This window comes from Thermobia domestica, chromosome 10, assembly GCF_964235325.1.
Source record: "Thermobia domestica chromosome 10, izTheDome1.hap1.1, whole genome shotgun sequence".
Classification (NCBI taxonomy): domain Eukaryota; kingdom Metazoa; phylum Arthropoda; class Insecta; order Zygentoma; family Lepismatidae; genus Thermobia; species Thermobia domestica.
In genome coordinates this window covers 196,850,169-196,922,257 of record NC_137463.1, presented here as the reverse complement: position 1 = coordinate 196,922,257, position 72,089 = coordinate 196,850,169, and the positions used below count along the sequence as shown (strand labels likewise).

The 72,089-nt window shown below is 35.2% G+C and overlaps 1 protein-coding gene across 1 annotated transcript; it reads left to right on the top strand.

The window, feature by feature from the left end:
- The first annotated feature begins 15,109 nt into the window (after positions 1–15,109).
- Positions 15,110–66,034, top strand: LOC145662148 (chymotrypsinogen B-like). Its single transcript, XM_081727484.1, has 8 exons — positions 15,110–15,229; positions 17,727–17,760; positions 30,170–30,226; positions 41,852–41,985; positions 47,384–47,511; positions 52,328–52,452; positions 55,662–55,837; positions 65,778–66,034. Exons 1-8 carry the CDS (start codon positions 15,182–15,184, stop codon positions 65,967–65,969), a joined length of 894 nt encoding a protein of 297 aa, XP_081583610.1. The 5' UTR covers positions 15,110–15,181; the 3' UTR covers positions 65,970–66,034.
- Positions 66,035–72,089: the final 6,055 nt, after the last annotated feature.

Below are 72,089 nucleotides of genomic sequence, written 5' to 3'. Positions count from 1 at the left end.
AATTTCAAGTACTAATGAAAAACTTAGTGTCATTCGTTAGTGCTTCCTAGTGCACCGAAAACTAACGTTAGCGCTCCATTAGTGTAAGCTCTACAAGTAGAAAAACATTTGGAACCAGCGTGAATTTGGTTCCCATTTTAAGCACTAACGGAAAGTAAGTTTCATTCGTTCATGCATCGTTTGTGCTTCTAGAAAACACGCATAGTTTCGTAAATGCTTAACTATTGATGTAGAAATGGCTAATTATATGTCACGAAACTCCATAAGAAATCCATAGGGAAGTTTTCATTCCGTTAAATTTCCACCAAAATCAAAAGCACTGATGATCCCTTCTAGCGCAATTGTTAGTGCATCCCTACTGCATCTTAATGCACAACAACCTACCGTTCCTGATTTATTAATGTAGGTGCTACAAGTAAATACAAAACCTTTGAAAACAGCGTTAACTTGCCAGCAATAACGAAAATATTAGTGCCGTTTTTGTCGTTTGTGTAACAGCACCAATTTTGAAAACTATGCCAAAAATTAGTGCTAATTAGTACTGACGATAAAGCATACAAAGAAAATTAGTGCTATGTATAGTATGATAAAAATGAGGATCGATTGTTTTCTTTGATGATGCCGCCATATTAGATTTTCGAATATATTTGGCCTAGTGATAATGGCACTAATTTTCTTTTTATGCGGTATCGACAGAACTAAATTAACACTAACTGTGTGTATATGTTTCAATTCAATCGGTTGAGTGGGTGGGGCTAGGTTCACCCTAGCCCCACCCACTTTTTTTTAGTTTTTTGACGTTTGTGTAACAGCACTAATTTCGAAATGTATACCAAAAATTAGTGCTATATTAGTGCTGACGATAAAGCATAGGAAGAAAGTTAGTGCTATGGATAGTATGATAAAAATGAGGATCGATTGTTTCCTTTGATAATGCCGCCATATTAGATTTTCAAATTATTTGGCGTACTGATAGTGGCACTAAATTTCTTTTTATGCGGTATCGACAGCACTAATTTAACACTAACATTGTGCATAGGTTTCATCTCAATCGGTTGAGTGGGTGGGACTAGGTTCACGCTAGCCCCACCAACATACTCTTGGTGTTTTGACGTTTGTGTAACAGCATTAATTTTGAAAACCAAGCCAAAAATTAGTGCTATATTAGTGCTTACGATGCCGCATAGAAAGAAAATTAGTGCCATGTATAGTATGATAAAAATGAGGATCGATTGTTTTCTTTGATGATGCCGCCATATTAGATTTTCGAATATATTTGGCCTAGTGATAATGGCACTAATCTTCTTTTTATGCGGTATCGACAGCACTAATTTAACACTAACATTGTGTATAGGTTTCATCTCAATCGGTTGAGTGGGTGGGGCTAGGTTCACGCTAGCCCCAGCAATATATTCTTGGTTTTTTGACGTTTGCGGAACACCGCTAATTTTGAAAACCATGCCAAAAATTAGTGCTATATTAGTGCTGACGATGCCGCATAGAAAGAAAATTAGTGCTATGTATAGTATTATAAAAATGACGATCGATTGTTTTCTTTGATGATGCCGCCATATTGGATTTTCGAATATATTTGGCCTAGTGTTAATAGCACTAATTTTCTTTTTATACGGTATCGACAGCACTAATTTAACACTAACATTGTGCACAGGTTTCATCTCAATCGGTTGAGTGGGTGGGGCTAGGTTCACGCTAGCCCCACCAACATATTCTTGGTGTTTTGACGTTTGTGTAACAGCATTAATTTTGAAACCCAAGCCAAAAATTAGTGCTATATTAGTGCTGACGATAAGGCATAGAAAGAAAATTAGTGCTATGTATAGTATGATAAAAATGAGGATCGATTGTTTTCTTTGATGATGCCGCCATATTAGATTTTCGAATATATTTGGCCTAGTGATAATGGCACTAATCTTCTTTTTATGCGGTATCGACAGCACTAATTTAACACTAACATTGTGCATAGGTTTCATCTCAATCGGTTGAGTGGGTGTGGGTTTCACGCTAGCCCCACCCAAAATCGTTTTTGTTTTTTGACGTTTTGTAACAGCACTAATTTGGAAATGTATGCCAAAAATTAGTGCTGACGATAAAGCATAGGAAGAAAGTTAGTGCTATGTATAGTATGATAAAAATGAGGATCGATTGTTTTCTTTGATGATACCGCCATATTAGATTTTCGAATTATTTCGCCTACTGACAGTGGCACTAATTTTCTTTTTATGCGGTATCGACAGCACTAATTTAACACTAACCTTGTGTATATGTTTCAATTCAATCAGCACTAGCCCCACCCACTTCTTTTTAGTTTTTAGACGTTTGTGTAACAGCACTAATTTTGAAAACTACGCCAAAAATTAGTGCTATATTAGTGCTGACGGTAAAGCATAGAAAGAAAGTTAGTGCTATGTATAGTATGATAAAAATGAGGATCAATTGTTTTCTTTGGTGATGCCGCCATATTAGATTTTCGAACTATTTGACCTACCGATAGTGGCACTAATTTTCTTTTTATGCGGTATCGACAGCACTAATATAACACTAACATTGTGTATAGGTTTAATCTCAATCGGTTCAGTGGGTGGTGCCAGGTTCACGCTAGCCCCACCCACACATTCTTGGTTTCTTGACGTTTGTGTAACAGCACTAATTTTGAAAACCATGCCAAAAATTAGTGCTATATTAGTGCTGACGATGCCGCATAGAAAGAAAATTAGTGCTATGTATAGTATTATAAAAATGAGGATCGATTGTTTTCTTTGATGATGCCGCCATATTAGATTTTCGAATATATTTGGCCTAGTGTTAATAGCACTAATTTTCTTTTTATGCGGTATCGACAGCACTAATTTAACACTAACATTGTGCATAGGTTTCATCTAAATCGGTTCAGTGGGTGGGGCCAGGTTCACGCTGGCCCCACCAACATATTCTTGGTTTTTTGTCGTTTGTGTAACAGCACTAATTTTGAAAACCATGCCAAAAATTAGTGCTAAATTAGTGCTGAAGATAAAGCATAGAAAGAAAATTAGTGCTATGTATAATATGATAAAAATGAGGATCGATTGTTTTCTTTGATGATGCCGCCATATTTGATTTCCGAATATATTTGGCCTAGTGATAATGGCACTAATTATCTTTTTATGCGGTATCGACAGCACTAATTTATCAGTAACATTGTGTATAGATTTCATCTCAATCGGTTGAGTGGGTGGGGCTAGGTTCACGCTAGCCTCACCCACTTCTTTTTAGTTTTTTGACGTTTGTGTAACAGCACTAATTTCGAAATGTATGCCAAAAATTAGAGCTAAATTAGTGCTTACGATGCCGCATAGAAAGAAAATTAGTGCTATGTATAGTATGATAAAAATGAGGTGAGATTGTTGTCTTTGATGATGCCGCCATATTAGATTTTCGAATATATTTGGCCTACTGATAATGGCACTAATTTTCTTTTTATGCGGTATCGACAGCACTGATTTACCACTAACATTGTGCATAGGTTTCATCTCAATCGGTTGAGTGGGTGTGGGTTTCACGCTAGCCCCACCCAAAATCGTTTTTGTTTTTTGACGTTTGTGTAACAGCACAAACTTGGAAATGTATGCCAAAAATTAGTGCTATATTAGTGCTGACGATAAAGCATAGGAAGAAAGTTAGTGCTATGGATAGTATGATAAAAATGAGGATCGATTGTTTCCTTTGATGATGCCGCCATATTAGATTTTCAAATTATTTGGCGTACTGATAGTGGCACTAAATTTCTTTTTATGCGGTATCGACAGCACTAATTTAACACTAACATTGTGCATAGGTTTCATCTCAATCGGTTGAGTGGGTGGGGCTAGGTTCACGCTAGCCTCACCCACTTCTTTTTAGTTTTTTGACGTTTGTGTAACAGCATTAATTTTGAAAACCAAGCCAAAAATTAGTGCTATATTAGTGCTTACGATGCCGCATAGAAAGAAAATTAGTGCTATGTATAGTATGATAAAAATGAGGATCGATTGTTTTCTTTGATGATGCCGCCATATTAGATTTTCGAATATATTTGGCCTAGTGATAATGGCACTAATCTTCCTTTTATGCGGTATCGACAGCACTAATTTAACACTAACATTGTGTATAGGTTTCATCTCAATCGGTTGAGTGGGTGGGGCTAGGTTCACGCTAGCCCCAGCAATATATTCTTGGTTTTTTGACGTTTGCGGAACACCGCTAATTTTTAAAACCATGCCAAAAATTAGTGCTATATTAGTGCTGGCGATGCCGCATAGAAAGAAAATTAGTGCTATGTATAGTATTATAAAAATGACGATCGATTGTTTTCTTTGATGATGCCGCCATATTGGATTTTCGAATATATTTGGCCTAGTGTTAATAGCACTAATTTTCTTTTTATACGGAATCGACAACACTAATTTAACACTAACATTGTGCATAGGTTGCATCTCAATCGGTTGAGTGGGTGGGGCTAGGTTCACGCTAGCCCCACCAACATATTCTTGGTGTTTTGACGTTTGTGTAACAGCATTAATTTTGAAAACCAAGCCAAAAATTAGTGCTATATTAGTGCTGACGATAAAGCATAGAAAGAAAATTAGTGCTATGTATAGTATGATAAAAATGAGGATCGATTGTTTTCTTTGATGATGCCGCCATATTAGATTTTCGAATATATTTGGCCTAGTGATAATGGCACTAATCTTCTTTTTATGCGGTATCGACAGCACTAATTTAACAATAACATTGTGCATAGGTTTCATCTCAATCGGTTGAGTGGGTGTGGGTTTCACGCTAGCCCCACCCAAAATCGTTTTTGTTTTTTGACGTTTGTGTAACAGCACTAATTTGGAAATGTATGCCAAAAATTAGTGCTATATTAGTGCTGACGATAAAGCATAGGAAGAAAGTTAGTGCTATGTATAGTATTATAAAAATGAGAATCGATTGTTTTCTTTTATGATGCCGCCATATTAGATTTTCGAATTATTTCGCCTACTGTCAGTGGCACTAATTTTTTTTTATGCGGTATCGACAGCACTAATTTAACACTAACCTTGTGTATATGTTTCAATTCAATCAGCACTATCCCCACCCACTTCTTTTTAGTTTTTAGACGTTTGTGTAACAGCACTAATTTTGAAAACTACGCCAAAAATTAGTGCTATATTAGTGCTGACGGTAAAGCATAGAAAGAAAGTTAGTGCTATGTATAGTATGATAAAAATGAGGATCAATTATTTTCTTTGGTGATGCCGCCATATTAGATTTTCGAACTATTTGACCTACTGATAGTGGCACTAATTTTCTTTTTATGCGGTATCGACAGCACTAATATAACACTAACATTGTGTATAGGTTTCATCTCAATCGGTTCAGTGGGTGGGGCCAGGTTCACGCTAGCCCCACCCACACCTTCTTGGTTTTTTGACGTTTGTGTAACAGCACTAATTTCGAAAACCATGCCAAAAATTAGTGCTATATTAGTGCTGACGATGCCGCATAGAAAGAAAATTAGTGCTATGTATAGTATTATAAAAATGAGGATCGATTGTTTTCTTTGATGATGCCGCCATATTAGATTTTCGAATATATTTGGCCTAGTGTTAATAGCACTAATTTTCTTTTTATGCGGTATCGACAGCACTAATTTAACACTAACATTGTGCATAGGTTTCATCTAAATCGGTTCAGTGGGTGGGGCCAGGTTCACGCTGGCCCCACCAACATATTCTTGGTTTTTTGTCGTTTGTGTAACAGCACTAATTTTGAAAACCATGCCAAAAATTAGTGCTAAATTAGTGCTGAAGATAAAGCATAGAAAGAAAATTAGTGCTATGTATAGTATGATAAAAATGAGGATCGATTGTTTTCTTTGATGATGCCGCCATATTTGATTTCCGAATATATTTGGCCTAGTGATAATGACACTAATTATCTTTTTATGCGGTATCGACAGCACTAATTTAACAGTAACATTGTGTATAGGTTTCATCTCAATCGGTTGAGTGGGTGGGGCTAGGTTCACGCTAGCCTCACCCACTTCTTTTTAGTTTTTTGACGTTTGTGTAACAGCACAAACTTGGAAATGTATGCCAAAAATTAGTGCTATATTAGTGCTGACGATAAAGCATAGGAAGAAAGTTAGTGCTATGGATAGTATGATAAAAATGAGGATCGATTGTTTCCTTTGATGATGCCGCCATATTAGATTTTCAAATTATTTGGCGTACTGATAGTGGCACTAAATTTCTTTTTATGCGGTATCGACAGCACTAATTTAACACTAACATTGTGCATAGGTTTCATCTCAATCGGTTGAGTGGGTGGGGCTAGGTTCACGCTAGCCTCACCCACTTCTTTTTAGTTTTTTGACGTTTGTGTAACAGCATTAATTTTGAAAACCAAGCCAAAAATTAGTGCTATATTAGTGCTTACGATGCCGCATAGAAAGAAAATTAGTGCTATGTATAGTATGATAAAAATGAGGATCGATTGTTTTCTTTGATGATGCCGCCATATTAGATTTTCGAATATATTTGGCCTAGTGATAATGGCACTAATCTTCCTTTTATGCGGTATCGACAGCACTAATTTAACACTAACATTGTGTATAGGTTTCATCTCAATCGGTTGAGTGGGTGGGGCTAGGTTCACGCTAGCCCCAGCAATATATTCTTGGTTTTTTGACGTTTGCGGAACACCGCTAATTTTTAAAACCATGCCAAAAATTAGTGCTATATTAGTGCTGGCGATGCCGCATAGAAAGAAAATTAGTGCTATGTATAGTATTATAAAAATGACGATCGATTGTTTTCTTTGATGATGCCGCCATATTGGATTTTCGAATATATTTGGCCTAGTGTTAATAGCACTAATTTTCTTTTTATACGGAATCGACAACACTAATTTAACACTAACATTGTGCATAGGTTGCATCTCAATCGGTTGAGTGGGTGGGGCTAGGTTCACGCTAGCCCCACCAACATATTCTTGGTGTTTTGACGTTTGTGTAACAGCATTAATTTTGAAAACCAAGCCAAAAATTAGTGCTATATTAGTGCTGACGATAAAGCATAGAAAGAAAATTAGTGCTATGTATAGTATGATAAAAATGAGGATCGATTGTTTTCTTTGATGATGCCGCCATATTAGATTTTCGAATATATTTGGCCTAGTGATAATGGCACTAATCTTCTTTTTATGCGGTATCGACAGCACTAATTTAACAATAACATTGTGCATAGGTTTCATCTCAATCGGTTGAGTGGGTGTGGGTTTCACGCTAGCCCCACCCAAAATCGTTTTTGTTTTTTGACGTTTGTGTAACAGCACTAATTTGGAAATGTATGCCAAAAATTAGTGCTATATTAGTGCTGACGATAAAGCATAGGAAGAAAGTTAGTGCTATGTATAGTATTATAAAAATGAGAATCGATTGTTTTCTTTTATGATGCCGCCATATTAGATTTTCGAATTATTTCGCCTACTGTCAGTGGCACTAATTTTTTTTTATGCGGTATCGACAGCACTAATTTAACACTAACCTTGTGTATATGTTTCAATTCAATCAGCACTATCCCCACCCACTTCTTTTTAGTTTTTAGACGTTTGTGTAACAGCACTAATTTTGAAAACTACGCCAAAAATTAGTGCTATATTAGTGCTGACGGTAAAGCATAGAAAGAAAGTTAGTGCTATGTATAGTATGATAAAAATGAGGATCAATTATTTTCTTTGGTGATGCCGCCATATTAGATTTTCGAACTATTTGACCTACTGATAGTGGCACTAATTTTCTTTTTATGCGGTATCGACAGCACTAATATAACACTAACATTGTGTATAGGTTTCATCTCAATCGGTTCAGTGGGTGGGGCCAGGTTCACGCTAGCCCCACCCACACCTTCTTGGTTTTTTGACGTTTGTGTAACAGCACTAATTTCGAAAACCATGCCAAAAATTAGTGCTATATTAGTGCTGACGATGCCGCATAGAAAGAAAATTAGTGCTATGTATAGTATTATAAAAATGAGGATCGATTGTTTTCTTTGATGATGCCGCCATATTAGATTTTCGAATATATTTGGCCTAGTGTTAATAGCACTAATTTTCTTTTTATGCGGTATCGACAGCACTAATTTAACACTAACATTGTGCATAGGTTTCATCTAAATCGGTTCAGTGGGTGGGGCCAGGTTCACGCTGGCCCCACCAACATATTCTTGGTTTTTTGTCGTTTGTGTAACAGCACTAATTTTGAAAACCATGCCAAAAATTAGTGCTAAATTAGTGCTGAAGATAAAGCATAGAAAGAAAATTAGTGCTATGTATAGTATGATAAAAATGAGGATCGATTGTTTTCTTTGATGATGCCGCCATATTTGATTTCCGAATATATTTGGCCTAGTGATAATGACACTAATTATCTTTTTATGCGGTATCGACAGCACTAATTTAACAGTAACATTGTGTATAGGTTTCATCTCAATCGGTTGAGTGGGTGGGGCTAGGTTCACGCTAGCCTCACCCACTTCTTTTTAGTTTTTTGACGTTTGTGTAACAGCACTAATTTTGAAATGTATGCCAAAAATTAGAGCTAAATTAGTGCTTACGATGCCGCATAGAAAGAAAATTAGTGCTATGTATAGTATGATAAAAATGAGGTGAGATTGTTGTCTTTGATGATGCCGCCATATTAGATTTTCGAATATATTTGGCCTACTGATAATGGCACTAATTTTCTTTTTATGCGGTATCGACAGCACTGATTTACCACTAACATTGTTCATAGGTTTCATCTCAATCGGTTGAGTGGGTGTGGGTTTCACGCTAGCCCCACCCAAAATCGTTTTTGTTTTTTGACGTTTAAGTAACAGCACTAATTTTTTTAAGATTACAGGTCGTCAGCACTAATTCAACCCTAACTTTTGTCATATGTTTTAAAATTAGTGCCGCTGTGGGTGGGGCCTGGTACACGTGAAGACAGCCTCACCCACTTTTAATAATGGTACAGTAATTTTGTAAACTATGCCAAAAATTAGTGCTAAATTAGTGCTGACGATACTGTATAGAAAGAAGATTCGTGCTATATATCTTATCATAAAAATGAGGGATCTTTGGTTTTCTTTGATGATGCCGCCATTGAACATTTTCGTATATATTTTGTCCTTCTGATAATAGCACTAATTTTATTTTTATGTGGTATCGACAGCACTAATTTAACACTAACCTTGGGTATGGGTTTCGTCTCGATCGGTTGAGTGGGTGTGGGTTTCACGCTAGCCCCACCCAGAATCTTTTTTGTTTCTTGAAGGCTGTGTAACGGCACAATTTTTTTAAACATTTGAGGTCGTCAGCACTAATTGGGCACTAATTTTTGGCATATGTTTTAAAATTAGTGCCGGTGTGGGTCGGGCCAGGTTCACGGACATGTAGTCGTCTGGTCCGACAACTTAACCCTCAGGCCACCACCGGGGGGGGGGTACTTTGTGCCAATCCCAGTATATTTTTTGTAATTACTCCTCTAATCGTTTCTTCAAAATTGTAAGAAAATATGTTATTGCTCAACATGTTTAACTAAAGTGGATACATTAGAGTCATTCAAATTGATTGTGTGTCTCATAAAATTTGCTATTTTAATTTGTTGGACACAAAGTACCCCCCCCCCGTTCGTAGGACATGTGACTGACATTTAGTAGTCTCTTTTCTGAATTTGGAGATTAGTCTTACCCCGTGTAGTGTTCATTGTGAGAGTTTCACTTTGGTGTGACTCATAAATTTGTTATTTAAAGTTCGTGTGCACAAAGCATCCCCTTGTTGGCAGGAGATGATACTGACATTTGGAATTGTCACTAATAGATGGCAGCATAATAAATAGCTGTTAGTCTCACCCTGTGCACTGTTCACTTCAGTCCTTGTAGATTTTTGTGACAGTTTCTAACTAGTTTCTTTTTGGAGATATATATTTAATCTTAGCATGTGGGCACAAAATAACCCCCCTTGGTAGTCCGCGTTACAAAAATACCAGGTAGTGAGAGGGTTATACATACTTAATTGCAGTGGCGTCCAGTATATTGTAGTTTCTGGTGTTGCAGTACGAACAATCGGAGACAGAAGATATAAACTGCACTAATTGATTAATCAGCATAACTTTGGATGCAAATGCTAAGTGACATGTGAAATTAAATAAAATTCTGATTTTAAAAAATAAAAAATAATGCAGAACATTTTATTCGATTAAACACCTTATTTAATTAGTAAGTCCATTTTCCTCTCTTTAATTGGAGTAAATCTGTCTAATAAATACTGGTTGAACTCTGGTATCCCAATTATCAGATCTTTTTCGATGGAAAGTGAACCAATGGTGATAACCATTCTTGGAACATTCAAGTCCTTAAAAATGTCAATTCTTTTTGACGTGGAGAAACGCTTATCTGCTTGTGTTGAAGTCATAGGTACAGTTAATATTAATTTCAGAACCTTTGTAAATTTACTAAGTATGTTATCTATATTATTGCGAACAATTCATTCTAGCAAACCCATTCCCTGACAGTGATCCAAATTCCTCTGCAGCGTAGCCTGAAGACAGTTCGTGGCAGAAATCAGTGTTATAAAAACATTTAAATTGAATACACTTTATTCACAGTTTATCTAGGAAAATTTAAAACAAATTGTAGAAATATATTTGAGGCAAACAACATTGTTGCCGTAAGATGTCCTCTGAATTTAAACCTTTTTTAAAAAAAAGTATATATAGGTTATTTACAGAATTAGAGCGCACACAACTGAAGTAAATCTAATAACTAAAGCCCAAAACAACAGATCCAGAAAAAACAGTTGATACAAAAGAGGTATATAAATTGCGAATATCACTTATACACCAACCCACACACGTGCGTAAAAGAAAAACTACATTCCAAATCATCCGTCTTGGTTTTAAGGAATGCGCGATGAACACAATGTACTTCCACACGAGGCGGAACAAGGTTTATTAGTGATACGTTCTCCAGAATACTTTGAAAGCCACCAGATGTAGGATCAGCAAGGACTAGCTCGGGAGAGTAATGCTCCCGGAAGTAGAAACGAGAAACAGTTCTGATTGGTTGGCGTTATCCACTTCTTGCCACGTTGCATTAAAATAGCAGAAATCAAATACTGACTGCTGGCGGCCTTCGTGGCCGAGTGGGCTAGCGCTCTATGCTACTAGTGAAACTCTCTTTTGGCGTGAGTTCAAACCCGGCCAGAGGAAAGTTTTTTTTTACATTTTTATAACAATTATTAAATTAAAATAATATGAAAATAATACTTAAAAAAGTGATTTATTTACTTTTGTGCAGATAAGTAGTTGTAGTACTTATGCCCTTGTACTCCATGATATAGGGCTCGTTTTGTTCCCCTTGTACTTCATGATATAAATTTGGTAACCAACTTAAAGCAACTGGCTAGGATAGCGCGTAAAACAGCTGGCTAGAGTAGCGCGCGGAAAAACGTACTTCCGGGAGTATTACTCTCCCGAGCGGGTCGTGATCAGCATGTAACAAAAGCTGAACAGCATTGCCAGTTCTACACCCAGAAATGTTTCCTGGGACGGGTCCAATACATCTATATAATGCCGAACCTGTCTTATTCTGCACCCGAAAAGAAGATAAGTAGTTAATTACTGTCACCTCTACTTTTTGAAAAAAACTGATAGAACGATTATTTTTAAAACAAAAGAAAGAGCACATGATGAGACGAAATATAAAATATTTAACCTACATGAATCATTTCTCTGTTTAATAAGTATAGTTCGTTAAGAAAGTCTACAAATGTTAGTCGAGTTTGGAAATTGTTGGGAGGTTTGGACCCGGTGGACTCCTCCCTCGTGGCTACGCCCCTGAGCATTGCTAACTAGTCGCAAATTCAATGTTGGTTTCCCATCATAATGTTTTATGTGGAAAGTTATCAAGAGTATAAAATACATTTGTTTTATAAACAAATATGTATATACTAAAATACTATCCACAAAGGGAGGGGGATTCTATATATTGATTTCTTAATATCTGGTTCATAAATTGCTGTACAAAAAGCCTTCATTATCTATATAAGCTAAGAATTAACTAGTAAATGCGTGTTTACTTTCATTTGCTTTCTACTCTATTACATATTTTCTATGTTATTTTGTAATTGTGCAATCACTTTTTTTAACTGTCAACTTGTGCCGCGTTGTTGCAGAAGCACTGCAACGACAAGAGCCTTTAACTTCTGGGATAAAGGGGAAAGGGGACTTAACATTCGCTCCAATTGAAGCGCTGAAGAAATCTGGTCGTTGTATGGTCGCTGCAACGCAACGTAAATTAGAGACTCTGTGACGCATTGTTTTTCGCTTTATAAAACGATTAATGGATTTTAGTTACAGAAGTTAAAATTATGTTACTTAAAGTATATGAGAGCATTAGAAAGTATTTTTTTTCCTGTTTTTTACTGCTACTGCTAATGATATTTTTTTCTTGAAATACTTTGGTCGTTGCGCAACGCTGCAACACTAACATTAGCCGCCACTGCTTAAATGGCATGCTATGATTCAATGTCACTTACTACTGTATCGTCACACTACATTCACCATGAAAGTGTTATATTAGTGTTTAGTGATCTAAGTGTTATAGTGTCAAATTTAATATTCGTTAGTGAAAAATGATTAATACAAACCGATGGAAAGATTAAACCGTAAGTATACTAACATTATACTTGATATTTAACAACTTACGATTACTTCTTATAGGTGAAACCAAACTAAGTGAAAACAATAACTTTTGAAGAGAGCTAGCAACACTGCCACTTACCAATAACAATAACTATTCTCTAATTTGCTGTTTCAAGTGTTGAACTTTGCTTCAAAGAAACTGAAAAATCTTAAGTCAGCCTTTTGATGAACAGTAAGTAGTTGAAGGTCCTCGATAAGTTAGTTAACATATTTCGTTGATAACTAAAGAATAAACATTGAGTACCATATATATAGATGTTTTAAATGTTCATCATTGATAGACATTCCACTTTACTGCTTACTTCAAAGTGAATAGAGACTGTTTTCAAACAACGGATATCTACATATCATTATAGAGATACGATAGATAGATAGGATTTATAATGATAATGAAACTACTTGGAAATATACATTTTTCAATTATGGTGTTTATCTTTGACCGAATTGCATATAGTATATTCATTCATACAGAATTCATACAAAAGGATTATTCACTTATATATTGAACCTTGTATTTGTCACATTTTATGGGATACTATTTTATTTATTCATTGGTGATTTATACAGTAAAATATCATTGTGCTAGGCAAGCTCACTTTTGTCGTCAAGCACATGGATTTAGAAAGTAAAAATGGAAATCGATATTCTAATTTTATCATTTTTTAATATTTCCTTCACGCAACTGGATTTCTTAGTTTTGTTTTTTCTTCTATTCGCTTGTTAAATTGTTCAGGCAAGCTGGAAAATAAAAACGTTATGTCTACATATTTGAATTATTTGTTTCTCTCCTTTGTATAATTTCTAGGTGATGTAAAACTACGTATGTAAAACCTTTTAACAAACTAAAGGAAATCTTACTGATGAACGTATTTCTCTCAAACTAACATTTTTTTGCACACTAAGAGATTTTGGAATAAAGACACCAATGGTAGTACTTTTCCACGTTTCAGTATTACCTCATCCGTGGTATATAAACTTGTTTTATGGAATTCAGTCTCTAGTATAGTCACGCGTTACCAGTAGACCAACACATTAACCTTTCATAGGTAAAGAGCGAGTCCCCAACGTTTACTCTGAACTCATCCTATCCTACTATAAGTAACACTCTCAATTGCCATTTTCATAATTTTCTGTTTACTCTGGATAAGTAGCGAATCCAGTCTAGTCTCATTCATCGATCTAAAAGAACGAGCTATTTCCAGGTTCAAAAGAGGAAAGCCATCCATATCATCAAGTGCATTTACTGAGAAAGAAATATGTTTTTTCCATACACAAACTCACTACATTACATTAAACACTCTAACCTTATTAAATGTTCAATGAAAGACTATTAAACTCAAATTCAAAACATACTTCTGTGTCAAGCAATTCATTTCTGAGAGAAGATTAAGGTTACCAATGTGAGATTGGTAAAGTATGTATGTGTTTATGACATTGTATATTGTAGTATTTAAGATAAATACTTTCAGCCCTATAATAGTGGCATTGAGGAATATTGTCAATACTTTACTAGAAAATCTAAAATTATAATATCGATATTGTTATGTTTGTTTAAGCTATAGTTTCTTGATCAATTTTCAGCGTTTACTTCCAAATAGATAATACCTATGTGAAGCTTAATATTCAACGACCTTACAGTAGATGTGTGATGGAATTAAGTTTCTAAAAATAAGGATCCGTCACTAGAATGTTCTTATGGTCCTATAGTTTCTTGGTTCTCATGGTCCTATAGTTTCATTTTTGGAGTCCAAGGCATGCGTATATGAAACTAAGTTAAAAGTGTGTTGTTCGCAACTGGAATAATAGGTTTTGAATAGAATATATTTAATTCTATCTTTATTGCATCTCCATTTCCCATTCCTGCACTTTGGGTGAACATATAAATCGCAATGGCATTAGAAAAATACAATTTCACTAAACTGTTACGTTCAGATAATTATTTCAAAACGGTTCTGCTGTTATTCTTCATGAAAAAGTTAAACTCCTTTCACTCTTAGAATATGTATTTAAATCGAAAAAGTAACGATACAATTTTAGAACGATTCGAGTGGAAACTGTTTCAGAAGCATTTCTATTTATATGAGAGGATAAATTGGAAATCTATATTCAGCAATCTACAATTATTGGATGTAATAATAAGCTTATAGTGACACATTGAATATTTCTTCTTATAACTATAGTTCATATATAAATTTTGATTTATTTTTCAGTTAAAAAGTTTTGTGCTGTTTTTATGCTTACGTGCTGTCTGAATAAATTTATTTTCTGGGTCAAGATATACATTATGTGTCATCAATCTTACAAAGGGTGATACGTTATTTGGTTCATGACATCTTAATGATTAAGCATGATCACGACTACGTTTGGTATATAAATGACAAGTATTGTGCAAATTTTCAGTTATTTTCTGCCAAAATGACTAGCCAGCTAAGAGTACTCTTCCATGTTGCCTTCTGGTGTATCGTAAGTGAACTCAAACTCATACTTGTTTTCATTGGCTTCTTGTTTGATTGTATTTAGCATACCTCTTTAACAACATTATACAAAGTGTCGACCTTTAGTTCAGTGTTGACAAGGGGCGCGGTGGCTAAGTGGTAGGGCGTTCACCTCGGGTGCTTAGGGTCCCTGGTTCGATCCCAGCTCGCACCGTGTGGACTTTGTGGTGCAAAAACACCGTGCTCGTGAGTTTTCTCGGGGTTCTCCCGTTTCCTCCCACTTTCGTCATTCCACCATTTCATTCATTTCTCATCATCACCGTCTCCTGTAGCCTAACCGGCATAACCGTGCGACTTAAAACTCAAAGATTTCATTTTATTTCTGTATTGACGCAATAGGATTTAACATGTTAAGTTTCTGAATTACGAACTGAAAAGCGATCTTGCTTACACTAAAAATCACTCTGCTCAAAACAAAAATACCAGTCTACTCCTGTATAATTTCCAATGCCATTGGATTTATTTATAAGTTAACGATATGTCTGAATTTCAAATAACAATAATATGAAACCACTTGAAATTTGAGTTCGAAGTTTTATTTATCTTACATACAAAGAACATAGAAAGAAAGAATACAAAAATAATTATCATTGACAAATGTCACTAAATACATGTATATATTTAAAGTCATACAGAAATTTGGAGGCCAAATTTTCATAGTAATCTTTAAAAATTCTACAAAACCAATTCGACCATGTCGAATATGAAAAGATCGCACAGAAGGAGAAAGGTCCCATACATGCATTCTATGAATGAATTGAGCAAAACCGCTTCAGAAATATCAATGAGAGTAACCGAATAAGAGTTCTTCCTATTACTTTCTACTCTATTCTACCAGCGGCCTCTCATCATGGGTAAGGAAGTGAAGCTGAGAGGATAGATAATTTATTATGGATTACTCGCTCTTTCATCTCTGTGTTCTATGCATTCTCTGTGTTCTATGTTGTACGTTGCGAATATCAGTGTTGGATTCACGGGACGTAAGTAGAAATTTGCAAAGTGAATGGTCAGTGAACATCTACATTCTGATTACGTGTGTCAAGGATTTTGTTTACTATGTTGCGTACAAAAATAAAAATGGATAAAGAAGAAAATGTTAAATGCTAAAAAATGCACTATTTTCTACATATTTATGTGTTTTATATTTGCTATGGATATCTTTTCACTAATTCAGACTCCTTATTCGGTTTCGGTTACTTTTATTTTCTTCTCGGGTTTCGCATTGTTGACGATAGGAACAATGATTTGACGCACTGTCATTTTAGTGACCCTCTCACTTAACGCTGATTCGACGATAAGGGCGTACCTACTAGATTGCAAGGACAGTAATTTTCCCCCTGCCACAGCCTTAGTGTAGTGTTGGAACAACTACATTCACCTTTTCAAGGTATTATAGATAAAAAAATCTTTAAATTTATGAGTAAATTATGGACAAATATCTCGAGGTCAGACTCTCCCTGAATGTGTTCCAAAAGACAAGAGCAGGAGTAAAATGATATTGAAAATAAGAATTTGTTTGAAGAGACAAATATTGCGTATTCAGTTGATCGCATCTTCGACGTAACGTCATCCAAGGTGTAGAAAGTACTAGTATAAATTTTAACCGTTCAAGAGGTATTAAGGTCCTGCTTCTATTATTATTCATGAACTATTTAACTGCATAATAAAAAGGCTCGACTACTGGAAACGATTAATAAAAAAGATCTAAAGTTTTTCAGATTGGACAACATTAGACCCAGTAATAGAAGACTATTGAATGCTAGTCGCGGTATACTTTCATGTTCGAACCTCCTAAATGATTAAATCAGAGCTAGTCAATCAACAAGTAGTAGAAAAAGTTTAAATTAACAGTAAAAAGAATATAAACTACAGTATTGGACAAAACAGCTTAAAAATCACAGCTTAAACTTCAACAGAATACCATTTTTTCATAACGTGAAATGTAACTAAACTCATAACTAGAGAAAATAACATCTAACGCTTATTAATACTGTGTACTATTCATACTAGTATTTAATACAGGGATGCAAATAAGCAATAAAATTTTGCTAGCCCAAGAAAAAAGCTACTATCCCACATCCCACAATAGAAAGCATTAGTTTACCTTTGGTATGATATTAAATACTCGCCCGCATCGATCAAACACTCGCCCCGGGCGACTGGGCCAGTGGTTATTTTCATATCTGATTAATACATTGTTTACTTCCCTGGAACTTCTTGTCACGTCTTAGGTCTATGAATGACTGCAATCAACAGAATATTTCATGAAAGTTGAAAGGCTAAATCATGATATAGACAAATTTTGATAATATTTTTATCCTTTATCTTATTATTTGTAAAATGAACTAAGGATCTACAGATATCACTCATATGTCTACAGTATTATTCTTTTAAATATAAAGAGTTTTTCTCGGTAGATTTCCAATTTTCTATATATTAATCTATTATCTTACTCTTTATTCTAGGTATATGCTGTTCTAGGATCTGAGCAAAATAAGGGTAAGATCATTTCTTTTAGAAAGTAGATATCGTTATTTTTAGAAACTGTGTTTAAGGGCTTATTAGTTAGTTACTATTATGAATGAATAAGTAACGTTTTATATGATCTTGAAGCTTTGCTGGCGTCTACTATTAATCCAATGTTCTCGGGATTGCTGCCAGAGTGAGTGTTTGTGTGCTGAGCTTTCGTTACCATACAGCGGCAACATAGCTCTGAAGATGTTGCCGCTGTATGGTAACGAAAGCTCAGCACAGCAACACTCACTCTGGCAGCAATCCCGAGAACATTGGATTAAAAGTAACGTTTTGTTTACAGGAATTATTTATCTATCTCACAAATTGTGCACTTCCAAGATATAATAAGCACGTATACGAGGAAAATAAATTTTAATTTAAACTGTAGATTCGAAATCCAAAATGTCTTCCAATGCTAGATATTCGTATACCTTGCAATAAATTAAATATTTGAATAAAACATCTGTCTCGTATGAAGAACCGAATTTCGTTATTCTAACAAAGATATTCAAATTTCTTATAAATGTCTCCTGCCTTGCTTCCAATTTCCAGAGAATGAAGGACCTTCTGAGGGAAATTCTAATATTCAGCCGAAAAGTTACATATCCCATTCTTTTTTCTCAATACTACCTTTATTCTTATGCCTTGAGTTATTGAAATTCACACCAAGTTCTTTAATTTAATCCGTATTGGTAAAAAGCAATTTTATTAATAAAAAATCACTTTACCTACTGCGTATAACTCCACATTTTTTGCGGGAAAATTTAAAGAAACGTTCTAAGTAGCAATATATTTTATTGAGTCTCTAGAATGTTGAGTATTAACAAAACTTTCTATGTATAATGTTATCCTTTATTCATTCGAATACTTCCATAATGGGTCTGTAAGAAAATTTATTTATGTATTGAGTGATGCATTATATTCTGTAATGAAATGTAAAATCAAGGCAATAGTAACAGATGGAGCAGTCGCTGTGAATTATTTTGATTTTAGGGAACATACAAAGGTTGTAGTACAGTTTTCCTCATATTTCGAAACAAAATGTGTCTAAAATTTAGAATGACCATTCATTGGGCAAAATATGTATTTGTGGGCTAAAAGTAATAAAATTTGCATCTCCGTGAGAGAGGTACTCTGGATAAGACTATGAGAAAAGAGTTGCGAGCACAAGACAATAAAATAATAAATGTTATGAAGAATACTCGATTTGCTAGAGGTAAATAAACTAAGATGGATATGTTGAGGATAAAATTGAAATGGTAATCAATGAATATTATGAACAGATTACAAAAGCGGACACAATAATATGAAAGAAACTATGTAAAGCGATAGAAAGATTAATAAATAAAACGATAAATTTTAGATAATACATGCACTAATCTGGAAGCCCGCAGGCTAGCTACCCTGAAAAGGGCTACACCTTCTCTTCGAGTTGAGTTGATTTTGAGTTTAACGTCCCTTTCAGCAACAAGGCTATATGAGACTTGGACATACTGATTAATGTAGAACGCGAACCACATGAGCTTCCACCGGAAATCGAACCCAGGTCTCCCACGCCAAAGGCGGGTACGCTAACTGCTTAGCCACGAAAGAGATCATCTTCTCTTAGAGAAGGATTACTAAGAAACTCTAGAGATGTCGGGTTACTGGCCTAAGCTTAGGGAATTTTCTTTATTATATACTTTAGATTCAAGAACATTATGGTGTTTACGACCTTAATCATCATGATGAAGGGAACATACTAGACATATGGTATAAAATATCAAAATTGTTAAGTAGAAATGCAGGATAGAGTGATTATAAATATTATATTTGGCATATATGAGTATGAGAAATGGAATGAGGCTCTTATCACATCACAATACATAGAATATCTTAGTAATGACATCGGGTTAGGTTCCTGGTCATCTTCTATCGTATCAAACACAGAAGTGATACCTGTGTTTGATACTTTTTTATAAATATGCAGAAAATGGACGTGCAATCAGCGATCTTGCAGTACTTCCAAGTCGAATTGATTTCCCGGCAAGGTTTAGCAATATAGTGTACACAGCAAATTTAGAGAAAGATAGTAATAGTGGTGGCAAACTGATGAGCGTGAAAGGTAGTATATGATGACTAATAGGAGTAGTTTCTTCTGCAAATGTCAGATACTGACGAAATTTTCTCGAAGAGTTTCGAGGTGATAAAGAAGTATAGGTAAAGTATCGGGTGAATATAGGTTTCGAGTAGGACTGCGAAGGGAAATGAGACCGGAAGTGTGGAAGGCATGACACTCAAATATTGCCGATTTGTGGTACTAAGAAGTTAGAACTGATATCCACCGAGGTAAGGACAAACGGAGAAACGCTTTACATGTATTGAGAACGATTGTCGAGGTGGAAGCCCATATAGTACCAATGAGATGTTTAAGTAATTTAGAGGCAATATATTTGATTTTCATGTAGTTTAGATGAGTAGGTGACTTGCTTGCAAACACAATACCAAAATAAGTTATTGTTTCAGAGGGACGGGAAAATTTATGTTCAACCGTGAGAGAACGAAGCAATAGATTTCAGTGGACTCTGGATCGGTTGCAAGATAACAGAAAAACTATGAAATGTGTCTTAGAAGCATTGATAGTGAGGTGACATTTACGACACCACTGCGCGATACGATTGATAGACTCTGTAAGATGATGATATAGCTGTTGGCGTGACCATAAGTAAAGTGGACGGTATCATCGGCATATTGGAAGGGATGAATTTCGTAGGGAAGAGACGGGAAATCGTGAACGAACAGTAGTAATAAATAAAGGAAACAGAGTTAACCGTTAAGAGCAACCAGAATTCAGGGAAATAGAATGTAGTGTATGATCTTTTAGTACTTATTATCAAGTTTATACGGTAAGCCAGAAAGTGAAAAACAAAATGTAAGTGCGGCATGGGAAATTGAAATTTGATGAGCTTCAAATTGAGAGTAAAATGCCAATCTTATCGAATAATTTTTAGAAGTCAAATAGAAGATAAGGATACAAGTGCAAATAGAGTCAAGGAGAAGAAGCCGAGGGTAGAACTATCTTTTATATTGCGATATTTGATGGAGTCGATGCAAGAAGCAGAAATTTATTGAAGCTGAACAACTCAAGAGATGCCAGTAACAGGCAAAGGAAACTTGAGTTTATGTGAGGCAAATATAGTTAAGATTTGGTTTGAAGATAAGTCATAGTCTTGACGTGATTGACATAATGAGTTAAAATGTCTTGTAAATGATCGGCAAATTTGTTGATCTTATCTTGATCGGAAGGTGTGTGAGTGTTGTTTATGGTAAGGAACTATAAGGTTTTGCTGAATTTGACTCAGAGTGCGTTAAGGCATTTCCACCATTTGAAGGATATGCAGTGTTAGGAAGATTATTGCAAATGTTGATTCCTTGACGATATTTGTATGTTCGGATGTAGTTTGTGACGGAACTTTGCAGCACATGGTGAAAATCAAGTGTTTCGTTGTATTGTGTTCTTACGTAGTCTCGATAGCTAACGTTTAATTTGAACTAGATAGTGCGGAGACAATTTAGGTGTTGAACAAGCCCTTTCGGGATCTTATGATACAATTTGTACGATACGGGTATTTCATGTTACATTCCGTTATAACTCTCCTATTTGAGCTTTTTCGTCCGGGTTGTTTTTTTTTCAAGTCCAGAGGCATTGTAGAAGACGTTACATATGGTTTCACACCTTCCTGCGTCGGTGATGACGTCATAATTTTAAACAATATATTTTCTTTTATTAAGCCTATGTTCATTTTTTGGCGGGCTTATTTTTGCACGTAGACGATTGAAATTTTGCACAAACATTCTGTCTACCGAGTAGTATTTACAAGATTTTTTTCAGATTTCTGAGTTAGCATAAAGGTGGTCCAGGGGGCAAAAAGGTAAAAAAAAGAAAAAAAGAGGGGATATTTTTACCAAAAGAAACACTTTTTCACTATTTTTACGCCTCAAATACATGATGGAGACACGTATATGGTACCGTCAAAACGGCAGTTCTATTCTGAAGAGAATTATGTACAAACCATGATCCTAGGGTAATTAGGGATGTCTCAGGGAATTTTTACAAAATATCCTTCTGAATACGGGAATATGGAACATCGTCGGTATATATTTTTTTGGCGGGCTTACTTTTGCACCTAGAAGATTGAAATTGTGCATAAACATTCAGCCCACCTAGTAGTATTTATCAGATTTTTTCAGATCTCTGCGTTCAGATCGATGCGTGATGTCACCAGTATATCTTAGCTATGGAAAATGGAGTACATCGAAAACTCGTTCTAATGTATGGCCCATTTTTGGGATGTATTCATTCCCTTTTACAACTCCTTTTTTGGAGTGTATTCGTTCTCTTTTACGACGCCTTTTCAACCCCTATTGTAACATAGCAGAGAACGCATAATACTATGAACCCGTAACAGGGGTGTACTCGTTCCCTTTTATGGTACTTTTTCAACGCCTATGTAACAAAGTATAGCTTACACAAGCGTTATTTTCAACATAGCAGAGACTATGACCATATAGCAGAGAATAATGGGGGTGAATTCGTTCTCTTTTATGATCCATTTTTAACACTTATTTAACATTGCAGAAAATACACAAGGAAGGCTAGAAACATTGTTTTCATCATAGCAGAGACTATAATAAACACAGCACTTATTACGTAAGGCTATGGAATATTTTCGCAAACCTTATTTAACATAGCAGATATTATACACCGTGTAACGTGTGTTCCTGTCACCACGGCATGGTGCGTCCTCAGGTTGCGGATCGAGGAGAAGGCCTCTAGATATAGAGGTTAGCTGCGAATGTACTGAATAAGCAGTCGCGGACAGACGACTAGGAGTGGTCCTCCAGCTTGGGGGTTTGGGTAAGGCTAACAACCTCATTCTGTAAAAAAGCACTGGATCAAAAATATTCACAAAAGCCTCGTATAAGGACTGATAACTTGGCACAACCTCAGCAAAAGAAAATGGACATGAGATTTGGAACTTGGAATATTAGAAGTATTTAAAGGGCAGGCGCGTTAATATCCGTAATGAGTAAGTTAGATAAACACAGGATGGACCTAGTATGAGTTCAGGAAGTTAGGTGGGAAGCAAATGGATCTGTGAATTCCTGAAATTTTACGTTCTTTTACGGGGAAGGAAATAAAAATCGCCACTTAGGAGCAGGGTTTTCGTCCACAAACGAATATTACCAGCAATTAAACGGATTGAATTTGTTAATGACAGACTTTCTTTTATTACTCTTAAGGGACGATGATGTGATATTATTGTTTTAAATGTACATGTCCCAACTGAAGATAAGGATGACGATATAAAAGACAGTTTTTACGAAGAAGTGAAACGGATATTTGACCAACTCCCGCGATACCATATAAAAATTCTATTAGGGGATTTCAATGCGAAGGTAGGATATTTTCAAACCGATTATAGGCAACTAAAGTCTACATAAGGAAAGTATTGATAACGGTGTTGGACTCGTGAACTTTGCAACATCCAAAAACCTAATCGTGAAGAGTACAAAATTCCCACATCGCGACGTTCATAAATACACTTGGACATCACCAGACGGAAAACACATAATCAAATTGATCACGTTTTAGTAGATAGAAGAAGGCAATCTAGCATAATTGATGTCCGGTCGTTTAGAGAGGATGATTGTGACACTGATCATTACCTGGTAGCAGCAATAATACGAGAGAGAATATTGTTGAATAAAGGTAATATTCATTGTCCGAAAACAGAGAGATTCAATTTAAAGAAATTAGAAGAGGGTAAGAGAGGAACACCAGATTGAAGTTTCGAACAGATTCTCGGTTTTAGAAGATTCGGAGTGCACTAGTGTTGAGGATACACGGATTGAAATTAGAGATAACATTAAAATTTCAGCAAAAGAAAAATTGGGACACGCGGAAATACGTACGAACAAACCATGGTTCGAGCAGGAATCCATTAAACTAGCAGAGAAGAGAAAACAGGCAAAATTACCCTGACTACAAAATCCGAATGAAATAACTACACAAAATTTCGTAGATTCCAGGCGGGAAACTTGCAAACATTTAGAACAAACAAACGCGATTTTTTGAAAGCTAAAATTAAGAAACTGGAAGATAATAGTAAAAATAAAAACATCCGGGTCATGTATAAAGTGATCAACGAATTTAGGAAAGGCTACCAACCTCGTGCGTATATATTAAAGAAATCTGACGGTACAGTTTTCACTGATACAGATAGCATCTTAAATAGAAGGAAAGCTTTCTTTGACGATCTGCTTAACACGCAACCAAAAACTAGTGTGCGTGGAGATAAAAGAGATACCGCAGAACCGTCCATTCCAGAACCCAACCGAATAAAAGTAGAAACCGCTATAAAGAAATCAAACCAACACAAATCTCCGGGTGTAGATGAAATTCCGGTTGAGTTAATTTTAGCTGGAGGCTAAAAATTGTGGTACAAGATACACAAACTCTTTCTCCTTATCTGGAACTAGGAAGAATTGCCACAAGAGTGGAAAGAATCAATCATTGTTCCAATTCACAAGAAAGGCGACAAAATTGACTGTAATAATTATCGAGGCATTTCTCTTCTGTCCTACAAAGTCCTGTCAAACATTATATTAGTAAGATTGACCCATACGCAGTTGAAATAAAAGGTTATCAGTGCGGATTTAGACGAAATCGATCAACTATCGACCAAATATTTATCATTCGCCAAATACGCGAAAAAAAGTGGGAATACAATACCCCGGTACATCAACTATTTCTTGACGGAAGATCAATCGGATTGGAAGACCAATCGGAAAACGACCATTAGGAAGACCAAGGCGCAGATGGGAGGACAATATTAAGATGGATCTCGCAGAGATTGGAATACAAAGTAGAAACTGGATGCAGTTAGCTAAGGATAGAAGTCAGTGGAGAGCTTTTGTGAACGCGGCGTTGAACCTCCGGGTTCCATAGGCCACAGAGTTAGTTAGGTAGACATTACACAAAAAGGCTACTAAGCAGATAATACATAAGACTATGAACACATATTTCATCCTCTTTTTAACGTAGCAGGGACTTGACCACTTACAGTATACTTTTTATGACCCATTTTAGGGGTATATTCGTGTCTTTTTATGACCTCTTTTCACAACTTCTATGTCAGAAAGGCTATGATTACCTTTCAACCCCTTGCAGATTTTCGCAATGTCTATTTAACATAGGAGCGATTATAAAAGACTATGGCCATTTTTCCTATTAGCAAACCCTAAAAGCACTGTTTTAACCCCACAGAAGAAAACACATAGGACTAAGAAACAGATATTCCAACCCCTATTTAACATGCTAGAACTTACAAAAGAAAGGCTATAATCATTGTTTCTAATATAGCGGGGATTATAGAAGAGTAGGGCATTTTTTCAAATAGGTACGAAAATAATTACTGCGATTCCTATTCAAATTTCCGCACTAACTCTTGGAACCAGTTTTAATAACCTTTTGTTCTTTTTTACGACCCTGCAGTGAGTGGGAGAGTCGATCTACACTGATTTATAAAAAATAAAACAAATCCTTTATAGTACAATATGCCATTAGCTTGAAAATAAATTAAAAAGACACATAAAATAAAAGAAACGAATTACAATATAATATATTGCTTTAAATACGTATAGCCTAAATACTTCATTTTAGAATACCTTCAGATTAAACCATAATGCCAATAAAAAATTTTCTAATTAAATAATCAAATAAAAGTCTATATTAGACATCTGTAAATACCACTTTTAACTTATGCTTATTTGGTAGAGAATTTCGGCGGTATTACACTATAGTTCGTTAACAATAATAGTCTATAGAGATACACTTAATTTCTGGTTAAGATTAGGTTTTACAAGAACAAAACAGCAGTTTTAAATAGGTTATATTACGCAAGATTTTCCAATAATAGCGTGTTTTACAACGGCAAAAACAACATTTAAAAAAATCAAATAGGAACGAAAATAATATCTGCAACACCAATTTCGGCGGTAAGTTTTGAAAATAGATTTAGTAACTTTTCGTTCTCTTTTAAGACCCTGCAGTGAGTAAAAATAAGTGGTAGAGTCGATCTATATTGATTTAAAAACATAAACCAAATCCTTTATAGTACAATATAACATTAGCTTCGGAATATATTAAAGAGACGCATAAAACCAAAGGAAGGAATTGCAACATAACATTCTGTTTAGTTAAGTATAGCCTAAATAGTTCATTTTAAAATACATAGATATTATACTATTTTGGCAAAAAATGTGCAATAAAATAAACAGATAAAATGCTATATCAAACAACACTAAATACTACTCTCTCCTTATGCTTATTTTGTGCACTCTTAAGAAGACCAAGCTTTGTCTTAATATTTAAATCCAGTTGCTTATTTTCAATCTCGTGTTCTAGCCAACAATTAGACACATACAATTCGGAAACACCTGCAAACTTTAACACATACCGAGTTTTACCTCTATACTCTAATAATTTGAAATTCTCTATTAATAATTCTTATCCTTCCTGTAAATCTTCTAATCTTTGACAAGATCTCACTTTAACATTTGTTTGCATTTTCCCCATTAATAGAGTGTCAATTTCGTCCAAAGTTTCCTGGTTCCAATTAAACTCTTCTTTATTCTTAAAAACTTTATCGTCTACAGTACCACTACTAATACACGGAAAAGAATAACCATTAAAATAACTTACACCACCTGTTACCAAAGTAGCAAAACTAATATTTTTTGGGTAATAAACAATTGTAAGCTCATTATGATTTAAAAAACAAAATCCCACTTTCTCTAGGTAATCTATGTTGGAATACAAGTTTAAAACATATTCTTGTAACAACCACCTTTTGCATAACAAACAAACTTATTTCCCGGTTGGTTCTTTTTAGCTACCAATGCACCTACATATTTAAAAACACTTAACCTCTCTAACAGTAAAAGCAAACATACAATAAGAAGACTCAATATCGAGTCGAGCAACAGTTAGAAAACAAATTCCTTAGCTCTTCTTCTTGTTGTTCTCTATCTTTAATAACGGCTAATAATTTTAGATATCTAACATTTATTTGTTCTACAGCTTTCTTATTTAAATCTCGATACTCTGCATGCATTTGTTGTATTTTAAGCTAATCCAATTCTGCATTTCTCTTCTTAATAAATTGTAAATAAACCTTATTAGGTTGAGGTATTTCTCGAAGAGTAAATGGATATAAATGGTGGGGAACATTAAGCCTTTTTCGAAATACATCTGGTAGAACACTGCTCGTCTCCACTAAACCAAGATCAATGTCTTTAGAAATAGTAGAGAAAAGATAATTTGTCTTGGGAAAATATGTATTTCCCCCTTTTTAAATAACACTTTTGATCTACAGAAATTTGTTTCTCCTTAAACTCTTTTACAAGAATATAATCAATAGGAAATGTGTTTAAACTAAAAGCAGAAAGTACAAATGATATTAACTTCTCTCGATCTTCTTTTTTATACGGTAACTTTACTTGGAAACCTGTTAACATCTTAGTATGTAAATTACCTCAATAAGAATAACTTAAAAGCTGTTGTGTCTCATTAACTACTAAAGAACTATTCTGCAAAGTATCTGTTAGCTTTATCAGCATCTTCGAAATCGGAACTTTATGAATCGGAGCATCTGTAAAATATTCTTTGATGTGTAAAATTAGGTCTAAGCAGTATTGTGTCGATTTCCACTTATTAGAATAGAATTTGGGAATAGATTAGTTAAAAATAGTAGATTCCAATCTCGTAATTCCATTTTTTGAGCCAAGTTACTCTCGAAAGTGCTGTGTAAACGCTTGTCCGGACAATGAATAAAATCTATTAAGTGGCTGCCCAAAACTCTATATACGCCTAGAGAAGTAATCTGGCAAACAAATTTATTGTAGATTATAGTAGAACAACTAACAGTATTCAATGCAACGCAATCTAAACCTACGGAATCATCGTTATTACAAATAGTGTTAATAGGTTGTCCTTCTCGAAATTAGTTATAGAAAAACCCTTCTATTCTAAAATTAAAATTACTAATGAGATATTTTTCAATTTCTCTCTCAATAAAAATACCTGGAAAATCTTAGTAATATCGAAATCTAGAATAAAATAATATTCTGTTTGTGTACGTTCTAGAATCTCTGGTAAACGCCCTAGTAATCTTTTTATATGTACATCTGCTAATTCTACTTTATATGGTATAATAATCGGATCCTTGTACTTCTTAGTTATGTCAACCAAATATTTTTGCACAATATGCTGTACACCTTCTGATCCTTCTATAGACGAATTTAGAAAGAAATATAACTTAGTCTTAACACCGTGTAAAGCTAAAGAAAACTCAGAGAAGTTAGATCGTATAAAAGTGTTAAAAGAGCTACAAGCATTCGTCTTAATTAGAATTTTTATTGTTAACTCTTTGTCCCTCGCAACATAATTTCCAGCTTACCTTTAAAAGAATTAAATTATCACTGAATGGTGGTATAAATGGTTCTAAATACTTCGTTCTATACTAGCATAAATAATTTGTACAATGTTTGTAAGTAAATAGTTATTGTGTAAGTTTTCTGATAGTAACCATTGGTGAAATCTATCTGTTGTTGTTTTGTCTTTGCCTAATAACTTTCTAAGAGAATAAAGTGTAGAAATTTCAGCGGCCATTTATTATATATAAAGCAAATTAATCTACGGCCATTTATTATATATAAAGAAACTTAATCTGCGGCTATTACTGATGGTAGACTAGAAAATATATATTATACAGTTTAAAAACAGATAGAATCTTAGAACATATAAAGTGGCAAAAAATTAGCTATACAGTCCCGTACTGATCGGCTCACTGTATTTTATATCATTTCTTATTGTTATGAAATAGGTAGACCTAGTTTCTTTATTATTTATTCTTTACGTCTTTTTACTTATAACATAGTACCGGAACAGCTGAAGTAAATAAATCCATAAATCCATAGATTGTTATACTTGATAAATACAGGGGTATATACCTACTTCTGGGCCACCCTGTATAATAGAAACAGATAATTGGAGAATCTTATGTAGAGAATTTATTTTTAAAAAGATATTTTATTGGCCTTTTTTATACCTATTATTAATTTGCGCAATGTAAACTATTTAAAACGGCTGTTATTGTTCTTGTAAAACCTACTGTTAATCGGGAAATTATCTTTACTTCTATAAACTATTATTGTTATCAACCTATAGTGTATTGCCGCCAAAATTCTCTTAAGATTGCACCAAATAAGCATCTATTTCTTTAATTAGCAAGTTTATTTTATGGTACATTTTTGCCATGATGGTTTAATGTGTATATATTCTAAAATGAATTATTTAGGCTATACTTATCTGAAGCAGGATTTTATGTTCCAATCCCTTCCTTTTGTTTTATGTCTTTTTAATATATTCCCAAATAATGGTATATTGTAATACAAATACCTTTATTTTTTTAAAAAAGGTCAATGTACTGATTGAGCTTCTACCTATCTCTACTCACTGCAGGATCGTAAAGAGAACTAAGACTTACTAAATTTGTATACCAAAACATCACTAAATCTGGTTCAAAAAATGCCCCCGAAATTGGAGTCGCAAAAAATTATGTTCGTGCCATTTTGAAAAGGGATCAGAAGAGAGAACGAACACACACCAAAAAGAGGTCGTAAGAGAGATCGAATAGACCCCCAAAAATGGGTCATAAAACAGGACGAGTTTTCGGGGTGTTCGATTTTCCATAGCTGAACAGTAAGGGTGGCACCGCGAATGGTGCGACACTGGAAAATTGAGTCCTTGCTATCAAGATGCCCTAGAAAAAAGGGTAAATTTTCACCAAGTGCTGTCACTTGTCGCCCACCTATTTACTTGGTTACATAACATCTTTCCTTTATAACAATTTCTTTGTAAATATAAATGTTAAACATAGTAAAATAAATTTTACATAGCTCTTATTTTCATTGTGTATATTTCAAAGATATCGCAATATTAATTTATTGCTGAAATAGTCATTCTTTACCTGAAAACATCGGCTTGTGAAAGTATTTGAATGGTATATTTAAACCTCATTTATGTCTGGGAAATGTATTTTAGAAATTTTAAATAGCCTACGGCTTCTTCTCTACAGTTAGCTACAACGATAAAAATCAAAAAAGTGTGAATTCGTAACGCTGACATATTTAAATATTTAGATGTATATATTTATATCAAGTATACATTTTACTACAATTCTTCTTAGTTTACATCTTGTTACCTTTTAGACAATTTAGTAAAGTGTTTCTAATATACTTTTGTTCTCTCAGCACTACCTAATATAAATAAAGTCAATTTGTTTTGTAGATGTGGATTCCCATGAAAGTAAGCCTCGAATTTTCCATGGTCATGATACTAAACTAGGTATGTAATCGTTAAAACTAAACCTATCTTGACTACAAATAACACAAGTGAATGTTGAATGTTGAATATTGAGATGATACAATTGTTTAATTACATAAAATTTGTATTGGGTACAAAAGGACAAATTTTACATTTATTTTATAGTAAAGTCCAGCAATATTTCATATCTGAATATAAAATTTATTTAAACTTGAAAATAAATAAAATCACACACATGAAAATATTTAATGATTTGAGTGATAAAGTATAATTTTCACTTTATCTGAAGTTGACATGCTTACATAAATTGCAATTTAATATGATTTATATCAGTGCGAGTGCTTTCTATTTCTAGTAGTTTCGTTTATAAGAAGAGTTATTCAAGTAAAGACATACTTTCTTCTTTCTATTGTAGTTTAAGTAGAATTTGATTTTAAAACCTATGTGTTTCCTATCATTTTACTATCTTCTATATATGGTAGACATATAGTCTCTTAACATACTTTAAGAAGTTATGTATATTAAAACTAAATTTTCAATCTCAAGATAGTACTGTATTTCATATATATGTAGTTAAATTTTGTTTAGTCCCAAAGTATGTACGACTCTAGATATGCATTACATTACACATATTATGTTGTCCGTTTCTTTAATAAGTTTTCTTTTAAATATGTGCATCATTGTATAAATCAGAAGGAATAGGGGATAAAGTTTAGTGGAAAATATCAAACTCGTTTAACAAGTTACGCTCAAACAAACCTCTCATAAGAAAGCCAGGAACAGATTGAGAGTCCAGAATGAAATGAAATGAACACTAAGACTTTCCGGAATATAGTGAAAGTTTATTAGGGAAAACACATCTATAAAAATAAAACTTTTATAGTTTCAAACTATGAGAATAAAATTTACTTAATTTTCTTCTCTTATATACAGGTAAGTTTTCGTTCAGTAGTTTGAAGTAACAAAAGTGTATTTTTTACTTAATTAACTTCTCAATAGCCAACATTCTTTGAATATAATATTTGTTTTTGTATGCCTCTTCTAAAGTGAAATTAATAGACAGACAAAGCTAGATTGGACTGTGTTTTGTGAGATTCATACAGTTGATATTCTAAAAATTTATCCCGAAGAGGTTCTCAATTAGTTTGTTGGCCTTCAGACGTGCAGCCAATGTGTGAGCACAAAAAAATCAGACATTTATTATATTCAGAGAAAGATATACGAAAATATGATGTATGAGAGCAATTACCAGTAAATACTGGAAAATGTTTGCCATTATCGAGCAGAGTGATGATTATGCTAGCTTATAAAAAGACATTTGAAGTGATAGAAGAGGTATTGCAGGAAAATAATGATTATTAATGGAAAACTAGTCGGAAACCAAGAGGTTATACTTGGAAAAATATGATTCAAGCTCGAGGCAGTGCATTTGAAGACAGCTACAAAATCACCATGTTATGCCCAACAATTGTTCTTGTTTGCTTGTTACGAAGATTTTATTTCTTATATGTTTCTTTATAGAATAACATGTTTTTCGGTCTGTATCTCAGTTAATCTTTAAACTATATTTTAATTTATTATATATTACAAGAAAAAGAAAGATGAATTTATAATTTCAATTGAACGGTAATTTGTTAAAACTGAACAAATGAGTTATGAAGATATAAGCAAGATATAATTTGAATTAATTAATAACGATTTAGTGATTTTTAGCATAAATAATTAAACACCGGAACCAGAAAAAAGATCAACATTTTAAAAGATCAATATTAAAGTTGGTAATATCTATATTTTAATTTGCTATGATATAAAATCATTATACATACTGAAAAAATTTTACAAGTTGGCATGCATACAATAAAAATGTACAATTAATACATTCTTCTGGAGCTTAGGCCCATATTCTTTAGTACCGTCACGCCACCAAAGGAAGAAATCATAACAAAATTTATAAATTAATAAATGAAAACATAATCAAAAACCAATATCTTGACCGAAATTATTCTATAAATGTCATATCCGCAATGCTCATCAATGATATGTTCTATCGGCATGGTTTGATATTCGTAGCACTTCAAAATTTTATAAATCGATGATCAAATATTTAAATATACGAGCACAACGTTAAATGTATCTTATATAGTTCCTGTAAATCAGAGTTAGTCAATCTGATATGCGTCACCAAGTATGTTGCAGCCTATAATTAAACAGGAATGATCAATATATATATTACGTCAAAGCCCATAATTCCAGTATAAAGGACGAGAAAACAATTATATTGATAATATAGTAGAGAATAAATGTCCTCATTACAAGTAATTGAATTAGAGTATTTTATGTACTATGAAATGTGTTTATAATATGTTTTTGACTTCCATGAATATTCGATTGTTGTTAATGCTGAACAATTAATAAAACGTTGACGGTATATACTGTAGGCTTCTCTGAATTGATGGAATTCCAAGCTTTAACCATTAATAACTACTAACGTGTGATAGCTTTCACCGCTCGTAACTAATAATCTTCCATAGCAGGAATAAATCCGTTCTGAGTTGGACTACGGAGGAATGATCATGCTCAAAAGTTAATCATTCAAATTTTATTTATGACAATTGATTAGTTGGTAATTATATATTAAAATATAATATTAAATATCTAAATCTACTCATTATATTTACACAGTGAGTCACTGTTTATCGTACCGTGCAATGTGATCAAATGGACTGTACGGTTACTTACTTCCTAAATCAAAGACCTTGGATCTAAAAGTAAATATTTCCACGTTTTGCCATAAACGTGATGGCGACTCTGTATAATAAAATGGAAAGTCAGATGGTAAAGAATGTAAAACAAGCGCATAAGAACCATATATTCCACCAGGGTTTTCTACCTGGTATTGTACCAGGGTTTTCTACCTGGTATTCTCCCAGGGTCTTCTACCTGGTATTGTACCAGGGTTTTCTACCTGGTATTCTCCCAGGGTCTTCTACCTGGTATTCTACCAGGTAGAATACATGAAAGGTGTATTTTCTACATTTTTCTCATATATCTCCGTAACTGATAATCCTAGTAAAAATTAGTCTGGGCATAAAATTAAGTAAACATAATTTCCCACTAGAAAAGTAATCTTCATTTTTATCGTACAAGTAATATTTTCAATAATATATGCTGAACAAAATGTTGGTACAGTAAAAGCACTTTATTCGTGGGGTATATATTCCATAAATATGCCGCGAATACAGAAACCATGAATACGGAATGGTAGTTTATATGAGATTATAGGGAATACGTTCCTAGGTGACAAAATAAAAAAATAAATACATATATAAAAATCAATTTACTTTAATTGAAGTTTTTGACCATATTGATTAATTATTATCTTCAGGCTTAGGCAATGGTTTGAAGAATTTTGTAATTTTTTTCTTGCTTGGCAGTTTTTAAAAGCTCCTTCAATTCAGACTGATATTCAGCAGTGGCATTAGCAATTGCCTCTTAAAATTAAGACTTCGTTCCATAGACGGATCAATTTTCATAAAGAAATCACAAAGCTCATTTGCCATTCTTAAACCTTCACTAAGATTTTTTTCAAATTAAATGTCACGTTTCCAGTGCTTGTTGAAGCCTATTCTTCAATGGTCTGTGAATTTAACATTTCCTCCAAGTCGGTTTCAGTCAAATCTTCATCTTGCGATTCAAGCAATTCCTAAATGTCACTTGATTTTATCTGTTCGAACCCATCTTGTCCTACTCCATTCGCAATTTCGGCTATGTTTGAAGTCAAAGTTTGAATTTGCACACATTCTTCGTCATTTTCCGCAGTCAGAGCAGGCCACAGTTTTCTCCAGCATGACTTCAATGTGCGTGGCTTCAGTTCTTCCAATGATTCTTTTATGTTTACGATGCATTTTGCTATGTCAAATTTCTTCCAGCATTCCATAACATTCATATCAGGATTACATTCCATAAGGTTCATCTAATTTAATAGAGCTTAAAGGCCTGGATTATTCCTTGGTCCATAGGTTGAAGCAAAGCCGTCGTGTTGGGAGGTAAAAATGTCAGTTTTATATTTGGATTCATAGTTTCAAGTTCGCTAGGATGACCTGGTGCATTGTGCAAAAGTGAACTGCTTTAAAGTCTAAATTCTGATCTTTTTCAAAAAATAACTTTAAACTTCAGGAAAAAAAAACAATTCCGGAACCAGTCACAAAAAATAGCGCTTGTAACCCACGCTTTCTTATTAGCACGCCAAAACACTGGCAGGTCGTCCTTGTTTTAATTTTTTAAAGCCCGAGGATTGAACGATCTGTAAAGCATCAGTGGTTTAATGACACAATCTCCAGATGCATTAGAACAGAGCAGCAGTGTAACTCTATCCTTTGCTGCCTTAAATCCAGGAGCAGACTTTTCGCTTTTAGAAATGAATGTTTTGTTTGGCGTTCTCTTCCAAAACAGTGCAGTTTCGTCTGCATTAAATACTTGTTCAGGTTTGTATCCTCCACCAGCTACTAAGTTTGCAAATTCTTCTGGATATCGTTCTGCTGCAGCAGTGTCTTAAGATGCAGCTTCTGCAACTATTTTAATGTTATGCAATGGTTGTCTCACCTTAAATTTATTGAACCAACCTTCCGAAGTTTGAAATCCTCCACCTGTACCTTCACCACTACAACTACCATCAGGTTCTTTAAAATGAGCTTAAAGACGCTTTGCCTTCTCCCGGACCATTGGACCACTCAGGGACACCCTTTTTTGGTTGCGGTCTTCGAACCACAATGACAACGCCATCACGAACAATTTTCGCTGACAGTGAAGTTGAAGCTACAGACGACCATATTTTATCTTCGGATTTTTTTATCGATCCTACAGTTGATTCATTGACATTGAATCAGCGTGATATGGATGCAAACGACTCTCCAAGGCGTAAACGATAAAACATTTCTATTTTCACTTTAATCGGTAACACAGATTTTTTTCGTGTCGAAACTCGTTTCTCGTTCTTTTAGTTGACATTACTGTACAAATTAGGAAGACAGCGGTAGAGACGTGTTAATCGATCAGAATTTTTGTAACGAATGCAAAGACGAAACAATAAAACACGCGAAGCGGCTCTTACCAACGGACGGAACGTCTAATAACTGGGCGGCATTTAAAAATATACTTTATTCAGTGAGTAATAAGGTTGCTTTCATTCTGTTTGTTTACATTCTCAAAAACACCGATCGCGGCGAAGGCGGCTTATGTCAAAGTCCGAACCAATACAGCGGCAATATCATTTAACAACATACTTTAGGCAAAGTTGTAATAAGGTCTATTTTACATTTTATTAGTCCATTTGACGGCGTTTACAAAGGATATTGGGTTGGATACCTATTTGAATCCTTTTTATTATTATGTATGTACCTACTGATTAGATCCGACAATAAAGAAATCTTTAGCCGCGAATATAGTCAACATATCTTCACTGAAATCTATATCCTCTTTGTAGTACTTCTGGGCTTTTGTTCTGCAAGATTTGTGCTCTTCCCATTTTCATCGAAAAGGCCTCATGGAAATAGTGCCAATTTCTTCTTCATAAGGTACTGAAAATCTATTATAACTCTTTTCTTTAGAATATAAGGAGAGAATCCACAACTTAAACTACATTATTAATTTTGAGAGTGCTACCCATGAAGACCAAGGATAGCACTTCATATTTTCGGCTCCGTTTCGTGTCTCCGAACTTTTTTCCTATCACCTTTGCCATTATGTTTTTTCCTATTTAAATGGCTTGATGGCAATTAATATTGAAGTTTTCCAACAATATATTTGTGGATATCAGTGGAAGAGATTCTAGAAATGAGTGATGCTGAGTTAATGTTATAACAGTTTCATTTTGTCATCATAAACGCGGAGCAAATGGTAATAGATATAGAATCTCTACCGACGCACTTCTTCAACACGTAATCAGTTATCACTTTACCACGTAATAAATTATTTTTTAGTAACTAGGATATCCATTGATAAACGGTAATGTCATTAGCGCACTGTTATCTGCAAACTCTTCTTCACACATATCCCGCATATAGCCCTTCTACCCTGGAATCCCCATAAACCTGAGTCACTTAGAAACAAACTATAAAACGTCTTACAGGTTCGAAAAGGGGTAACGATTGTTCAAGTACTCGACTTCAATAGCGTACATTCCGATATAACTCGTGTTCTCATAGGTCTCTAGCTGAAGCACCTCTAATGTTCCTACGGTTTCAGCGGAGTGAGTCGTTATTAACTTTTCTATTGGCTGTGAAGGAGGAAGCTTTCGCGTTGGAGTAAGGTATTTAATACCGCCCATGCTGTGAAATGTTTTCAAGTCATCCAATGTCGCAACATTATACAGAATAGCATTGTCAAACTCATACTGCTTGAATATCTATGATAGTATGAATTGTTGAAGGTGATAAATTTTTGAGACTCCATAATCTTAGCATCATTATGCGGAGAATTGAACCCTATACTTGAAGGCAAGCATTTCAAGCTCTTAACACCATCATTTTTCTGTGAATAAACAAGTCAATGCAGGAATAAGGGAAGATATGAACGAGGATGAGTAGCTCTAATAATTGCAAAGGAAATAGCAACTCACTTTTTCCTTGCTTTCCTTTTATCTCCTTTCTTACGACTAAGAAGTCGTTCCAAGGAAACAGAGAGAGACTTGATGGAAGCATCCGTTCTGCATCATCAATTAAACCATCATTTGCCGAATAAAACTTTGTTTCGTAAGCTTGCGAATGTATGTCTATTCTTATTACAGCGGCAGCAGTTGGAACCGCTCTTAAGCGCAAATCTTCCTTCACATCCTGGACGTAAGTAATACCAGGACTCACTGAAACTTTTGAGACCCATATCTAGAAAGAAAATTAATCTTTTTCTGTTATGTAATTTTATGATTACTATATGGTAAATTTATTTGTCCAGAAACTTTGACTGTCAGGTATGAAGATTTTCCCCTGAAAATACATTCCTAAGACAATCCTAGGGATATCGACAACCATCATTCTCACTGAGAAAACTCTAGATCTCCCCCATAGCATTCGGCATATCACCATCAACTGAACGTGCTCTTGTTCGACAGGTTGAAAGCCTGATTCAGAAAAATTTCTTGTAACAACTACTATGGTAAATTGCCTTACCTGCAAACCAAATCACAAACAAGAATGATCCGTCTGGATTTACGTTGCTCCAGTTGTCCCCGCGCTCAGACACGTGATAAAAAACTGTTTTCTTCGTTTCTTTGCTGTGTTTCTGACGTAGTTTAACTGATTTTTTCTGTTACTGATGAAAGAAATCATTAATTATTTCACAGCAAAAATCCTACTTGATTTCGAAATCAAATTGAACTTTTGTGAAGCGTAAATGTGGCGAGCCTTAGGATGTCGATGGATAACGCTGACGAACCTTTTGTCAACTCAGCTACGATAGAATCTACTCTGGTGTAACCTTTTCAGCCAGAAGTATGAATAAGTGTAGTTTTCTTTTAAGTGAAGTTTTTTTTAATTTCATCGTTCCTTGAAATGTTACCAACAAATAATAATTGCATTCCTTTTTCACAAACAACACACTTGTTACTCTCAATACCTTCATCACAAATCAAATATCTGAGACTTTATGAAGCAACAGACAAAAAAGTAGGACAATCACTAAAATATTCAATACAAATTCACAGTGCTTGCCAACGAATAACACGCCACAGGAGACGATGCAACTTTAGCTGGCAGACCACTCCGTCCGTTGGTGTCTTCTAAGCCTCCAGAAAGAAAACCTCACGTTGTTCGCAACTCAAGTTTAGCTTGTTATACCGTCCGCTCGCGATAGTAAAGCACTCGAAGCTATTAATTTTAATACATTCGAATGCATTACTGCTGTGAGTAGAGTGAATCGGATTATTCGCCGAAGTTACAAACAATGTAAGCATACCGTTTGTGCCGCGAATGTTTATATTAAACTGTACTATGAAGTTCAATGAATGAACTCGAGGAGGAAGAAAGGAAAGGAGTTTGATCCCGGTAAAAAAAAAAGAAGCATTGGTCTGTTTATTCTTCCCCTTACACGGTTGTTGCACTTCGTATTATAGGAAACTTCCTCTCCCCCACGCCTTCTTTCTCCTCTAAAGCCTAGTCCTAAATAAAAATGAGAATTTTCGAAATCTATAACTTTGAAAGTATTAATCCTTTGACAAAAATGAAGATAACCTTTCTTGTAGAAAATTTTGTCTACTTTAATTTTGTAGATAGACAAATATGTGCTAGGATTCTTAGTAACGGAGATATAGATAAAAGTGTAGACAAACCACAATTAAACAGCTATCTCAGCCCCAGCTCTCTCCCCACTCTCCATAATGCTTAGTATTTTGTACTGTAAATACCAACGAACAAGGACAAATTTCAAATCTCCGGGATTTTCCCCTCTATCACCATTTTAAAAAATCTAATTTCACTGGACTGCTAGGATCGATGAAAAATGGGTGGATATCCTCCAGTAAAATGCTAGTACTAGAATTTCATGCAAGATTTAGAGTTTAGTTGATTTTGAGTTTATCGTCCCTTTCAGCAGCGAGGCTATTTGAGACGGGCCTACTGGTTAACGTGGAATCTAAACCACATGAACTCCCTCCCGGAATGCGAGATTTGGAGTTTAAATAAGTTATGTATGAAAGGTGCAGAAGGAAGAAATCAAAATATAGCCTATAGTAACACGTGGAATTAATTTGCTAACACGTAATTTATTAGTTTATTTCTAGGTTTAAGGATAACTTCGATGCAATTTGTAAGAAACATGGTCAAAAATTGATTGTAAAATTTGATCCAGACACAGAAATGAGAAAACGTTAGTAGAAGCTTTATATTTATAAAGAAAGTGGTTATAATCTCTTTCGAATCAAAATATATAATAGAAATACGTACCGGTACTCAGTGAATCTTCCAAATAAACTAGAAACAATTATTCGAGAATAAAATAAATACCTATGTAGAAAAGTACTATTTATAATGCGACATCCCTTTATATGCTAGTTTTATCTATAACTGATTATGTTTTTTTATTGTTGAAGCAAGCGATCCGCCATCTTTCTTCTCACCTATGTAGCCCCGAACCACACCTGTAAATCTCTAATCTACAATAAAAGAAGTCTGTGTTCTATAAAAAAAATATCTGTGTTCCCATAAATTTTCACTGAAAATATGTAATAAAATGTCATGGAAATGAACCCCTCACTATTCACCCGTTTCAACTGCAAGCAGTAGAGACCATTGGAAATCTTCAGATGAAAGAACATTATTGTAATATAACTGAAATTAATTTGTAATGCGAACATTTTCCTCAATCGACTTTAACTCTCAAGCACTAGAGAGTAAGAAAAAGAATCGAATAAACTATATATAATATTGTATCAAAACGGATAAATTTTACGAACGTTGTCGTTTAACTCTAAAAAAGAGGTTGTAAGTAAATTCATTACTTAATTCTACAGTGATTTTAATTTAATGCAGAGAGAGAGCATTATTGGGAATTATCAAATTAAATATACGACATATTACACCAAAATCAAGCAATTTTTAACGACACTTATCGTGGAATACACGTTTTTAAAAATTTCCAGACGGAGAAAGTTCACCCTTTATTAATGACAGATTTTATCCCTAATTTTAAGAATAAAAGAAAATGCTTTAAAGAAACTATATATGAGGTTTTGTTGGATTCGAATAATTTTACTTGTTTTATATTGAAAAATTGCCTTCATTTATATGTGAAAACTTGCAAGTGTATGTATAAGGTTCAGTCAAATGAAAAGGTCCAGTTGCAAATATCTGGACAACGTGCTGAGGAAGATATTAGTACTATTTGCTGTTTATATCCACAGATTTGTAGGCCATAATAGAGGCTACATTTGTTGTGCACTGGCGTGCTGTGGTACTTTAGCACAGGTTGGTTACTTATTAATGTTCTTATCTCTCCCCTATGTAAGATATGTCGCAGAGTGACGCACCACACTACGCCAGTGAGCACGTTATCAAGGAAGAACAGCGGGGTATAATGCACTTTTTTTGTGCGGAAGGTGTCCATCCAGCAGACATACACAGTAGAATACAGTGTGTGTGTATGGTGCCAGTGCGTTTCAGACAACACAGTGCGAAAGTGCTGTTGTCGTTTTCGTGGTGGTAGTATGATACTGACTGAAGATGCGCGACCAGGGCAAGGGACGAATCGTATTTCTGATGATATAGTTGCTGCTCCTGACAATTGCATTCAAACTGATAAATTCGTCTCCTTGGATGACATTACTGCTCAAGTACAGGTGTCCCATGTCAGTGTGTATGACATTGTACATAATAGACTTGGTTACCGGAAGGTTTGTGTTCAATGGGTCCCCAAGTGTTTGTCCGAGGAACAACGATACAACATAATGATAATAATACTAAACCATTTGACGTAATATGAGAATAAGGGCGAGGATTTCCTTGGACAGATAATAGCCGGAGATGAATAAATATGCCCACTGTTTCAGCCAGCATCTAAACGTGAGAGTATGCAATAGGAGCATGCAGGGTCGTCTAAACCAAAGAAAATCCGTTCCACAACATCAGCTGCTAAGGATACTCCTATTGCTAAGCAGGACTGTGTTCTTCTACGAGCAGGGGCTTCTGCTACTGGAGTTCCTCTCTAAAGGAGAAACAATAAACGCCAATAAATACTACGACATTCTCCGTCGGCTGCGGTTAGCAATCAAGAATAAACGCAAGGGTAACTACACAAAGGGCATCATTTTATTGCACAAGAATGCCCGGCCTCATGTTGCCAAACAAACACAGGATCTTTGGCCGTTGTGGAAGTGGGAAGTGGTAGACCACCCCGCGTACAGTCCTCATTTGAGTCCCTGTGATTTCCACGTTTTTGAGTCACTCAACAAACACCTCCGGGGTACCACAATGGATCGGATTAAGATACTCAATCCAAGAACGTCTTCTTTGGGTGTTCACGATCTCGTGTCAAGGTGGAATAAGTGCCTCAACAGCAATGGTCATTATATATAATATATATATATATATATATATATATATATATATATATATATATATATATATATATATATATATATATATATATATATATAAATAAAGTATGTCCATGGAAACTGACCTTTCCATTTGACTGCATTTTATAGAACCGAAAACATTGTAGGCCATTCTATACCCTTAATCTTGATGGGTTTGAACCCCAAATAATGAGTTACTTGCAGAACTATTAACGAGGAAAATATCAAGTTTCTTCAAAATCTAATATATTTTATGTGGTCTCTATTGGAAAATTGCCTAGTATGTATTTTTCAAACTTATGAAATGAGGTAGATTTCGCCACTTTTTACCCTTTCATTCTTAGTGGATTCCAACCCCATCAATTCAGCTATTCCTTTTATTAAATGAGAGGAAGGTAGTACCCAGTTTAATAAATATCGGGTAAGTTCTACGAAAGTAATTCGGACAGACACATAAATGCAGGTTGAGTCAAATGGTAGAAGCTTCTATAGACTTGCTTCAATAATATAATTTGTACATAGTAGTAAACTTTCTAAAAATATAAACTATAAATAAAATTACTAAAATTTAACTTATCTTACAGGCGACGTACCTTACTACGTATATATTACATACGACAAAGAACAAGGAATGTATGGATACTGTGGAGGAAGCATTATTGACAAATCTTTTGTATTAACTGCAGCACATTGTGTTACCACGGATACCGTCTATACGGTACGTAAGTTGTAATAATTGTAAATCATACCTAGTAATAAAGCTTATACATCTTTAAATACTAAAATATTTCCTCTACTTGAGTAAATAATATTTATTGTTATTAAACCACGAGTATTTAAATATCCAGCGTGTTTCAAAAGAACACCGACAACGTTTGGGAGGTGATTCCTGACACCAAGATAAAGCAAAAAGTATAGACCAACCTGTGTGCACAACCTGGGTTTCCTTTCGGGTTATAGGGTGCCAAAATCATGAAAAAAATGAATTTTAAAGGTCCATAGCTCCAATACTATGGGACCTACCGCAATCGGATGAAGACTTTATTTAGAAACTACTTTGTACCCTATCCGAATCTCCATGTTTCAGAATCTTGTGACACTTCTGCAACATGTTAATAGAGGTAGTTGGTGAGTTCTTCCAATTATACGCCCGTAGCCAAACTGACTGTATAAAAATTGTTGCGTGAGTACCTTAGGATTCTGAAACCTGCATTTTTTATAGAGCACATATTACTTCCTTGGTGAAGTCTTGACCCGACTACGGTAGGTCCCATGCTTTTTTAGCTATGGACTTTCAAAGTTCATTTTTTAATGTTTTTGGCAGCCTCTAACTCTGAAAGCAAGCATTTGTGGAACGAATATTTGAAACATTTACAAGTTTTACATCATTCTTGCTTAAACGCAACTTTGGATAGTAATTTACATGTTTAACGTACTATTTTCATTATTATCTCACATAATGGGCTAAATATTTATATTCTGGGAAACAAGGGAAATGGATGATAAAGCTCTCTCACATGAAATAAAAATACGAGTGTTATGGGTCAAATTTTCTTATATCTGCTGAACGTTTTTCTAGATTTACCAAACTGAAGATGGGAGATATATATCAATGTGATAACAACAACCAACCAATTTCAGCACAGAACTATTTCTTGTATTAACACATTTTTGTATGTATTTTCTACAGAATGATTCTAAATTTTGAGTGATGTTTTTCTTGACTCAATGAGAAATGCCTCTAATAATAGGCAAATTTATGTAAACTCATATGTAGGCTTATAACCTTTCATTTTGTCACGAAAATGCAGATACTGTAGTTTGCGTACGTTGGGATGAATATGTGATCAATTGAAAGAACTTTCTAACGTATATTGTCGTTTGTCTACGATATAATACCTGTTTAGATATTCCAAGCATTATTTAAGACATTTTTAATTAAACGTTTACTCATAATTACGTCTGGAACTACCTTAAAATTGTGAAGAAATTTCAGATGTCTTTCGTTTCTATTTATTGCTGGACAGACATTAGTGAAACGTTATCTTTAGTGAGACCTTATTTATTGTGATCTTTGGTTATGTTGTACTGTTCTATTTGTCATGTTCTATCAATGATATAGGAGAAAGTAAAGCACAATGAAACAAAATAGTTCTACTTCATAATATTTTATTTATTTCTTACGACGTTTTCATACAAAAAAATATTTCTTGGAGGAGACATATTTATTCTATATATGCTATTCAGAATCGTTGATAAAACTCAAAATACAAATTTAGAATAGACGGTTTTTAAAATGGATGTTTTTGTTTAATTCCACCACAATAGCAGGGTATGTATAAATAATAGATAGTGTACAATGCTAATGGTTATGCTCTTGCAAAAAAAATGCTAATTTGAAAGCGGATTAAAGATAAAGAAATCTTTGTATATACAAGTATTATATTTCCTAAACTTGTACTCCTACCTATATAAAGAAGGTACTTTGTAGTGCCAAACGAAATTATCCAAGGAATTTAGCGGATGTTGGCAAATAAGGAATCAACAACCAAAGAATAAGTACTCTTTTTGGTGCTACCTCATAAAGTAGGTTCGGAAATATTCGTTTTGATCTGGTTGAGGTCAATTGAAGCACAATATTAAATCCCAAAGCAATACGTTTTATTCTGCACTATCTCTGGCTAACACGTATAATATGGAAGTTAATGGATTTGGTTAAGTAATTCAAAATTTGTTCTTGTCTTGTCTTTTAAATTATATTTAGTTGTTTACAATATCAGAACATTTACTAATTCAAAACTTCAAGTATAGAACTGTCTAAGAAAGTATATTTAATTTTAAAGTTCCAGAAACTGAGTTTTTCTTATGATTTATCTCACCGATTTATCGCACCATTTCACCACTTTACCCTATTAGTCCAGTCAATATGTACATTAACACGGAAAAAATCATAACAAGCTGAAGTTTTGCACATATCTTTGGGAAAGTGTTTATAATAACATAATAAAAGTCCTTAAAATCCGGTGAAATTCTATAATGTCACAAAAGAAACAACGCTTATAAGCTTAAGTTAACCGTTAGTATACTAGTAAACGAATCCTAGATGTCCAATTCAACTGAATAACCTACCATATCAGTTCAACATACATTAAGATTCACCAAAAGCTATAGATACCGAAGCTGATCTCTTCCATATAGAAATAAATAACATCCTTAGTTTAATCAGTCATCCATTTAACTACTAAAGTGGACTTATTGGCGAAATCGTATGTTGACACAAGGATAAGAGGTCACCAAACTTCATTTTCCGAAAGGAAATGTGAATTTTGCAAAGAATAACTCAATTTAAAATGTATAGTTATGACCTTTAAAATAAACCAAAACTAAATATTTCTATTTATATTAGCAAAAGAGAATAACATCTTACAAATGTAATGTGAGCTGAAAGTAAGAGTTTACTGATAATTCCATATGATTATTATAATCAGTGATTACAGTGACACAACTGATTACTTGGCACATCAAAATATTATTATTATATGAATATTTAACATTTTGCATATGCACTACTATTGTTTTAAAGCTTCTACAAATTATTTTAATAGAAGTGATTGATTTAGAAGAAAAATTCACTATTATCATGATGAATGTTTAACAAATACTTTACCATACTTGACTGGGAGTTTCTGATTTGCTACCACCATTTTGTCCTCAGTCCGATCTCATGAAGAGAAGTCGCTTATAGTATGATAAATATTTTGTGTTCGCTACTTAGAACACAATAAACATCCTTTAAAATGCTCACAAAAACTATCACGGATGTCAAAAATACAATAAGTATAAGATCACGGAGATTAGTTAAGTAGGAACAGAACAGAATAAAACCTACCTCGGTTTTTAGCAATATAACCCAAGTCTTGGTCTCACTTTGTAAGCGTCTTTGGCATAAGAGACTCATTTTCCCGCTGGATTTCATGTGGTTCAAATCCCATGTTAAGCTCTAGATCCAAGCAGTAGATCATATCGCCTCGTTGTTGAAAGAGATGCTAAACCTAAAAATCAAATCAAATCAAACTAAGGCACCTTTCTACGATCTCGCTGCATCTTCGAAGAAACGCTCGTAATACTTGTTTACATACAATACCAACAACTTTTAGTACATTTTGTGGCTTCGCTAATTGAGGCAGTGCTAATTCTGACTGTTTACAAACCCCCTTACATTCTGCACTGCCTCAGCTAGTTAAACAAGGCTTAGCTCACGAAACAGACGAATTGAAAAACAACATAAACTCTTCGCTCCTACAAGGCTCAGCTCACGAAACAGACGAACTGAATAACAACATAAACTCTTCGCTCCTAAGTAGACTATCATGGGTTTCAACTGATAATTCTTGGCACAAATGTGATTCAGATAAGAGAAATTTAATCTCAAAGTTGGAACAATTAAGGTTGGTTAGCAACCTAGCTCATTTTCACTTGCAGTCTGATCTTTTCACTTTCTTGAACTTCATATAGAAATTTCCTGAACCAAGTGGAAGTTTCCTTGTGAATCAAATATAAAGAAACCCTGCCTTTAGCAGTGTCTACAATAGACCATGTTGTTAGGATAAGCAATTCCTGATAGTTATTGTGTCGACTGTGACAAAAGATACATTTAAAGTTCTCTGCAATCTATGCACATGTACCATTGTAAACCATTCATACTGTGAGGCAGCTGCAATCCCCCATGTAGTGTTAAACGTTGTATTATTTTCAGTTGTAATCTACCACTGAAAAAATAACCATACCAGTTTAGATTTTCATTGCTAAAAGATTAATATAGATTCTGTTCCTTAAATATCCATTAATATTCACAAAAGTTATTAACGATCTTCCACAAGCATTTACTTTTCTCTGAATCTATATATTAATGAAATATATCAGTGATTGCTTAGGAAAACGGAAAATATTTCTTATCTAAGTGCGCATAGCCATCGTTTACGTGAACAAGCGTGTGGTCACTCGTGAAGGTAAATTTTCGCTTGAGATGGGAAAGGAATATTCAATATCTTATGACTGATTTCAACTGTTTTAGTTACTGAAGTGGCTTTGGTCCTTTGTGTCTACTTAATGGTTCATATACTATTCAGTGATGCCAAACATGGATTGTTGTCTTATATATATTTTATAACAAAAATGACTATAAGACAGTAATGCTGCATTTGTCCATTTTAACAATTGTATACTATTCGGATTAACTTAGTATACAGTCCAAAATATTTAGTTTTCTTTTGTAGATTTATATAATGACATATCCAGCATTGATTCAGTTGTACCCTGTGGCCCTCCAAGCAGCTACAATTTTCCATCATCCTTATTGAGATCATTATGTGATATTTTTATAGTAATTAGCAAACCTTTAGTGACTCAACGTCATGATATTGCAGGAGTAGGAGTACGTTTCTTACTGGAGAAAACATCACTTAACATCAAGAGAATGTTCGCTATTCGATCAAGATTCACCTTCACCACTTCAGTCTTCACGTATGCTTCTATTGCTATCGCTATTTGCACACTATTATTTATTGGAAACATTCTTGTACTGAATACGTATGAAGTCACAAGCTGAAATCATGCTGTAATTACGTGTCAGGACTGACGTTTCGAATTCCAGTTTATTCCAAGGTTTCATACTTGTTTGTCTATTGAATCTAAAAGCCAATAATGAATTTTCAGAAAAACAAGTGGAAGCAAAATTCATAAATCCCATATCATGACAAAGTTTTCATTAGAAAGCAACTCTGCTTACACAAATGGGTAATAGTGATTATTATTAATAGTAGTAGTATTTGAAGTACTACTAGCATTAGTAGAGGAAATATTTAGTACAGATAAGATCTTATTAAATGTTTCGTAAGTGTCTGCGATAAACTTAGACAACTTGCTGTTCTCACAGTTATTTTCTCGAAAGTAATGTTAATTCCTGCAGAATTAATCATTTCATAGAAGATATATAATGAGAACGCATAATCCCTTAATAATTTAGTCATTAGTACTAGATTGTATTGCATAACTATCACGAACCTATGAATTAAATAACAGAAAATGTAATATTCGTATCATGTTTAATTTAACAGGTAACTGCTGGTTTAGTAAATAGGCTCGATCCTGGAAATCACACCCAGGAAAGAAGAGTGGAGAAATCATCAATCTGGATTCAAGAAGATTATGAAGTTATGAGTATATCTGCTGAACCCAAAGATGGGTAACTTTCCTTTTTTAATAAATTACTTTCCGCAATAATTTATTAGCAATTCTTAGGGTTAAACTCAGATATGAACAAATTTTGAGAGCACTAAAATTGTAATGAAGTTGTTCGTAAGTTAATAGTTTAATTCCATTTTGGGTTGCAGCAATATAGATGTAATAGTCTCTTCTTCTGCATGTCTACATGTATTATACCTCTCAAACGATAGAGTATATGTTCTATTCTAATATGTTTTTTCGGTCTATTTACATTAGTCGACAAAAAACTCAGACTCACACACAAGCAAACGATCGTGTCTGAGTGTAGCTTTGACGTCGACTATTTAAGTTGAACCAGAGGGCACCGTTTGTATATTAATCAGAAAGACAATTACAACAATACTATGAAGATAAATCATTATTGATTACACACAGAAAAATCCGTTCTCCGGACAGTGGTATATTGTACAAATATACGGTATCCGCTTGCTTACTATGGAAATCGGTACGGAGCATGCGTTATCCGTATGCTACATAGGCACTACCATTAGATGTTACATCATGCCGTTGCAGGAGGTCTGACATCTAACACTTTTCCGTATATCACGTACATATACTTATGTCACCTTCATCAGCTATATGTTATATACGTCCATTTGTATGTGAGATCCTGACCGCCTACATTGTTTCATACAGAAAGTACATATAGATGGAACACTTATACAGAAAGTATTATAAAACATGCGTTTTCAGTTATACGTCTGATGTACGTTAAGTCCAAAAACTACAGGAATTATGCATGTAACCTATCTTTTTAAGTACGCCACCTACAATTTTTATCTCAGTGTAAGTTCACGATCGATGGCTTACTTGCAGTAAGAATGAACGGCAAAACACGTTCATCTTCAGTATCACCAATATCCTTTTGAAATAATTAAATTGATAGACTACAATTAAATTGCAATTACTGTAAATGATTCAATATTTCACTATATAAATACACAAGCACTAGTTAAATTGTGTTCAAAGATTCTATTTCTTGGATGAAAATTAGTAATTCAAAAGAAACGTATTGCGGTAAACTTAAATCTGAAATCAGAATTTCGCGATGAAGAATAGTTTTCCAATAATTCTAGTAATTATACTATCATTTGTGTATGTGGATAATATGAATGGATAACAAGTCAAATACAGTGCGCAAAATTGAAATTCAAAGTCAAAATTTCGCTGTCATGGGTAGTTTTACAAAATTTTCAGTATTTCCAGTAACTCCAATAAATATAATTAGAACGTATGAATCATGTGTCATCACTGTTTGTAGCAAATATAGTGAATTTGTGGAAAACATTTTTAATATTACCTTTCCACTCTGGCTTCTTTTTCCAGAAGTTGACATTACTGTTCACATACTGTGGTATGTTATTCTTAAAGTTACAGCGAGAAAGCTTCTGCTTGTAGGAAGAAATGGTATGTTGCAATAAAGTTAGAGAAATTAAATAAAATGAATTTGTGAATCAAAGTGAGCAAAGCTTACAAATATTTATGATGCAACATGTCCTACAAATTATATTTCAAGAATTCAAACCCTATCCAGAAAGTCGTAGTGACGTGTCTGATGACCATGAGGAAAACGTTCATGAAAATATAGCTATCATGGGAAAATTGAATGAAGGGAAACTAATCCCGAATATTTTAGCAGAATATTGCTGAACTATAATTAGGGACAGAAATGGAAAGGAAGAAATAAGGCGTTATTTTTTTAAAAAATTTCTCTATTCTTTGTAAATATTCCTTTAGAATAACTGCTAAAACTCCATGCATATGAACACACGCGCTGTAACCTAGATTTTTCTTGCGAGGCAAAAACTAATATTTTCCCTCTTTAAAAATATAAAATTGGCCTTCCCCAGGAAAATACGGAACTAGCTCTCTCCTGGAGTTAAAAGTGGATGCACTTTTATCATTTCTAGGGGTCGCAGTTGGCGTTTTATAGAAGTATAGGCGAGATTACATTGATGCTATATCTTCGGAAAATGTATTTTGTTATTTTAAACACGTAACCTTAAATTATTTTCATTCTTTTGGAAATTGAATGGTAGGTCCATTCTGCGCTTCGCAAATTGAGGGTACAATATTAACCTTAGGAAATACATACTATTTGTAGGGATCCTAATACAAAATATTTTACGAAAATAGACCCATATTACACTCGTTTCGTTTACAATATATTATGTTGCTTGTGGGGTCCAGTGAATCTATTTTGTGCTTCAATTATAAATTTCTGCTTGTATTCTTTCATATGGAATAAGATTTATTTTAAATAGTGTTCATACTCAAAGGGTGGGGAGATTAAATGTGAAACGCTCAGATGTCTATCGCTCCTCCCAAAGATTATATCAGTGTTGAATTACCGTCTACTGTACGGTAGTTAAGGCCCTATCTTAAATTTCAGTCATTATGTATGTGTATTACTATGTGAACATAGTGCCTATAATTATGAAAATGTTCTAGTAAATTCAAAATCTGATCAGTCTTTTATTACAAATAATAATAAAAATATATATTGTGGGTCTTTGAATAATAAGTTAAGAAAAACTCACAAAATATATCATATGGGTGATTTAGACACATATGTTACGCAAAAAAGATGAAAACAGACAAGAGACTTTCCAAACGGGGATGTAGAGAATAAGTTAGGTCGAATAAAACGCAATTAGAAGGTGTTAGAAAACATGGAAGGGGAAGAAAAATTTTAGATGCAATTAGAAAAAAGAACGTGGATGTGGTTGGGAAATTAGCTGAGAAGAAGCTGTATCATAAGAGACGTGCTATTAGCTAGGTATCAGGAAAAAGATAGAGGGAAGGAGGAAACAAGTTGCAATTTTTGGACGGCATGGAAACATAAACTTCCTACCTGAAAATGAAGAGGTTACATGAAGGCCATGGTGCACGGGAACGTCTCAGTAGCAGCAAGTAACCTGCACATATTAGCAGGATACCTACAGATGGTGATCAGAAAAATGAAAACACCTGTAGATGGCAACACGTCAGATGTATGGGTTGGCAGTGGTGTCGTGGCGCTCGTAGCGCCGGACCGCTGGTGGTGGTGTGTTAGGTCGGTCTCCATACTACGTCAGGCGCAGTGGAACAGCAGTGTCCAGTGGCTGCAGAAGACGGAGGTGGTGTAAAATGGGAGACCTCTCAGATTTTCAAAGAGGGCAAATTGTTGGTGCGCGGTTATGTGGAGTGAGTGTGACAGCAGTGGCTACTGTGTTAGGTGTGTCGCGTGGAACAGTGTCGAAGGTGATGACGGCCTACACAACACACGGGAAAACCACATCGGGGAAGCGGAACAGTGGGCGGAAGAAAATCATAAGTGACAGGTCACGCCGGGTATTAAAGCGCATTGTCACGCAGAACCGTCGTGCCACTGCAGAGCAAGTGACGGAGGAACTCAATCAGCACCTCCCCCACCCTGTTTCGACAATCACAGTCCGCCGCAAATTACATGACATGAACTTACGGGGTCGTGTTGTACGGGCCAAACCGCTCATCTGGGACCATAACGCCTTCGCACGCCGCAAATGGTGCCGCAACCATGCAACTTGGACCGTTGAGGACTGGAAACGTGTGATATGGTCGGATGAGTCATCCTTCACCCTTTCCCAACCATGGGCCGGGAGTGGAGAACGCCCAAAGAAGCTTATGATCTGCAGTGTCTCCGCCCAACTGTGAAACATGGCGGCAGCTCGGTGATGCTGTGGGCCGCCATATCATGATTTTCATTGGGTCCTGTGGTCACACTTAGCGGACGAATCACTGCCAACGATTATGTCGCAATTTTAGGAGATCACTTGCATCCTATGGTCCGATGTTGTTCCCGGACAATGATGCCATCTTCCAGGATGATAATGCACCCATTCACACAGCTGGCGTTGTTGCAGCGTGGTTTGAGTAACATCAGGATGAAGTTCAATCCCCAGGTCGCCCGCCCAATCCCCAGGTCTCAATATAATTGAGCATCTGTGGTCCGTCTTGGAAACACGACTCCGGCGACGATTTCCACCTCCATCCTCTCTCACAGAACTGGCCGATGCCCTGCACGACGAATGGTGTATAAAATTCCACTTGCTACTATTCACGACCTCTATGCCTCCATCCTACGTCGCATCAAGACTGTTCTGAAGGCGAAACGTGGCCCGACACCATATTAATCTGGTAAGTTGCAATTTCGTTCAGGTGTTTCCATTTTTCTGATCACCATCTGTATGTTGCTGATGACGATTATTACTCTTGAACTATCCTTAATGGAGAGAACGCGAAACGCATATGTTCAGTTTTCAAACGTCTACAAGAATAACTTTTTCTCCAGAAATAGGACATTTTTTTCTTACTCAGTATAATCAAATCAAAAAAAAACGATTACGGCACCTACTTTGGTCTTAACTTTGAAACAATTGAATTGAATTGAATTTTTAAGTAGCAGTCTACACACCACCGACATCAATTTGTCAAACAAGTAGCACACGTAGCGGCCTATTAACCTATTAGCTTGACGTACAGACTGATATCTTTCCCATTTACAACTAGAATAACTGAATTGTTTAAGTAGCAAATAACAGCAAACAAAATAAAATGTTGAAAATATATGATACATTTACATGGTGTTTGGCAGGAACCGTATGTCCTAACTGTTTTATAGTATTTATAAATCAAATTATATTTAATAATAATAATAATAATAATAATAATAATAATAATAATAATAATAATAATAATAATAATAATAATAATAATAATAATAATAATAATAAATATTTGCTTTCTTTTGACAGGAAATATATTATGAGTGATGCTAACGTAAACGATATAGCTATAATGAAGATGCCCGAACCTTTCAAGTTTGATGAATTTGTAAACGTCATAAAGCTACCTTCTGAAAAAGAACTTAAATTACCAGGTACTGTTTGCTTTTCCTCGCAATAATTCCATTTGTACTTTAATACTACAAACAAGTATTTTATAAAGGTTGCCAAGAAAGTTCTTTCGTTATTTGTAGAGGTCTGTCTTCACTTGACCCTCATACTGTGAGTTGAATGCAAATGAAGATAAGACGAAAGTCAGTTGTTGGTGCTTGTATATCCAACAATACTATCTATTTCTGGCAGTTAAGTTACACTGTGAACTTGCGTAAGGACAGAGTGAACATGGAAGCTCCACAGAGCGTCATAAGGGCGTGTGTCCTCTACGATTTCAAACTGTTATCAAACGCCTCTGCAGAGTGGTGGAAGATATGCCAGGCATTTGGTGAGGATGTCGTGACCATGCGGACAGAGCAGCGGTGGTTTAACAAGTTTAAGAACGGTGACGATACACTCGAAGACGCGCCACGTGTCGGAAGAACAATACGTATACAAAATGAAGTTCTTCAGGCAGCAAATGAGGCAACAGTACCCAAACATGTAAGGAACTGGGACTACAATTCACTGTGAGTGGACAAACCACTCGGCAGGACTTCCATCAACTTGGGAGGCATTACAAGTTGGGTCGATGAATCCCACATGATTTGTCTCCGGGCCAGAAAGCAATGCGAATAGACACCTGTGTTTCTTTGCTGTCCCGTATAAGGAAGAAGCCATTTCTGGACAGTGATGAGACATGGGTCCTGTACAAAGTTCCATGGCACCGTCGTCATTGGTTAGTATCCCATGAACGGGATCCACAACAGACGAAACCAGTACTGCACCTAAAGAATGTTCTCCTGTTTGTTTGGTGCACTGCTCGTGGCACAGCGCATCGCAAACAGCTATCAGCTGGTCAGAGCATCAATACAATTGTGTACTATCAGCAGTTAAGCCGTATTCAGGAGAAACTGAAAACTCTGGAGCCAGCACTTCTCAATCGCAAAGGGGTCCTCCTATTACAGGACAACGCTAAGCTCCACGTTTCTAGGATGACTCAGAACACCATTCTATGACTTGGACAGGAAAACTATTGCATCCGCATACTACCCGGACATTGCACCGTCCGATTATCACCTGTTCTATTCCTTGGGCAATCACCTTAGAAGACACCAGTTCAAATCCCTAGTAGAGGCGCAAAATGCACTAGATACCTTCTTCGCTTCACGGCCCAGCAAGTTCTACTGGGATGGAATCCATGGCTTTCCAGAACATTGACAGAAGGTCATCGATGCTGAACAGGACTATTTTTGATCTACCAGATACGTCTTAGGTGACATATTGATGTTCAAAGGTGATGGATGAAAGAGCGACAAAACATTCTAGGTTAATTTTATAATGTAAGCAGTGATGTCTTTCAACACTATCAAACTTTCTTACAAAACTGTTGTATAGTTTGCGCCTAGAACCATAGTTATATACCTAGGCGCATATCACTCCTTCTTCTGAAAATATGTGGTTTAGCGTATGGGATATGAAGATATAGGACAAAACTTTGCAAATTATTATGTCAAAACTATTTCTTACAGCCGTCAAAAGCTAGTGTGCCAAACAGCGTGTGCAGTTTAGTTTTGGTTTTCTACCATTAAGATACAAACACATTATATGTTTTACAAAGAAACATGAACAAGATTAGAATTTAACTCACTATATGTTGTAATAAGTCTAGAAAACATTAAAATTCTTAAGTTTATAATTGAATTTATTAAATTTTAGTTTATATTTTCACAATTTTCTGAAACATACAATAATACTTTATTTACTGCCAACTAGAGCTTCATACAACTCCAGTGCGAAAACAAATTTGTGTACTTTCCAAAATTTTCAAGAATTTTAATATTTCTCAAAAGTCAGGATTCTACGAACTTAATTCGCTAGTGTTCTCTGGTATGTGTATCAACCAGCAATCTGAAAAGTATCATTGTTATGAATGCATGCGTTTGTTAGCTCTTGCTAGTTTCGTTCAGTGGTGGATTCCATGTTAATGCAAAGAAGAGACCGCTTCCACCAAAGACTCTTTTTATCTAAATTCAGTTATTTAACACTATATTACAATTATAGCATATAATATATAAAAGATACAACAGAAAAATAAATCATTAATAGCATATTTTATTGTGTTTTGAAAATTTATATTGATACCTTGTTTTGATACAAAACTGTATTTTAAACCGACGTTGTTTACTGTTCAGAAGGCAATCCGCTAGCCCAAATGCTAGTAGGTTCATTACACCGTGTCTTGTTGACACTACGAATTTCGAAATGGCTGAAATAAAGATTTATAATAAGTTCGTTTCAAGCTAAAGAATACTAAAGCTTAAACAGACCATTTGTTTTTCATGATATACTTTTGATCCAAACAAGAACATTTCAGTGGTTTAAGAGACGGCCTGGAGTCTGAGGAAGATGACAATCGACTCGATCGTAATCATGCACTATTCCCAGACGATCATGATAGTATGTAAAGCGATTCTTGAATACAAAAGGCAGACAATAAATGAGTCTGTAATAGAAGAATGGCATATGATGTATGTGAATGTGCTCTAGAGAATGAACTACACATAAAATGGCTTACAGCGAAATTAGATTTTGTTTAAAATAGAGAAATAGTTCTTGTTGAAAATAAATTACCTGTCCCTCACTCACCTGCTCGTCTAGCTAGCCTCTTCGAGGTTTGCCTTTTTCCGGAAATGGAATTCCAGTTCATAAAGCCGCGTTTTAGCACCGTTAAAGATATTCAGCCGGAATAGCAACGGAGCCATTGTCCCCATTCTTCTAATCAATAGTATGACAAAAATACTATGAAAAAAGTTATGGTCCACTTATATCGGTAGAGTATAAGGATTGACGATCGTTATACTCTACCTATGTAGGTGGACCATCTTGCTCTTCCCCCAAGCAAAATCTGAAATGGTTCTGTTGTTTCCAGCAGTAGTTTCAATAATGGGAATATCGCTGAGATCGTTAATATAAGCCTTAAGTATCAACATTGAAGGCAATTATAGAAATTAGGATTCAAAGTTATTTTCTGGTCTCTATTTGGAAATTTTCGTAAATTTTGTATACCACCTCGTATCGGATAAAAATATTCATTGTGACTCAAAATTCAAGAAAACTCAGTGTAGTTAAGGTATCGTAGTAATCATTTGGTATATACCATTTCATTCCATACAACAACAAGAAATTTATTATGGAATTTTCCTTTTAGGTACATGTACAGCCAGTGGCTTAGGCTATATACGAGGATTCACGGACACTAACATCTTACAAACAACAGATATGACAATAGAAGAAGATTATGAGTGGAAATCAGTCGAAGGAGAGCCTCTTTCTCCAGTTATACTGACTGCTGTTTCTGATAGATTGCAGACGGCTTTTTGTTCGGTATGTAATTTTAAATCATTTCAATTAGAAAGATCTATTGGTATGAATTGAAAGGTTATTTTTAAGTAGTAGTATGTATACAAGATGTTTCAAAACACCGACAATTTTGGGAGGTGATTCCTGACATCAAGATAAGACAAAAAGTATGAGACCAACCTGGGTGCACAAATGTTTATCTTGGTGTCAGGAATCACCTCCCAACCGTTGTTGGTGCTGGTTTGAAACACCCTGTATATGACACGTTCAGAGTACTAGGAAATAAAATCCAATCACCAAAGTTATGAGAAAAAGAGACCAAATTTCTACATTAAATGGAATATTTACTGTTTTTAAAATTATTTTTAATTATTTTTAATTAATTGAAAATTATTTACTACATCTAGGAATAATTATTTGAACTCTGAATGAAGCTTCAAGTAGTATGGTATCCTATCCGTAGAATATACAGACAGTTTCTGTATTTTTTTAATACACAGGTAGGTTGCAGTTGAACACCGATTACTTTTCTCGTGAGTGCAGCCAAGTTCATCCCCATTTTCATCTGTCCATGAATTTGCCCAAACGTGATTGCAATCGATAGCTCCCGAAGCGTAGAATATGCCTGTCAATGAATCAGAGTGGTAAGTTCCTGAGATATCGCGTTCCAAATGTGTGCGATGCCACGAGATGGCACCAGCATCGAGACTAAGATAGACTTGACACTTTTGTTTGTGAAACTCAATCAGAAATATCCTCATCATCGGAAGCATTTTCAATGCGAAGAGAAACGTTGGACAAGCGATGACCTTGCACAACAAACTCATGGTTGTGGCCGTAAGAGAAATACCAAATATACGTGGCCATGTGTGAACAACATCCTACTGTACGTGCCCCAGGCTCGCACGTACAGTAGTAGGCAATGATTGATGCTCTATCTGCATTCACCTTGTCCGTGAGCACAAATATGTAGTGCTCGGTTCGTTTGCTCTATCTCGACTTTATTGTTGCCTTAACCAGAATGGGCTCCGCAACATCGAAGTCGCTGAAATCAATCCGAACGCCAAGGCCGGCGCGAACTGATCTTACACATTGGCCGAAAAAGAAAACACCTTCATGGGATGCTGTGTGTTGGGCGTAGTAACCGAAAGCGTTGTGCAATTGCAATGGGCCCAAAGTTATTTCATAGAGCTCCTCCAATGACATTTGCGGGAATTGGGTTTCGAATAGCTCCCTACTGTCCTCGATTGGTTTGAACGTCATACGCTTCTGCGTCAAATTGAGATTCTTGACAAGTGTCATCAGAATATTTTCATCACCGAAACAATTGAACTTCATGTTTTCAATATCTAGACCATTTCGATCGCACAAAATGGGTTGGTGAAAGAGATTTAGAAGACCAAACCCAATCTGAACCATTTCAAAATCATGGTCAAGCCTGCTGTTGTGTGCAGCAATGGCAAAAAGTCGGAATTTTTATTCAAACCGCCAAAAGCCTGCTCAATCACCAATCTGATCTTTGTTACGAATTACCATACAGGGATTTCTGAAAACTGTTCCGGAACATATCCTCTCGAGGGTCCAAAAGAAGTCAAACATAATACAATGCAATAAGAAAAGTTGTGTTTCACCATATTCGTGGAGGCAATCCGATAGTAAACCCAGGCAGCAGCGATATTTCAGTAGTGCAACTCAGCAACCACGATACATATTGGAAGATACCCTAGTACTCACCACATTACGAAGATATAGATATCACCAAAATTCACTTCTACTAGATGTCAGGTCCTAACCCAAGTGCAATCCTCCTAATACTGCCTTGTAGCATTTTCAAATTACACTGCATACAAGACTGCACTGCTGGAAAGATGCATAGAAAGCAATGATACCCAAATAAAGAGCCATACAAACCATATCGGTTAGCACCTGCCTAATCAGTCACATATAAGCAGTGTTTCAAAGTGTACTACAATGGGGACTACATCAACAAGTATAGGAATCCGGATCACCAATTCGGATTTCGACCGAAGCACAGTGCGAAAAAGACACCAACTAGACCAAGTAAAAGAAACAATTAGGTTCAACAAGGAGAACACACTTTGAAATTTTCCTTTAACAAAGAAAGCATTCGACAAGGTATAGCATAAGGAACTCATGCATATGCTTCTTGTTCAGGCCTCCACAGACCTCCAAACATACATTATCATATTCTATGTAGAAAACAGATAGTTTCCAGTAGCTCATGCAGGATACGTCACTACAACAGGAGCAGCATGTACGGGAGTATCCCAATGATTATACATCTCACCACTCCTGTATGTGAAGTGTAGACCTGACATTCCCACCACCATGCTGGATTTCATTGGATATAACAGGACTTACAGATTCACAATGGGAACCGTATCACTCATTACCGCCTCAGAAATAAAGTATCTGAAAATCATGCAATGTAATTGACCTTTACAATCTACTTAGAAGCTGTTACAAAGAAAGCCCTTTAGCGCTTCAAAGCACTCCTTCTGACTCCGTTAATGGTAATGGACAGTAAGTCTAAGTTCCATCCAGTCTTATGCAGATATAACATGGCATCATGCAATGGTGTACCACCTTGGACAACTTCAAGTACTCCCAAACAGAGCAAGCATGGTCATTACTGGTTACTTCCAAGACACCAGGATCCTCCCAATTCACTAAAATCTCTCACTACCACTTCTTGCAAATGTCCGCGCCAATAGATCACTCACCTCCTAAAGAAAGACACCGCTTTTCCAACTTAGAAATAGCCAGATTAAGAACAGGTCTCTACAGGATCCCATATCCACCAAGCGGTCAATCATTCATAAGATGAAACAACTAAAGGCAGAGCAAGATGAAACAGACAGCGTGAAAGTTGCAACCCCTTAAAAATTAATTACGTTGGCAATTCAACCACTAATAACGTACCGCACGTTGAAGACAATCAGAATATCTCAAAACTTCAAACTCCTGTAAAACGCCAAATAAATGACCAGTGTCCATCATTTTTTTCCGGTCATTTGGTAGAAGACGCATAAGTGAATAATTGTCTATAATACAAGAAATGCGTAACTTAAACGTGCATTATTTAACTGTGTTATTCGTATAATTTTATAGTGAAATCTACGTGTTATATCTAGTAGTAGAAAGCAGACGCAATTTCACATAGCTCTCATCGGAAATATTCCCTGTATAGTTCCCATTATACTTCTTAGGCTTAAGTATTTGAAAACAAATGTTTGAATAATAAAAACATAAATATAGTATAAGTTTATGTACTTTGTATTTTTGGATATTCTTTTTACTATGTTATTATGTATAATTTAGTAGCGTTTCGTGGACTGTAAAAATAGCAGATAGAATTTCGATTCTAAATACAGTATACATTTCGATTTCGTTTTTTTTTTTTCGTTTCATCAGTCGTTTCGTTTTGCGAAGCGTTCTTTGCGTTTCATCAGTCATCCATTCATATGTTCATTCCACACCTTGGTCACTACCCACGAGATATACGTAAAAGAAACAATGTCAAATGAACAATTTGTAAGTAATATGAAAATGGGCTGTTCTTGTTTGCTAGGCGATGACAACTTCTTGTCGAAATATGGGAAGATAGGACCAATATTGGTATGAAAGTGCTTTTGTATGTTAAGGAATAAGAGTTCTCTGTGATATGCTCTGTGATGTAGTTTCAGTGCTGATGCAACTATAACTATATTTCTTTCTGTTCATATATAATAGATGCATGAATGTTGACACGTTCTGAGGAGTAAAGAATTATTATACAAACACTACTTTAACGCTTACACTCCCAGAAATATTTTTGGGAGAGAAAAATTACATGGCTGACTGTTAAGAACAATAGTAAGTATAGGTAGGAGGTATAAGAAATGATAGCTCCAACCTATACTTATTCTTGCTGACTGTTGTACAACCATTAGCCTAATCCAACACACCCGCCTAGTATACTGTAGATGCGAAATTTCTGAAAGGAAGTCGTTCTTCACATTTCCTGACATGATTCAACATGCAGAAACCGATTTGTAAGCATATTTTCCTTTAACTAGGCTATAATGCACGCAAACTCAGAACAGTGCCGTCATTACATGTAGCTTGGTTGCAGAAAAATTCTACTGTGATATATATTGATTGATCATTGGTTTTTATCACCCCTTTTCAGCACGCAAGCTATAATGAGACGTGGACTTACAGTTCAAGGTGGAAAACAAACCTCCGTTCAAATTTCAAGCGGATTTATGAGGTTAAGGCATTAGAGAAGTCAGTTACTATTACATTCATACAAGAGTAGTATAGCAGAGCATCTGGAAGGCGTTGAGATCGTACTGAAAACTGTAACGCGGTTTAACTTTTGACTATTGTTGGTACACCCAGTAGATGAACCAACTAACAGTGTAATGTGCACACTACGTGAACAAGTTTGGTTCATATGATGTGACATTTTATCAACTATTTTAACAGGAAGTAACAAAATATTTGTACCACTTTTAGTTTTAGTAGAGAGATTAATCGATTAGAGAAAATCTCGCCATCTGTTGCCGTGTTTACTCTGTAATAATATACACTAATAGTAATCATCCTTGTTCGTTAAGATAATAACTGATTTACTTCATTAACGAACTCGACAGAGATGATCGTTCTACGACCCGCTCGGGAGAGTAATACTCCTGGAAGTAACTTTTCCGCGCGCTACCCTAGCCATCTGTTTTAAGTTGGTCACGAAATTTGTATCATGGTGGTCAAGGTGGAACAAAACGAGCCCTGCGGGGCTTCTAACCCTTTCCTATTATTATTATTATTATTATTATTATTATTATTATTATTATTATTATTATTATTATTATTATTACTCTATTACTACTACTACTACTCCTGTTACTACTACTAGTAGTAGTACTATTACTACTGATACTAATACTACTACTACTGCTGCTGCTACTACTACTCCTATTACTAATACTACTACTTATCTGCACACAAGTAAGTAAATCATTTTTTGAGTTCCATTATTATTATGTTGTACTAGCACGATCGGCCACGAGGGCCGACAGCAGCAAGAGTTTGATTTCTGCTACATGTAAGCTACGTGCCAAGAAACGGATGGCGCCAACTAATCAGAACCGTGTATTAAGCTCCCACGTCCAGGAGCATTACTTCCCCGAGTGAGTCCTATGACTCTAGCTATCTATTACAAAGAGAAAAAAACAATTCAAAAATTCGCCTCTGTTGAAGGGTTATCGTATGGAGTGTTGGGCATATGGACGTAATAATATTACAATATTGCAAGCCCTACTTGCTTGATGCTAGTAATAGGCTAAATGTTTCACCGTATACAATATTTTGCTCCTAAGGGAAAGAACATTGGGAACGATCTATATTATTATATGAAAGAGTAAAAGTGGCCACATTCACCAACATCTTAGCGATACTAATGTATGTAGAATCAAGAGATTTTGACAAAAAGTTCCTATTGTTAATAGAACACGGAAAAAGATTTTTTTAATGTGTGTTCTAATGGAAGATATCGAAGGTTCCATTTGTTTTGACAACAAAAGAATATCTCATGATTTCCTGACCTGAAGAAGACGGTAAGTTGGTATATAAACTTGCAATCAATAGCATCTCAACATATGTTTTAGAATTTATGAAATATCTAAACCTAAGGAAAGAATGTTTACAATATTCATTTCTTCCTATTTATTTAGAAAAAATCCAATGTGGGAATTTGTAGAGAGAAACATGCTTCAATATTTCAAAAATTCAACTCTTAAAAAGTGAAATTACTATAATATTAAAATTTCCGTTTCCTTATGCATAAAATACCGATTTTAGGGTTCGCTTGACTTGGGTATGTCAAATTCGCTATACAAATCCTTTGAGAGGAAACGTGCTGCAACGTCCAAAACTTTGTCTCTACATACCTAAAAGTTTATGCTCTACGATAACCATGCTACTTTTTTAGTTTAACGTCCCACGAATATGTATCGAAGCTGAGGGAGGCGGAGATGATGATAAATTGTGGTAGACAGTAAAAATGACCACGCACTAGAAGTTTCAATTTCGTCCGGTAGATGTTGACCACTGGAAGAAGTTTACTCCCATATAAAGTACGATTTGTAACTTCTACTACATTTGTTTCAACTACTACTATCATTGCTCTAGTATCTATTGGTTGCTAGCGTCTATGGTAAATAAACATAATTTAAAAATTCGCTTTCATATGTAAGGTGCTACCACTAAAATTGCCGTTACCCGTTAGTACAATACATCGGGTCACATATTATTCCGAACACAAATAAAACATGGCGCTGCCAGTTCCTAACACAGTCCGACTCTCCTCCGAAGCATTGGATATCCATTGTTGTCAAGGCTCACCTTCTGTCTACTTTGGACCCTCCTTGAAATTAGGGTATATCTGAAAACTCTATTGACAGGAAATCTGAGAATTATACCTTGTAGGAAATACCCTGTATACCTATTAGAAATTGAAAAAATATGCATTTTGGGTTGTGTATGCGTGGCTTTCTTTACGCTGATAAGGACCACCATCCACAGGTCTTGGAAATCGAAATAGGGCCTGTTGAAATTTGTTTTTTTTTTTTCGCGATTTTGGACATCTCTAGCTCTAAAACTATGGATATCTCTAGCTCTAAAACTATGCACTTTTCGCCATAGGTCGATATGAATCTTTTCTCTTATTTTGATGTGAGGAATCATCTCTTACAGTTTGTCTGTATAGTTCATTAACACCCTGTTTAGGTTTAAAAGATAGCTGAATACGAATCTGACATCAAATGTTTACAAATCAAAATGGCGGATCCAACAAGATGAACATAAATTACAAAGATGTTATGGGTGTGAAATTGGGTATGTAGAGATATTTGACGTCGTTATGTATGAATCGGATACCAAAAGTGTAAAATTCAAAATGGCGGATAAAATGCATAATACTGTTGTAGAGCTGAAAGCTGATAGGTAGAGGTTTTCGTTGTTACGAAGTACGAATCCTATGTTAAAAGTGGAAAATGCAATATTACGAATGCAATATGGCGGACAAAAGGGCAGAAAATATGCTCAGAACGGACATATGTGATTATTATATCTAAGTACATGTAGTAAAAAGTACGTATAGTACATAACTGGGCAAGTAGGGGCAGGTGATGTTTTACAATAATCAGGGGATGTGTTTAGCTATGCAATCATGTCAAAATTGAAGCACGGAATGAAGTTAAGTTTCTGTAGCACATATGAAAGATTTGTTGTATGAACAGATTGCCATCATAGATAATAATTAGTTTACTACTAACTCCCTCCCCGCCCCCGAAGAGATACACAAGGATCGGCATATGTTATATGTCGTTGTAAAGTTCAAGGTGTCAAGGATGTTAATTTTTCTTTCGATGAGCCCATTTGCATAACTGCAAGAACAAAAAAGTTTGCATTACATGTTGTTATGAACTTTGTCGTAAAAGCCTGTTTTTTTAACCTCTACCATTATCATTATTTATTCTACACTCTTTTCTTCATCCTCATACAAGCATGTTACAGACAGCAGTGCATATCTAAATGCTACAAGTGTAAAGGGCATAGTGTGATACCAGAAAGACAGTTGTCGAAGCATAACGTATATTTTTACTATAAAACACGCACGTTCTCACTGTCGTTGCAATGTTTCAGTTCCATAGCAGTGTTTTGCATTTTGTCCGTCATCTTGGACCCGCCATTTTGAACTTTACACTGTTAGTATCCGATTCGTACATAGCGATGTCGAATGTCTCTATATACACAATTTCAGATCCATAGTGTTTTCTGTAATTTGTATTCGATATGTTTAATCTGCCGTTTCGATTTGTAAACATTTGATGTCAGATTCGTATTCAGCTATCTTTTAAACCTATATATGGCACGTCTCAAAATAATTACATCATACCTTCCTATTTCGTTCGCGTTTTCTGTAGCTTCGGATTTTGAGATGATCGCCTCGCCCCCTACAGGCCCCATTCAAGCGAGATATTTCACATCTGAAGTGTATTCGGTCTTACCTTTCCAACTATATGTAGCACACACAGTGTTATGTAGCAGATTGTATCTATTGTCGTTTGTTTTCTCCTAACGGTGACATACAGTTCTAAAAGGGAAGCATATACAAGGTGTGATCAAAAATACAGAAATAATTTTATCACAAATTAAGTAATAATCTTACATGAAATTTGGTTTAATCTCCTTCTAAATACCGTAACTGCCCCAATGTTCAATCCATGACTGGAAGCATTTCTGGAAGGGTTCTTTTCGAAGGGCGTTTGTCGTGACCCTTTCAATGTCAGGAATGGTGTCAAAATGTTTTCCTTTAAGCACAGTTCTAGCTCTTGGGAAGAGCCGGAAGTCGCATAGTGCATATCTGAAGAGCATAGCAAATGTAGACAGACAGGAATAACTTTTCGGCCAAAAGCAAGACGTGGCATGACGCGTTTTCGTGGTGAAAAAGGAAGCCATTTGCCCATTTAATCGGTGGCTAAAATGCTTTTCACGGACTCATGCGAGATTTTTAGTCCTTTGGAAAGCTCTCTAATAGTTATTCAGCTGTTTGAACAAATCATTTGTGGTACATTTTGTACGTTTTCATCTCTTTTAGTCGTCGAATGACGTCTCGATCGTTGCTCATTATCAACTGACTTCTTGTCGCTTTTGAATCGCTCATACCACTTTTAAACAGTTCTCAATGCCACCGTTTCATCGCCATACACTGATTTTGACATTTCGTGAATTTCTTTGCCACTTTCTTTTAGCTTAGAACAAAAATTAATGTTGGAGCGCGACAGACACTCTTAACACGCCCTCACTCTTTTGCGTCTGGAAGCCAACTAACATGTCACAATTTGTTCAAACTCGACACTGACTGTACCAAAGGTTTAGGCTACTGGGCTTACTACTTGAAATGAATACAACATCAATAGATGGCACTGTGCAACAACATTCACCGTACTTTTTGATCACTCCTTGTACCACTTGTAGCTCTTTTAAATTGCAATTGACATTATCAAACAGAATTGATTGATATGTTAAAGGCAACACATATACTATAGTATGTTTATATTAGGGATGGGCAAAACCGGTTTTTATAAAAACCGAAACCCGAAAAAAACGACATTTCGGTTTTCTCCAAAACCGGTTCGGTTTTTCACCGAAACCGGTTTGTTTTCTCCAAAACCGGTTCGGTTTTCACCGAACTTTTCGAAAACTTTTCGAAAACACATAAAACTATTTCTGTATAAATGGGTTCGGTTTCCGGAGAACAACGAAACACCATTCTGGTCAGAAATAGAACAAATTTTGAAAAAAAAAAACGGAATCGGTTTTGGAGAAAACCGAAACCGGATCAGGTGAAAAACCGAACCGGTTTTGGAGAAAACCGATAACCGGTTTTGGAGAAAATCGAACCGTTTTTGGAGAAAACCGATAACCGGTTTCGGATAAAATCGAACCGGTTTTGAAGAAAACCGAAACCGGTTTCGGTGAAAATTTTCAAAAACCGGTTTCGTTTTTTCAAAAAACCGAAAAACACGTTTTTGTGCCCACCACTAGTTTATATACACGTATACACTATCTAAATCCTAATATTACATTTTTGCAATATTTTGTTTAGCTGATCTCTCAGTAGAATATTATTTAACATTTTCGTAATATTATGTTTTTTTTGTGTGTGTATGTGTATGTACTATATTAAATTGCTTAATATAGTACAAACACGTTTTTGTGCCCACCACTAGTTTATATACACGTATACACTATCTAAATCCTAATATTACATTTTTGCAATATTTTGTTTAGCTGATCTCTCAGTAGAATATTATTTAACATTTTCGTAATATTATGTTTTTTTTGTGTGTGTATGTGTATGTACTATATTAAATTGCTTAAATTATTTTTCTTAAAGGGAGATTCTGGAGGCCCATTAGCTTGTTTATATGATGGAGAAACTTACTTAGCTGGAATTGTATCTACTTCTACAGACGTGAACTGTACTAAAATTGAAACACAGCAAGCGAAGTTACTTTTTACACGTGTCTCTGGCTTTAAAGGTTGGATAGATAGCATTATGAGTACTAACAGCGATAGAGAAAACTAATAAATGTCTGCTCTATTTCTTCTTAAAAGTGGTTTACAAATGTACCAATCACTAAATAATAAATATTACACTTGAAAAACATTTGTTTTATTTCACAAAACGGAAGAAGTACCAAAATACTATTTTGTGTAAATATCAAGTTAACCTTCTAAGAAGTATTTTCTTTTAAAAGAAGTTATCGTCACTGTTGGGTAGAGTATCTTGATTTATCAGAGAAAATACGAACACATTTAGTGATCTTTACCCAATAAAAAAACATGATTAAATATATCGTGTAGTAAAATTGATAAATGATATGAAATCTTTTATGTGCCACGATTATGCCGGCTAGGCTAAAGGAGACGGTCATGGTGAGAAGTGAATGAAATGAAATGGCAGAATGAAGAAACTGGGAGGAAACGGGAAAACACACGCACACAGTGTTTGCCCACCACAAAGCTCACTTGGCGCGAACTGAGATCGAACCAAGGACCCCGTGCACTAGAGGTGAACGCTCTACTCTCAGCCTCCAAAGCACCTGCATAGTAAAGTTGTTTAGCGCTATCTACTGTACACAAATAAGAAAGAAACATATTTTCACTATCGTTTATGTTCTTCCGAATCAATATGTTATTGGGAGCGCGGTGGCTCAGCGGTAAAGCGTTCACCTCTGGTGCATGGGATTCCGGGTTCAAACTCTGCTCCGCCAAGTGGACTTTGTGGTGGACAAACACCGTGTTCGTGGGTTTTCTCGGGGTTCTTCCGTTTCCTCCCACTTTCTTCATTCCACCATTTCACTCATCTCTCACCATCACCGTCTCCTTTAGCCTAACCGGCATATGCGTGGGACGTAAAACTTAAAGATTTCATTTCATTTCAAAGATTTTCATATGTTATTATTGTGTGAGCGGTATATCATGATCTATTAATACTGTAATGTGATCGGGACGGCACACAGTGTGTAATTTCACTAATCTAGGTGGCCAAAAATCGTGATCGTCAACAATGTGACTTAAGCTCAATTGGTGAATAATCACGTGCACAAAACTCTCCCAAGTTAGAATATGTGGTTTGTTTCGTTCTGTGCCTTTCGTAAGTCCGATCACAGAGTCTTCCATTTAGGTTTATAGATGCGGTGTATAAAATAGCTGCAAACCAGTGCCCAGTAAACATCGAGACAGCTGAGTTCGTGTGTGTGTTGATCTAGGAGGCGATATAGTACAAGAAGGTATGAACTTTCCTATAAGCTAAACCGTACAGTGAAATTTGTTGCATTATTGACTGTAATCTGAGACGGAAAATGTAGGTGAGCGGCACTGTTCTGTTTCACCAGTTAGTCTTTTTTATGTAGATTTATAAAAGGTATTACTCCGGTCTTCCGGGAAGAAACTTTGTAAATACATTCCTCATAGTGTTGTTAAAGGGACACAAAAAGCGATTGCTGCAAACAGATGCAAACACAGTGACAACAATATTGAATCATTGACAATGTGTGCGTTAACGTGTAGAGTTATTTTCGAATTGTAAAACAAATGTGACGAAAGTACGTTGAAGTACGTAAATGAGCAGTTTGATTTGCACTAACACCTTGAAGATGTACAGAAACTAGTGAAAACCAGTTTGGCATTCTGTGTGCGAAAGTAAGATTCAGATGGACAAAGTATGGTAGAAGTAGGAAGAATTTTTGAAATACAATGATCTGGGAATTGCGGTATCCATTTGGAAATCGCAGTCTCCATTTTGGAATATATAAAATAGCGAAGTTTATTGCAAGAGGGTACAGGTCATACACCCAGCAACAAGAGTAATAGACAACCACAGAAACGTTTTGCAGACTCACGTGCGAGATCTAAAAGAAGGAAAATTCAAACTCCTGTGGAAGAAAGATTACATAAAAAACAGGGTTCATCCGATCTCAAGGGGACATCGTTCTTCTTTTTCTTCATACCTCTCAAGCAAGTGTTTCTTAAAGCTCGAGTCAGCTCCACACCCCTTTCCCGAGTATCATCTCTGATGTATCTGATCTTGTCCCAAGCGGTAAGACTTAATGCGTTCCGATCTCGGGAGGATGCAATGGAAACTGACTTTTTCTTGAGAAGCTTTAGAAGAGGCTACACATCACCATAAACCATAAATTATTTAACTTACTAATAAATCCATTACTAGTAAATAAGAATTGATGAATATGGATGTTTTAAGCAGTATCACAAGCCTACTGGCTGCTATTGAAAGGAACGAATTAAGAGAGTTTCTCCTGAACTGGAATGGACTGGAATCTTTGAAAAAATGCAAGTTGGTACAAACCCAAACCAACTAATATCTAATATGAAATAAACAATTTCGATGTTAATTTTATAAGGATTAATTGGTTTGACTTTTGTACCAACTTCATTTTTTGGAAAAGATAATATTAATAAATTACATTCTGCTTTGTAGAGTTTGTCTTTTAGGGTCAGTTAATACTTTTATTTTCTGGTTTTTTGAAGTCGATTATTCTTCTTTTAAGTTTGTTTAATGTTCCCGCTTTTCATTACCTCAGTAGTTTAGGTAGGTGTCAGTATATGTACTATTTTCTTATTTTTTGCTAATAAATTGCAAGAATGAGATATTCACACAGTTCTTTTGAATGTACATTTCTGTCCAAAATTATTGTCGCATATCTGTGAATATGTTGCTGCAGGAATATAATGTGATAACTAATTCGCAGGTATTTCTTATAATGTTAGTATGTGTATAATCGGTAAAGACATGTATGTTTCTAATTTCATATCAAAAGGGTAATAAATAAGAACAATACAACGAAAATAAAATGTTCTTGTCCATTCTGCAACATTTTGTTTTACTCATTCTAATTTTCGTCTTTATAATTCTTTTCCTATGAAATTTAGCACAAATATGCATTTCCCGATTATACACATAGTATTAAAAGTACCCTGCAAAATCATTATCAAATTATATTCTTACAAGAAAACAGTTATAGATATGCGAGAATCATTTTGGACATGTGTGTACTGTGGTACTGGTCCGGAAATCTCAGATAAAATAATCTCAATTTTGAGAATTGTGATAGTGTTAGGTGGCAGGTTTTCGCAGCACCTTACAACATATTAAAAAGCAATTATTTATTTCGTTTTTACCCTCAATTCACGTCAATATATTTACTTTTAAACATGATAGTGCACATTATATACACGTACGATTGTTCTTAAAAGAAAACTTCTGGATTGTCTCGAGGTATTTCGGGCACAGTTAAAAATACAATAACTATACGACTAGAATAAAGTGAGCTGGAAAAAGTATGCTATCTTTGATAGAAAAGCATGCTATCTTTAGATATATGCTATTAAACAGAAACCAAACAAAAGTACAATTTAATAATCCGCGGCAAAAAAAAGAGTAACGCTAAGCTCTCTGTCTGTCTTAACATAGAAGAATGGCACCTGGCACGATATTTGTTACAACAGCAACACTACCCTAGCTGGTGAAAGTGAAATGAAATGGGAACATTTAACGTCCCACGAAGGGAACGAAGGAATGGATGATTGAAGTTTAATCCATACATAGTGTGCTGTTACCATGCCGTGCCCCGACAGGCCACCTTGAAAAGAAACCAAGCCCGGTCGTGGCTACTTTCTTCGAAACACGAAGCGACACGAAGTTTTCCTTCTTGCAATCTTGAGAAATGGTGTAGAAGGTAGCAACGGTACGGCACGGCATGGCATGGTATGTATGAACGGCCGCGGCACGGACGAAGCATGGCAGGGAAATGGCATGGGCACTTCACCCTATATGAATCAGCCTTTAGGCAAATGAATGATGATTTAAAAAAAGTTGGTGAAATGAGAATGCGAGAAGAAATGGGAGTATCTCGAGAAAACCCATGGACAAGATGTTCACTATAAACTTCCTTAGCCGGGGATCGAACCAAATAACCCACACACTAGAGGTAAGCCCTCTAGCATTGAGCCAGCCCTAGTTGGTGTTAAATCAACAAACTACATGCTAAAAGGTTTCAATCGGGTGCAAATAGCCGCTCTGTACAATTATTTAGGGAAAATATGACGCAGCTTCCCTAATTTCGCAATACCACAACGTAAAGAATTACGAACTTAGAAAAGGCTATGGAAGTAGTTCTCTTCATGAGTAATATATGGCAGATACTCCTTTATGAGTAGAAATGTTGTCCTGCTCTTCCACCTGTAGGGTCCCTCAGAAACTAAATGAAATAGAGAAAGCAGTGAAATTTTTTGTGCTTGTTGGGATGTGAAGCACAGCTGCTTATGTGAAGCACTAGGTATTTGTAGCATTGATGTTAGATCACAGTATATCATGTGTATGTAAAGGTGTAGAGGAATTTAGAAGAAATATAATGATATATGAAAAATATCCCTAGCCATCGTATAAAGCTCAGTACAGGCTTAAGTTCGGTAAGATTGTTTGTAGCCCAGGTAGACGAGAAAACAAAGACAAGGAGTCTTCGTTGTAACAAGCTCTCTAGGAGACAACGTTGTCAAAGGCTTTGTCAAAGTCCATGAACTTTGTCAAGGCTATGCGCCTGATTTCATGTGCCTTGGTTGCATGGAGGAAGATGATTAGCGTTTCTATGCTTTGAAAATTTGATTATCTTTCATTTGAGCCGTCATGTTTACCTACGCCTGATTTGTTTATAGCCTTAATGGATCATTTAATTCTCTTCGTGTTCTATTGTTTCATTGTGCAGCTACTTCATCAAGTTTGATGTTACTGAATTACTTTCAGTAGTAGCTTTTGTATAGTTAAGATAATTTAATTTCTTGTGTTTTGACCATTTGATTTTCTAACACTTATTATTTCATGTGAGTTAGATAATGTTAAACTACATAAGCCTGTTTTGTTTCTAGCCTTGTTATAGCACTTAATTCTCTTCATGTTCTACTGTTTAATATTGCAGCTAAGCTCTATTTCATCGTGTGTAATGATTTTGAATTGGTTTCAGTAATAGCTTTTTGTTTAACTTAGCTAATTTCTATGAAATGATAAACGTTGTGTTACGTAATAATAATAATTATCAATAAAATGTAGCTATGGTGAAAAAATATCGGTGTGTGCACATATGTAATTCAGATCCTATCAGTTTGTAACACTTAAGTCAAATAGGCGTATAGAATAGTGAAATTAGTAACAAACAGGCACTACTGCGAAATTAGGTATATCTATTGCGAAAATTACGCACACGTATTACGAAATTAGAACATATAACTGCGAAATTTGGACCAATTGTATTTTGGACTTCGACGGAACCTTACTAAATTTTTAAATACAGCAAGAAAGCAACAACATATGTATTTTGTCAGATTAATGTGTGCCTCCAAAATAATCAAGTCTGCTGTTATTTGCCAATTTTACATTTGGCAATATATTGTAAATGCAAATATGCAATTTATTGCGGAATTGGACATATTTGCCGTATACCTATCACGAGGAAATACTTCGGGCTAATCCAAATTAGAAGATAAGAAAAAAGCAATGCCCGAAATAATACGAGTTGATGATCCATTTTTACATATGATATCAGGGGTGTAGGAATAACATTGTTAGTGAGACAAGAGTTGTATGACTGTCTTTGCTAAGGGGGGTCAGTTGGTTTATAAAATAGAAACCAGAAAACTCGTATTTCTAAAGTTTATATTAGCTTAAGCCATATAAATTCACCTTGAATTATTTAAGGACACAATCGTACGTATGTATAATGTGAATTGTCATATATTTGAAAGTAAGTGTATTGACGTGAATTAAGGATGAAAACAAAATAAATAATTGTTTTAAATATATTTTAAAATGCAGCGAAAACCTGCCATCTAACAGTATCACAACAGTCAAAATTGAGATTATCTTATCTAAGGAACTTATGGATCAGTACCACAGCACATTCAAAAGACTGTGTACATATCTGATTCCTGCAATTTATTTTTTTTTTAATCAGAAATAGCATATTACTGACACCTACCTAAACTACGGAGATAATGAAATGGTAGAAACATTAAACAAACTTAAAAGAAGAATAACCGACTTCAAAAGACCAGAAAATAAAAATATTAACTGACCTTAAAAGATAAACTCTAGAAAGCAGAACATAATTCATTAATATTATCTTTAACAAAA

Bases quoted from the DNA above. Each gene is read 5' to 3' on its own strand.
- LOC145662148 (XM_081727484.1), top strand. From the start codon at position 15,182: ATGACTAGCCAGCTAAGAGTACTCTTCCATGTTGCCTTCTGGTGTATC. The intron at 15,230-17,726 runs GTAAGTGAACTC...TCTTTATTCTAG, and splicing joins ATGTTGCCTTCTGGTGTATC to GTATATGCTGTTCTAGGATC. The intron at 52,453-55,661 runs GTACTGTTTGCT...TTTTCCTTTTAG, and splicing joins AAAAGAACTTAAATTACCAG to GTACATGTACAGCCAGTGGC.